This window comes from Ambystoma mexicanum, chromosome 1q, assembly GCF_040938575.1.
Source record: "Ambystoma mexicanum isolate Mex_15411 chromosome 1q, UKY_AmexF1_1, whole genome shotgun sequence".
Lineage (NCBI taxonomy): Eukaryota > Metazoa > Chordata > Amphibia > Caudata > Ambystomatidae > Ambystoma > Ambystoma mexicanum.
Window position 1 is genome coordinate 520203885 of NC_090922.1, and position 72089 is coordinate 520275973.

Consider the following 72089-nt stretch of genomic DNA (forward strand, 5'->3'; position numbering starts at 1 on the left):
GGGGGGAGAGACTTTGTAGTGCTTTTGAGGCTATCGTTTCAGAGCACGAAAAAGTCTGCTCACTACCCAAATGAAACCCACTATACATCTTCCTCGCTCAGCTCGCCCTTTCTTATCCCCGTGGTTGGTGTTCCCCCTTACCCTCCTTTCCCCTCCTCTCATAGTGTGTCTTGTATAAAAAACCCAAAGAAATGTCAAACAACAAAAATCAAAATAAAATAAGGCTCTTTTCAGAGCCGCCTTTTACAGTTAAAAAATAGAAGTGAAAACAAATGAAGCAGGACTCTGAGTTTTTTTTAGAAGTCCGCGGACAGTCCGCGGACATCTAAAATTTTGGGGTGCTACCCTATCATAACCATTGCAGTTTTATCTGGAACAAAGTGGTGGCTCTGAAAAGAGCCTTTGGTGGTGTTTATTTGTTTATTTGTGTTTATTTGTGTGTTATTTGTGTTTGAAAAATTTGACACCTACTATAAAATGGATGCTGTAATTCCAAAAAAGGTCGCAATGCATTTTGTACATTTCTCAAAAAAATCTTGATTGCCAGCATAAGTAAGATGGACTCCATCTCTGCAAAAAATGTATGTACTACGAAACATAGTATTTTCATTGTGAAAATAGGACATGCCAAAATCTCTTCGAAAGGCACAAACAGCCTTATTGACATTGCGCCTTGATTTCTCCATTTGTGGACCAAATGAAGAAGTACAAAGCCACATTTGTCTCTGCGCAATCCGTGAAAAAATTGCTTCAGAATTTGGAAACATGTCCTTCTTTCATTGCAAATTGCAAAAAAATTCCAGACACATGTCCTAAACTGTTCCCTCCACAATGAATTACAATTATGTCTGGATGTTGCTCTGTCTCTAAAGTAGCACAGAGAGGTAGCAAGTCCAACCACTTAATTCCATGTACTCCATGCCAGTGCACTTCCACATGTGGGAATCCAAGATCTACAGCTACTCCACAGCTTTCTGCATGCACCTTCAACCAATGTATCCACGAGTCTCCCAAAATCCAAACAATCTGTCTTTTGAAACACACAGCCATAGCTATCTCTTCTTCTCTCAGCAAAAAGAGTATCTGAGAAACTCTCTCTTGGCACAACACACCCACTAAACTTTCCTGACCAATCCCTTTCTGTGCTCATTCTCATTTGCATGGCTCCCCAACCCAAAAATCCCCGGATGTAACACCCGATGTCCGCGAACTACCGCCATGTCCGCGGACATATTGTAACATGAACAGTCCTTCTACCATTTCCTTTTCACTTTCTGGGCCATTCCCTCATTGGATATAGCTAAGAAGTCACATGAACATCCACCAATCACATCCAAGACCTCTACATCTAACTGCATCATCATAGATCACCACTTTAAATGTACTGTTAATCTCTCTGAGTACAAGTTTCATATCATTTGAAAGCACCTTCTACAAGAAATACTGTACAAGTCTCCAAGATATCTACTTGCAGCTGCATGCATATCGATATGCATGAACACAAACTACAGGTATGGATATTTTCTATATAGTACATGTGCAATTTTTATAGATTCATGTACACAGATTAACTGACTTCTAGCTTGTATAATCTATAAAAAGAATTTACTGTCATTTTTTCCATCTCCTAAAATCAAATCTCACTTCCAAACCTATCTGCTATTTAATTTCTTTTTACACACACATTTTCAAAGCATGTTGAACTAACATATTTAAAGTACGATATGAAGAGTTAACTTACTCAAACAAAATTGCTTGCACACCGTATGTTCAAAAATCAAACAACAATACTTGTACAAAAATGTAAACATTTATTTACTTATATTTATATACTACACAAGCAGCCCATGGCATTGAGGCGCTGTTACTTACAAGAGTTTAGTTACAGAAATAGTGGTATTCAGTGGTACATTACGAATTCCACAAGGCATACAAATGATATTTTGGTTGGTACAGTTAGTCATTACAATACAGTTTATGCATTAAGAACATATGATATGTGTTCAACTGGTGCGACACATCTTATGTGAATAAGATAGTTTTCATGATTTTGAGGAAGGTGCTGAGGGTCAATGTCAATTAAAAAAATCAATGTCTAAATGAAAAACAATGCTATATACAAACAAAATTCCTTATTTGTTTTCTTTACAATTGCAGTGCAGACCATTCGCCTGAAAAGAACCAGCTGAATTTGAAGTGCAAAGAACAACTAAGAAGAAACCTGCTCATTTAAAAAAAAGTAAGTTGAATACCTCCATATTATTTGTACTATTATTCAAACACACTTTAATGTTAATTCATGCTATTTCTGTGTCTAAAAATAGAGATTGTGCACCATTCTGTCTACAAATCCCCATTTCTTAAACAGAGATTTACAGGCAGAATGACGCACAATTTCTTAGTTTTCGACACACAAATAACCCAACTCAACCCCTAGAATTTTCATATTATAGAACAAACAACTGTTTTAATTGTATACCATTAGATTTACTATTTTTACTTCTCCACACCACCAGCTTACTTTCTACTATCATCTGAACCCCAGTTTAGTAGCACATAAATTCAAGAATAGCCATCCCAACTAGTTGCCCAATGCACAATCACATCCCAATACATACATCTTTATTATCTTACTCACACACTCATGCAAACAGCACACATACATTAAGAACACCCCACCCCATACCTTCTTTATTTTTTTCAACAGACCCTAAAGAATGCCTACCAAAAATCAAGTCCGTAGAAAGCAACGCAGAAACAGAGCAAATGAAAATAGAAGTGTCCAAAACAAGCATCCATCTCTAGCAGAATTTGTAAAAAAAAAGTTAAAAGTTAAAACAAAACAGCTAATACAGTTATTTAGAGAAACAAAACAAGCTTCAAGTACAGAAACTTTGCCTCCTCTATCAAAATGTAAAACAAACCACAAAACAATTAACAAAAAATCAGCTACCACTACAGATGAAACTGCCCCTATAAATCTTGATATAGTGCAAACTAAGCATACCAAAAAAGTATTTTAGCGAAAATGTTCCATCACAGAGTCCTGCAAAATCTTATAAAAACAGGAGATAAATCAAACTCAACCCTTAAAACCCATCGTAGTAAATTAATCTTAGAAGCGTTGATAGACAGTGCAATCCTTCTCAAAAGAAACTTATTTACTTTAGTGTTAAACAAAATGAAACCACTAACAAAACTAATGACTAAATTACAAAAAAGACTTCTCAATAAACGAAATGTCAACAGAAATAACTTCTTAAGTATCTGTGGAGATGAATGGAGTCACACTATGAGCACAGAACCATATTTTAATGAAGAAGCATACAAACAAAAGCAAACAAATACAATTGCCATACATAGCAGTGGACAAGGTTATGAACAAGTTAATAATACCATAATGGAACAAGAAATACTACTTACAAAAATATCCCCAGAAAACTTAGAATTACCTCTCCATTCAACTGAATCAGAACGTCTAGTATACAAATGGCCAGGCATGTCAATGTGTAACATTCCCAAAGAATCTTTCAAGTCTTTACACCAATTCCTCAATCAATATGTGAAAGGCAAAGACAAAATGAAAATTAAACTACTGCAAAATATGGATAACTGTCCAGTGCGCAAGTACAGAGGACTACAAGGACATTCATTGGCCTGCATTTCAGGACCTACTTGCAAAACCACCTTCCATTATATCAAAATGATATCACACATCATTCAACTATAAGAAATCTAGTCTATAAACTGTACTATGCTAAAAGTCCTGCTTTAGCACTAGCCAATTTAAATAACATTCTTCTACATGGTACAGCAAAAGACCTACTTGAAGAAATCGACTATATCCAGAAAAAATATTTTGCAAGTGAAAGCCACTTACAGAATGAAATGGCTTTAAAACAAATTAGCAACAATTCTATGCATGGCAACCTACTACACACATACAAAAAAGACATACTGAAATTTATAAGTACATCTGCTGAAATACCAAACCATGTGTGTGTATGTTGCCGTAGAACTTTCTATAAAAGTAACACAAAAACTGTAGACCTAACATATAAAATAGAAAACAATGAAGATTCTAAATGGTTTGAATTAGCTCTCTACCTTATAGCAGAAAACAAATATGAAATAACTGACCCCATAATACTTTGCAGTTACTGCACTACAAAACTTGACAACAACCAAACTCCTTCACATGCTATCACATATAATTTGGAATTATATCCACTACCAAAACCCCTACAACAACTCAATTTATATGAGAGCATCATAATTCAAACAGTGCACCCCTTTCAAGCAATAATCGCCTTCAACCAAAAACAGGAAAATGAACTCCCTCTGAATTAGTGAAAGGTATTTGTGGAAAAGTAGTGTATTTACCACTAGATCTAAAAGAAAATGTGCACACTCTAGGAGTGCAACGTCCAATGGAGCAATCTTTAATTATCTTAGTAAATGGTGTACCTACAAAAGGCAAAAAAATTTGGCAACAACTTGTAGATTTACATAATGTTAGACAAGCTTTGCAATATCTAAAAGACATAATGATTACTACAAAGAAATTAATATTGAAGACAACTTGAAGGATAGCACTGAAATAATTCAAGAGACACAAGAAGTTGGTCAATTTGAGCTTCTAGGTCCTGCTACAGTAGCCAATACTTTAGACCATTATACAATTCATCCATTGCAATCTAATGACACTGTAGAAGATGCACTAGAAACGTACCAAATGTGTCAAACAAAAGGATAACCAATCAGCATATGGGAAAAAGTATAGAAGCATGTGCTTTTCCTCTACTTTTTCCTACTGGCAAAGGAGGAAGGTACGATGATAGACCTATTCAAATAACAGCATCAGAATATCGCTCATTACGGATGTATTCTGAAGATCCCAGATTTAGACAAAATGTGGAATAAATATTCCACCTACTCTTTGAAAGTGAACTAGCAACTTTATGTTATGGAGTTGCACACACATTAAAATCAGGATCCCACTTTCAAAATATGTCATCTACACAATTATTACAAAAAGTGCAACAAAAAGATGAGGTTTTACAATCAAACATTACAAATCTATTAGCAAATATGTGTGGTACTAAAGAATACTGGTTTCGACGTCACAGAGATGTACGTTGTATGATAAGAAACCTTGGCCCACCCACTTGGTTTGTTACATTAAGTTGTCCAGAATATGCATGGGAAGATTTACATGATTTCCTACACATATCAAACAAAAACAAAACAAACATAGATATACTAACACCTGGAGAACTTTGTTCTCTAGATCCTGTTAATGTTTCAAGATATATTCACCATTGCTTCATTGCTATGCTACTCTTTATTTGTAATAAAACTGCTCCTCCCCTTGGAGAAGTGCAACACTTCTTTTGGACAAAAGAATACCAAGCCAGAGGAGCACCACATATCCACATGCTTTTATGGATTAAAGATGCTCCTAAATTTGGTCAAGACAGTGACACCACTGTTTTACAGTTTATTGAAAAATATGTCACTTGTCAAATTCCATGAGAAGCAACAAATAGTGATCTCCAAGCACACATTTTACAATTTCAAAGACACAAATGTGGCAAATATTGTCGTCGCAAATACGAAAACAAAGGGAAATACTACACCAAATGCCGCTTTGGTTTCCCTAGATCGGTTACAAAAACAGGTCAAGTGAACAGCTTCATGTCTTCAGTTAGACATAGGGCCTCATCACGAGTTTGGCAGTAACCCTTAAATCTGGCGGTCGCGCTATTACTGCCGGATTTAAGGGTCCGCCTAATCAGGGCTTTGGTGGATTTCACCCCAGCTCTGAGCTGGGGGGAAATCCGCCAAAAATGTGCACTATTACTGCCGGCGGGAAATCCGCTGGCTGTAAGAGCGCGAAAATTCCCCATTGAGCCCAATGGGGAATGGGGCATTCCCGAATGGGCTCAGTGGGGAATGGGGAATTCTATTACCGCCAAACCCGTGATCCAGCGCTAATAGCACCGGGCGGTTTGGCAGTAGGGCTAATACCACCGGCGTTACCGCCCAACTTGTGATGAGGTCCACAGTGTTAAAGGCAAATCACCTAAAAATACATATTACATAAAAAGAACAGAAGAAGAAAAATATATAAATGATTACAATGCAATCATTGCCCGCTTATGGAATGCAAACATAGATGTGCAGTACATTGCAGACAATTCCACTGCAGTTGCACGATATGTTACAGCATACTTAACCAAAGCAGAAAAAACAAAGCTACAAGACCTCTGGAATGACCTGTCATCAGACAAAACACTGTCTCAAAAATTATACAGCTTGGGCATAAAAATGCTCTCCCATAGAGAATGTGGCTCCTATGAAGCAGCAGATCGTTTAACTGGTACTGCTTTGTATGGAAAATCTGAAAATATAGTATGGCTAAGTCTTGGTCCTGCTAAATCTAGAAAAAGAGTTCTAAAATCATACGAAGATATAGAAACAATAGCCAAACATGATCCCAACAGCCAAGGCATTTTAAAAAACAATTTGCTGGACACATACTACCCAAACAGAAGTACCACTTTGGAAACCAGGTGTCTATACCACACAGCCCAAAACTTCACATACAAAAATAATATAAAACCCGATAAAAAAAGGTAAATACACAGTGTCAAATTGTGAAGGCAGCTTAGTAAAACTCAACAAACCAAATTTAATTAATCATATCAAATTGTCATTAAAGACTCCTCAACCTAAAGAACTATATTACATGCCCCTGCTACAACTCTTTAAACCATGGAGAAAAGAAGAAGAAATACTAGATAACTATGACTCCTATGAAGACGCTTTCAAAGCAAACGAAAGCACTATAACTGATGTAAACTTTACACAGTACAAAACAATGTTGCACAATGAACAGCAACACAAATAATAACTGCAGGCCCAACTAGATAAGGACACTCCTGACAGTTGTCAACCTTCTGTAACAGGAAGCCAAGAACCACTGGGAGAGCCACTAATAACAAATGAGGCAGAATTAGCTATGACAGAAGTAGAAAACACCATGTGTCAGTATGAAGATAAAGAAGACTTAACTATACTACAATCAAAACTAAACAATGAACAACGTAGCATTTTTAAAGAAGTAACAAAAGAAATTGCACATGGTGTACAACATGAAAACAAAGAATGTACCTGCAAAAAATTACAAACCTATACTACTATACGTCAGTGGTGAAGCTGGTTCTGGCAAAATATTCTTAATCAAAATCATCAGTAAATTCCTTCAACAATTGACAAACAACAAACTGTCAGCTGTTGTCACTGCCCCCACAGACTACCTACAACATAGGCGGTGTCACTTTACACCGATTACTACTCCTGCCACTAGAACACCAAAACAAATTAGACTATTACAAACTTTCTACAGAAGCTGCAATGGAACTACGCAGAGTATTAAAACAAATGAAAATGCTACTAATAGATGAAGTGAGCATGGTCTCCAACCTAATGTTGGCCTTGATTCACCTCAGATTACAAGAAGTACTCAAAACAAACTACGAAGAGCTCTTTGGAGGAAAACACATTATTGTTTTCGGAGATCTTCTTCAATTAACACCAGTGAAAGGTGTGCCTATTTTTAAAACCGTAGGACACAAACTCTGCCGTAAAACTGTTGGCAGCATTGGAAATGTCAACCTTTGGCAACATTTCCAATACAGAGAATTAACACAAAATATGCGGCAATCTGCAGATCTCCCTTATGCCAACATCTTAAAAAGTATTAGAGTTGGTATAACATCTCAAGAAGCACAAACAATATTGAAAACCCGGCACATTCATGCACTTTATGGCCATAATGAATGTGCTGCGGATGTTAAGGAACAATTATCCCACACAATTGTAAATTGTATGGCCTTAATGCCAACTCTTGCAAGCTGTTTCAAATTCAATGAAACAATGTTACAAAAAAGAAATGCAACCAATAATTGAAATTAGCGCCACAGACAAACTAGACATACATGGTATGACACTACCCATGTGTGAACAAGCCACAACGAGACTAAATAGTTTAGAAAATTCAATCTCCAACACAGCTGGATTGGAAAAAATATTAAAATTATCCTTAAATTGCAGAGTAATGCTTAAACGTAACCTTGACGTGGATCAAGGACTAGTTAATGGAGCACTGGGTACAGTTGTTGGCTTTCAAACATACCCACTTGACAACAACATTCAGTTTGTCAATATTCTCTTCGACAAACTTTCAGAAGTGAAAAGGATAGGATGCTCAACAGCTCGATTCCTTCTCTTCAAAGACATGTATGTACGAAGAGAACAATTTTCTCTAAATCTTGCACACGCAGTCACCATTCATAAATCACAAGGTTTTACCCTAGACAAAGCATTGATAGACATTGGTAACACAGTCTTTAAAGAAGGCATGAGCTACGTAGCACTATCACGCTTACGTACACTTGACGGTCTATTTCTAATCAACTTTGATGCAAGTAAAGTAAACACTGATATTCCTTGCATTTTAGAATACAATAGACTGCGAATATACACCCCCATCTAAAAACATATCCTATTCCACAAAAAGTAAAATGTTCGAAAAGAAAACTAAATGAAACAGAAATGCAACAGGATGTCACTGCAAATCCTCCAAAGAGATTAAAAGAAACTAATAGTTCATCAAGTACCACAATCAAAAAAGAACCTATTGGGGAAAGTAAACCAGGTACTTCTTCAAAAAAGGAAGACAAACTCCAAAAAAAGCACTCAGATACAGAACTATCTGGTCCATTTAAACTTTCAAATGTAAATGGTGTAAGTTGCTACGCAAATGTAGCAATGAATATTCTATTTCAATTACCACCAATAGTTGACAACATTTACTTACACAGTACAGACCAATTGTGTTTGCAAATGTTAGCACTTCATAGAAACGCAACAAACAATCCTGACAGCATGTATAGTGTTTATGGAATAAGACAACAATTGGACTACTGTGCTGGAATGGTGAAATTCACTATAAACTCACAAGAAGTCCCACAAGAATTTCTAATGTACTTACTACAAGTACTGGAAAACAAAAACATACCTATAAATGAAATCTTCCATATTTCATACATGTGGAAACATACATGCACTCTGTGCAACAATGTGACACAAGAACAAATCCCCAATGAGCGCTTTATGTATGTATCAATACATAATTGTGAATCCGTTGCATTTCAGCAACTTGTACAAAATGCAAACCATGGTAGATTATGTACTACCTGCAATTCAGATAATCGCTCCACCTTACTAATACAAACACATAGTAAATACGTAATACTAATGCTTCTACGTTACAAATGGTACCAAAAACAACTGCAAGCTGACTGGATTCACACATGGTCAAGTATCACTTGGTAAAAAAACCTTCACAACAATAGGTATAATCTACCACGCAGGAGCCACAACCAATGCAGGGGCCTATACTGCATATATAAAAAAGAATTGTGGATGGTTTGAATGTAATGATAGTACCATTACTCTAAAGCAGAGATTACCTGCAAATCTTCCAAACACTTATTTAATCTTCTTAAAACCAAAATGTATTAACTAAACTGTACTTAAACATTAACTAAACTTGTATTAGAAAACGATAAACTGTTACAATATGCCAACAGCTATATAACTGCCCCAAGATTCTACAACAACTAAACAGATAAATGAATACCACTAAATTATATAAAAAAATAAACAGTTAGAATACGCCAACTGGTATCTAACTACCCCAAGATTTTCAGTAACCAAACAGATAAATCAATACCTCTACATTATAATAAAAAATAGACAGTTAGAATACGCCAAATGGTATTTAACTACCCCAAAATTTTACAATATCTGAACAGATAAATCAATACCACTTCATTATAATTTCTTAAAACTAAAATGTATTAACTAAACTGTACTTAAACATTAACTAAACTTCTATTAGAAAACTATAAACTGTTACAATATGCAAACAGCTATATAACTGCCCCAAGATTCTACAACAACTAAACAGATAAATGAATACCACTAAATTATATAAAAAAATAAACAGTTAGAATACGCCGACTGCTATCTAACTACCCCAAGATTTTCAATAACCAAACAGATAAATCAATACCACTGCATTATAACAAAACATAGACAGTTAGAATACGCCAAATGGTATCTAACTAACCCAAAATATTACAAAATCCAAATAGATAAATCAATACCACTTCATCATAACAAAAAATAGACTGTTAGAATATGTCAACAGGTATCTAACTGCTCCAAAAATCTGCAACAAGCCAATATATAAAGCATTAGACAGAAACAACAAGTAAACACTGAAGACAAACAAACAAATAGACTGTAGCATAACAAAAAAAGGTTTTTTTTAATCCAACATGGATTTGTTTTCTCCCACAGACCCAATGATTTTAGCAACAAACACAGAAACTGAGCGAATTGCACAGTACACTGGTTTGTAATCTACTAAATATGAGGGTAAAAAAAAATGTTGATTATTCAATGTTATAAGTTGTTACAAAATACCAATACTAACATGATGTTTTCTTTTGTCACAGAAATAAACAAGAAATACATGTACTACAGTTACTAAACCAAACAGTAAGTATATTATATTAAGTACAACCATCACAGCAAATCACACCCATAGTGACTTATAATTTTGCTGCCTATAAATTTGATCTTGTCCATGCATCCAAGACCATAGACCCTGCCCACAACCACCACAGCATATCACACCCATAGTGGCTTATAACTTTGCTGCTTATAAATGTGATCACGGATCCAAAAGTTATAAGCCACTATGGGTGTGATATGCTGCGGTGGTTTGTGGCCAGGGCATAGAGTCTTGGGTGCATGGCCATATGGCCAGGGCATAGAGTCAAACATTTTAACTATACCATATGGACACTTTTAATGTCCGCAGACATCATGAGTGTTCTTAGAACAATTTCAACTTTGCTGCCTATAAATTTGATCTTGTCCATGCACCCAAAACTGCAGGCCCTGCCCACAACCAGCACAGCATATCACACCTATAGTGGCTTATAACTTTGTTGCTTATAAATTTGTTCTTCGATCCCAAAGTTATAAACCACTATGGGTGTGATATGCTGCAGTAGGTGTTGCCAGGGCATAGAGTCTTGGGTGCATGGCCATATGGCTATGCACCATCGCAGCATATGACACCCATAGAATCAAACATTTCAACTATGCCATATGGACACTTTTAATGTCCGCGGACATCATGAATGTCCTTAGAACAGTTTCAACTTGCCTACGAACAGTACGGACAGACATAGCGTCCTCAGGACACCCTCATTTCGTTTATTTACGAACATCCCAGGACACATAATGTGTTCTAAGAACACTTTGAACATGCTTACGAACATGTGTTCTTAGAACAATTTGAAATTGCTTGCGAACAGAACGGACAGGCATACCGTCCTCAGGACACCCCCATTTTATTTATTGACCAACATCCCAGGACACATGATGTGTTCTTAGAACACTTTCAGCTTGTTTGCGAACAATACGGACAGGAGTAGTGTCCTCAGAACTTCGTTTATTTAGAACATTTTAGAACATCCGCGTTGTCTGCAGACAAAGCGAACACAACAGGGGGGTCTACCACCTAAATAAATAAAACATTTAACCCATTTCTTACTCCCCCACCCTCCCCAAACACTTTCACACAACAAGAGGCTCTACTAAATAGTATTTTTCAACAAAGTTTCACTGCGCTGTCCGCGGACGTTCGCGAATCCAAGATGGCGGGCGTTCCCGAAAATCTGACGCATTTCACGCTCTTCGCCATCCAATCAACAAACATGTTGCTTGCATGTCCGTGGACAGGACGCAAGCTGATTGGCCAAGCAGGACACCGTCCGCGGACCAAACAGGGAAGTGTGTCCGCGGACCGAACATAGATATCACTAATTTTTTGTGACCTACTTTTTGGTCATTTTAAAAAAAACGACTGGACGGATTTTCACCAAAAACTGCAAATGAGGCGAAAAACAGGACAACGTGATGAAAATTAAGAATGGGGGCATCAAGTGTTGGAATTGCACCAAGTAGCTAAAATGAGATTCTTGGCACTAACAGATAAAAAACGAAATAGCCATTGCCACAAACTACATTTCCCATGACACCTAGAGTCAGCAGTAGTTCATAAGTCTAGCTGACATGAACAGGACAACATGATGTAGAAGTCAAACTTTTAGAAGTAGGAATTAAAGGCATTACTTGAGAGAACAAATGACGTAGATTCATAGCGATACAAAACACGGAATGATCTGAGATCATGTGACCACTGTGTATATAAATAGGAGATTTTCCAAAATGGCGGCCGCACCAGAGACAGCAGAGCAGTGCCTGTGAAACCTGAACGCTAGGTAAGAGCAACAGAAGTTAAATATAGTGGGACTGGGCACAGGCTATAAGAATAGTGGATAAATATAGAACTGGTGCTATAATTACATACAGAATCCAGGCATGCACATAACAATGTGTTTCTCCCTTGTCTCTAGTCAGTGGGAGGCATGTCGAGAAGGCAGTTGACTGGCTTATCCATAACCACGCACATGGGCGGGGAGATGAAAAGAACTGGAGAATAGGAAATTACAGAACATGGACGATACAGGTACACACCATGTAAGCAGTGGTGAGACAAAAAGGATATTCCTATATAAAAAATAAATATAAAACAATTTTATGAATGTTTTACAGATACCTGAATTACGCATTTGGGAAAAGCAGACATAAGATCATCTGTACAAAAGAGAAGACTGACTACCCAACGTCGCATATAGTTCTTATGATCCTTTGGGTAATAAAACATCATCAGTCGGTGTCCCAGAAAACTCTTCTTTATGTTCTCATGAGTGGCGTCTTCAGTCTGTGATGTATGGTCAGCATTCACATCAATCATTATCTTCATCCCAATTGCTTTCTTCACTGTCGTATTGCATTGTCCTACAATGATCCTCATAAGACAGAATCCTAGCAATACCAACACTAGTATTTCTCCAAGTAGTTTGAAGGCATTTGCCAGCCAAATTGGAATCCTTGAGAACAGGGATGAAAACCAGTCATCTTCCTTGCTCTCATCAACTTCCTCCTCCATCCGCATATACAGAGTTGTCAGCATTGTTGTTGCTTCTGTCAGGGTTCCATTTTTCCCATCATGTGCATGTGTGAATGTACAGCAAGAAGGCCCTATCTTGGTGCACACGCCTCCTTCCATTGCTGTAATTAAGTCCAGGACATATCTGTTCTAGAGGGTCATGAGCCTGATTGCCCTCATTTCTTCTTTGATCACATTAAATCCTTTTATTGTTGTGCTGATCATTTGTAGCAGCTCCCACCTAGTAATCTGAAACCACTTGGTGTTTACTGCAGTTTGCATTGCTGGCATGAATGTGGCTGTAAATATCACTGCCATTTTACTGAATAATGTATGCTCTGCTGGAATATCATCACAGGCTGCTGCTGAGTTTACTGAGATATAGTTCTCCCTCTTCTGCCGAAGGAGGTTGAGTGATCTCTTCTTTCTATGGTGTGCATCCATCTTTGGAAACACTTTAATATGGGGGATCACTAATGCAGGAACATGTATGACCACCAAGGAACACATTCCTCCCTAATGTTTAGGCAGATTCAAATAAGCCTTGGATCCACAGGCCCAATATCGATCCATTAGCACAGGAGTTCCTCCATGCATTCCTGATACTTCGATCGTCTGCTTGCATCCTTTATTTTCTCCAACTAGAATGAAGCCTTTGTTCCTGAAGTATGTATTTATTGGTATTATGCACACCGGTCCTGCTTACTTTTCAACCCATGTTAGTAGCTTGGAATACTTGGCCCATAGGCATCCATCATTTACAATTTACACTATGTCTACTGGTTCTTTCATCAATAAATGTGCACTGCATGCTAACATTTGCTCTTCCCATCCTGTACTAGTTGCAACTCATCCATATACCAATAGCTGAGTTCTCTACGAGCATCCTGGCAATCCCGGTGTTTCTTGTATATCTGGCAATCCTTATTTGGTCTCCATTCTTGGATGAATATATGAGCATTCTGCTTAACCAACCTGCGTCTTTTTCTATCTTCTGAATTTTTACGTAAGCATCATCATATGGAAATTATTTCTTCGATCGCCCTCATAGGGTTGGTCATCTTCCGTCGAATTGTCCTCTTGTTGTGCACGATGCTAGATGGATGAGGCACTTCACATCGTGTGCAAATATTTCTCTTGCAATTAATGTTCTGGCTGTATTCATGGCATAAGGGATGAGAGAGCATGCGTAGCACCTTTCATCAGACGTTTCCTTCCCCACCTCTCTCATTTACTGATACCACATGTTATTTTCTAAATGGGACAAATTATCAAAGATATGTATTTATATATTCCTGATCTTCCCCAACATCTCTTTTAGATTGGGCAATTTGCCCCGAAATATTAGGAAAAATATCACTCATACCTTTGTCAGGGATAGAACGGGATGTTTCATTCTCAGGTATTTCACGTGAATTATAAAACAATATTAAACCATAAGAAACTGCAAACAGCAGATAAGGCAAAATGTAGTGTAAGAAGTATTGCCATAGTATTCAAATGCCACATGATCTCCTTTGGAGTAGCTGGTCTTCTTGTTAGTGTGCATTTTATATAATGGAAAATTCCCATGTTGTTTTAATTCAGCATGTACTTTTGTTATATTTTGTAATTCACACTTTTATATCAAAAACTGCAAAATGATCGCAACAATGATTCTGAAAATAACATGACTGTTTCTAGGATTGCCAAGAAATTTCACAATGTCCATGTGCCATCTTACTAGAGATGGTTAAGACTGCAATATGTAGGTAAAAAACAGCATAGAAGAATCTGTGCAATGTTATTGTGATTGGCAGCATAGAATGTTTTATGTAATGTTCATATTGTGTTTTTGAATGTTCCATTTTCTTTTAATTTAACTGAGAAGGTTATGGAACAACTGCAAGTCGATTCATTCCCTATTAGACTTAGAAAATGTCAATTTTGCTCCAGATTGTTTTTTAATTCATGGAGTCTTTATCCTTCCCCTTGGTAGCTGATCTGGTCTGCATGCACAGAAATTCTTCTCTTGCTTCACTGTCAGCAGATGCAGGAGGGGTCGAGGTCTCTCCTTAGTATGGCTTGATGTCGTGCAGATGCTCCAAGGCTTGTCTTCCTTGTAGCTTGACAGATGTGGGAATAACTTATTCAACTTTGTATCGTCCTTCAAAACTGGGTTTATTCCAGTTGCAAAAAGATTTTGTACCAGAACCTGGTTCCCTGGATATAAACTGGGTTGTTTCAATAGATTGTTGGGATCAATTAGTTGGCTATCTTCTCCAATCCTCTTTGACCCCTCTTTCCAGATCTTGATCTCTTGAGAAATAAAAGAGACACTAGTGATCATAGTTGCCAAATAATTATGCATCTCATCACCGAATGTCTTTGCTACACTGTGGGCATCAGTTTTTATCCTAGTAGGAGGAGCAAGGGGTATTCTCATGCGGCGTCCAGTCACAAACTATTGAGGAGTGAGGTGGTGATCTAAATCAGGCTGATTTTGTAGTACATATAATGCAAGTTGTAAGCAATGTAACCACCCCTTCTTTAAAGTAATCTTGATTTTGTCTAGTCTCTCTTTAAGTAGTCTGTGTAAATGTTCCTGAATCCCATTCAGCTGTGGGTGATAGGCAGAAGAGAACCTATGCTCTATACCTAATAAAAGAGTGACCTGCTCAAATAGTTCATTTACAAAATGCGGTCCATTGTCAGACCGCAGAACTTTGCACACACCCCATCTTGGAAACACCTCACGCACAAGGAAATTGGCAGCAAATGTAGCATCAGGGTGTGTACATGGGCCTGCCTCAATCCATTTGGAAAAGGGATATACTACTACCAACATGTACCTATAGCCATTACATGTCTGCAACATAACCACATAATCTATATGTAGATGTTGGAAAGGTGTTACCTAAATCAGGTATTTTCCCTCTTTTTTGATTACGGGGGATCAATTCTCAAAAGGGAAAAATGAATCAAGAGACATATACACAAAAATGAGAAATTGATTACCCCTCTTTACGCCAATGGCAACTTTCATGCAATAGTCATATTTACATTTGTACAAATATGATTTGATAATTCATAACAACCTCAATGAACCCAAGCAATAAAGTTGCAGGACCAAACATCAAAATAATTTCAAAACTAATTTATTAAATGTCACAATATATAAAAATTGACAAACTGGACAAGATAATTTCAGTTTTTGTCATAGTTTGCAAAACTAAAAACCTTATCTCTGTGGGATGTATTAACCCACTTATGCTCTGCCCTGTGGCAACCCTGTGTCCTGGTGGTACCAGAATCATCAAAATGGCCACAAAACCCCTATGCGTGCCAAAACCTATGGAATTTGCACTCTACAAAGTACAGAAAGATGGCTGCCAAATCTACCATGCATGTTGTCAGTGGTGGAACGCAGACCTCACTCCTGAAACATATCACGGGGCTTCACAACAAGGAAAAATGGAGACTGCATGAAAAGCAGTGCTTGCTGAAAATACAAAATGCTGGTCCAAAACACCCACAAACATCCAATCTTGTTGCTGGGTGTCACATTTTACTGAATTAAAGAAATCATTGTGAAATTACAATATCCTGAAAAGCTGAATTGGTCATCAAAACACCCACAGCACAAGTTTGCCTGCCTGTGAAATCTGTCAAAATCTGGGCGCAGTACCAGTGGCCGCCTGAATGACTGTTTCAAAAGCCTGCTTTAAAACTGTAAACTTGTAGCATTAAGATCTAATGTCTGAAATCTAAGTGACCTGTTATCAAGAGGAACCTAGGTTGTAACGATTTAAACTTAATGGTTTAGAGTCTGGAATCACTGTTCTAGATGTTTGTTTTAAAATGACAAGTTTATTTAAACCAAGAAAAATTTGTAACAAAATGACATTTAAATTCAGCCTGACTCCAAGCCAAACCACAAACAAATTCCCCCCAAAGGGCCAGGCACCTCCCTTCTGCTCTCTAGACCAGGAACTCACATTTATGTGATGATTAAGAGGGGAGGGGCAATTGGGCTGCTCTGGGAAGGGCACAATGGACTTCCTCCCAGGCAAGGAGATGCTAATCAGGAAGGATCGTAAATGGCCTCTGCCAGACGGAAGGGGGCGGAGATTGCTTCTGAGCTGCAAGAAGGACAACTTTTGTTGATTCACAATTGACAAAAAAGCATATTTCTAAAAAGACTGATAACTTACTCTGTACAATTATAAAAAATATGCAAACCTTGGACTTCTGAACCTAATTTTTGGCTGCACATTTTAAGAGGAGCGAGAACTCTGTGTTATGTTCTGAGAAGTAACTGTCGAAATTATGGTTTTATACCAAATGTAATTATGTCAAAAGCATGAAACTTCACATGCTTATGCCCATATGCAATGCGCACAGTTGTACAAATTTGTGGACAAACTAGATATCGTGTTACGGCACAAAAGGGCTGAATTCTGTCAAAAGCCGACACAAGATCCTACAATGACCGGGCTTGGAAGAGCATTTGCTCCACAAAATATGTGATCTAGATATGTTATTGTTATAAAGTTTGCAAAATTGTAAATATGTATTATCCTAAAAGTAGATTTCATGTTCAAAAGCCAAGGGGAGTATTCTCTGACTCATAAAACCACATCATCATGGTGATGCCCGGTTTTCTCCTCCAATCAAGGGGGAGACTCTAGCCTATAGTCAGCCTAGGGGGCGCGCTTAGGATAATCCAGCATACACACCCCTTTATCAAATGCATAAATAGAGAAAGCTGAGGACTTAGAAAAGACACAGATTCACCCACAAACTGATTCCTGGCGAAGCACCCTGAAGGAGATCCATCAATATTCCCTGCTCCAGAATCCAGAAACTTTGCAAGCAGAAAGGCCCATTCCATTAGTTGAACCCTTTTCAACTAGGCCTTGAATTTCCAGAACTAGAATCCCACCACCAAAGGGGAACATAAAAGAAAACAATTGGGCTGTGCTGTAACTGCTTGCCTGCCAAATAATTATCTGCAAAACCAAGGCAGATTAAACCCAATCCTGTGCTGTGCTGTGCCGTGCTGTGCCGATCCTGTCCAGTCCTGTTGTGCGGTGACCAGAGCGATGTGCTGATTGTAGACCCAGTCCTGTTGTGCGGTGTGCCCAGCAGCCTGTCCCAGTCCGGTGTGCCCAGCAGAATTCCTGCCCAGCAATCTTGACTGACCAGAATTCCTGACGGTTCTGTTCAAACATATATAGTGAGTATCCATAGTATAGGACTGTCACTAGCCTATGTACTGTCCATAGTAATCCCTATCTCAAACCCATCCTCTCTTGTATTTAGAACCTGATATTGTTAGAACTATTTTGAATTGCCTGAACTCTTTATCTTATTCCTACTACCTTCCTTCTGTAATAGTATTGTTAAACATATCTTTGCGCTGATATATTTCATCTGAAGAAGGCAAGCTCCTCGGCAGGCAAAAACTTGATCCAGAGGCGTCCTGGTCTAGTGGCTATGCTCCCGTGTAGTATTTGCTTCTTCCTAGTCATTCCCTAGTGTAAAGAAATCCTGTTTGTCTTTTAAAAGTGCATCCCTGTTTCTCATTGTTGCACCTATCTCAGAAAAATGACTTCCACGAAAACGTCCATAACTTCTTCAAATTTTATGCTAGAAACACAATTTAAACATCTGCTTGTAGCTAACATCCACAGCTTTCCATATACAAAAATCCAAATAGTTCTCCAGCGATAGCGATTACCGTGCGCGGAAAGGTTTGTCGTAAATGTTGCCTTTGGAAATTTCTATAAAGTGTAAAACAGCTTTTCATTGCACCCAACCTCAAGTTTCAGTTGCACATTGCTTATTGGTGTTAAATCATTGCCAGTGTTTGTATGCAACCATATAAAGTGGCTCCCATTGGAATTTAAACAATTTCAGTCATTTAGCCCATATTTAGTGTTTTACCCAATCCATTCTCAGACAACTTTAAAAACCATTTTCACAGTTTGCCAATCTACTCTGTGTTTCTCTTGTGTTTTTTGGGAGGAAATTGGGATTGACATTTGCTAGAAGTCTGCATTCCTGAAACCTGTTCTCTCTCCCCCTATCTCTCTACATTGCATATTGGGCGGTTGAGGGGTGTGCAGGGGGAAAGAATAACCACATTGCTATTTGATTTGAACCCACACCCACAAAAGTATTATTGCTGTGCTGCATTGTTTTTGCTCATTATTACTCCTAACGAGATTGCTTAGTGTGACATCACCCCATTGGTGATTATTGTATTCCCATTAAAAATAGTGTGATTATATTGTGAATATATAAATAAATATTTTAACTTTGCAAACCAGCCTGATTCCTGGTTCAGTGTGACCGGGGGGGGGGGGGTTCCAAGAGAGGGGCGCGATATAAGTGTTACATCGTTCAGAATGAAAGAACTTTTAGACACAAATAAATAAATAAGGATTTCAGTTGTGCATTACACGCTAGGCGTTGACTTAGGTGAAGTGCCGGATTTAAATCACTTAACATCTCAAATAACCAAAAAAAAATAGAAACAAATTCCATAGGGGTGAAAATCAAAACATATTTGTTTGTTTGTTTGTTTGTTATGCGCACCAAACCCGTAGGTAAGAGGGCGCAGCAGTATGAAGATGCAAAGCTTACATAGTTACAAATGTGCATTGAATATACACAAATATACACAGAAATTGCATAAATACAGAGTATACAGAGTGTGCAAATATATATACAGAGGTAATGTAGCCTTTGCAGTTACAAGAATAAACATGAGCAGTATGCAGAAATGCGCCATGCTTAGTAATAGCCTCTGTGTATCACTAAGGCATGCAGGTGAACAGGGACAATGAAGTGTAGGTAGAGTCGGTCAGCACTCAAATCTTGAGGCAGAGAGTTCCAGCATTTAGCAGCCTTTTCAGGGAAGCTATTGCCACCAATAGTGGTGAGCTTGTATTTAGGTATGATCAGGCAATTTGCATTGCCGGCTCTGGTTGGTCTGTGGACAATTTTTATCTGAAGCTTAGCTGTAAGGTAGCTAGGGGCAGCGTTATTAAGAGTTTCGTGAGTCAATGATAGCGTCTTCAATTGTATTTTATTGGCCATGGATAACCATTTATGATGGCGCCTGAGGGGGGAAATGTGGGTTCTTTTGTTTATGCCTAAGGCTGCTCTTAAAGCGTTATTTTGTAAGGTTTGGAGTTTAAGGAAATACTTTTTATTAGCACCACTGTAAAGAGCTTTACAGTAATCAATTCTGGAAAGTATTAGAGCTCTAGCCAGGATCAAGCAGCTGTCGTCAGAGAGGAAGGGCTTGCCAGCTCTGAGTAGCTTGCACTTGTAAGCTTTGGTGGATGTCAGGGATTTGATCTGTTTATCAAACGACAATGTGGAGTCCACGTAGAAGCCAAGGATTTTTACCTCCTTGCATACTTTAATAGAGTTCCCATCAATATTGAATGAAGAAAATTCCTGACCAAGTTTGTTGATGTTAGCCTGAGAACCCAAAATTATCAACTCTGTCTTATCATCGTTCAAGCATAGGCAATGAGTGGCCATCCATGCTTGGATGATAAGATATACTTTGTTCACCAGCCCTGTGTCCTTGTTGTGATCCCCAGAAAGCGGGAAGAGAATCTGGATATCATCTGCATAATTAGTATAGGTAATACACAGAAGGTCCAGATCATCAAACAAGGGTTTGGTGAAGATATTGTATAGAGTTGGAGAGACGCAAGAGCCTTGAGGGACACCACATAGGATGGGGGTGGGGTCTGTGGCTGCAGAGGGAGAGAAGACTCTCATGGTTCTCTCACTCAAGAAAGTTTTAATCCAGTTGATGGATTCCAGGAAGAAGTGGGCAGCAGTATCAAGGTGTCTGCAGAGGACTTTATGGTTGACCAGATCGAATGCGACTGAGAGATCAAGGAGGAGCAGAAGTACTGACTGCCCTTTGTCTCTCAGCTCGTCTATTTGGGTCTTTAAGTCAATTAAAGCTGTTTCTGTTCCGTGTAGCGGGCGGAAGCCAGATTGTCTGTTACCAAGGAGTTTATGCTGTTCAAGGTGTTTTTGAATTTGGTTTTAGGCAGCTTTATCTAGTATTTTAAGTAAGAAAGGGACCGTGGTAATAGTCCAGTAATTGGTAGGGATGAGTGGGTCCAGGGTCTGTTTCTTCAGGAGAGGGAGCACCCAGGACTGTTTAAGGTTGGCAGGGATGGTGCATGTGGCAAAGGAGGCATTAATCAGTTTTGTAATGAATGGGGATAAATCTCTGGTGGCATTTTTAATTAACTGTGCTGGGCAGATGTCACCTTTGCAATTGGAAGGCTTTAGTGACAGGATACATTTATCTACCTCCAGGGTAGACATTTTGGAAAAATTGAAGAAGTTATTGTGAGCCGGTGTTGAAGCACTGGGTGCAGGAGTGTTGGGCGAGTGCTGTAGGTTCAACACTTATTTTTTCTGCTGAATTTTATTTTGGAGCATGACAATTTTATTGGCTAGTGTATGTTGGATGTCTGTACACCAAGATTTATCTTTTGTACAGATGTCAGGTGTAGCTATTGGGGACTGAAGTTCTTTCAGTATGGAAAAGAGTTCTTTCATACTAGAATTAGAATTGGCAATATGCCCATCATAGGAGTTCCATTTTGCCAAGCAGATTTCCTTCTTATAATGAGAGGAGAGTGAGGTTAGTTTGCTTTTGTTCTCACTAGTGAGTCTACAATTAGTTTCACTTTTTCTTTTTAAGGTGCGAAGGTCTTTAAGTTGTGGTGTGAACCTTTTGTTTAAATGGGCCTTGGTTTACTAGATCTAAGTTTGAGAGGGGCAATTCTATCCAGAGTGGTGAGCATAATATTGTTAAATTCTTGGACTAGGATACTGGAAGAACGATTTTCAGATAATGAGTTAAGTCTGGGGAGGATAGCAGGGATAATTTTCTCTACCATATTATTTTTATTTCTGGTTAAGCATGGTGGTGCTACCTGGCGAGCCATTGGGATGGATCTTGTAGTAAATAGGTGGAAGGACACCAATGAATGGTCTGTCCAGGAGAGCGGTAGGATGGATAAGATAGTAGCTGTACAGTTGTAATCCGCTATCCAGTCTAATATTCTCCCTTTTTGGAGGGTGGATTTATTAACTTTTTGGGATAGACCTAGTGCCTTAATTGTATTGGGTATGTCTGTGGCATTTTTATCCGTTTGGTCCATGAAGCCTAAGTTGAAATCCCCTAGTAAGAGTATTACTATGTGATCAGTAATCAAGTAATTTGAATTTCTAAAAAAACAACTCTTATTATTGTAGGTTTACCAGATCATTGACATGTTTCGGCCTCATTTTACATTAGACACTATCCCTAGTGTCCTTGTCAATATAGATATAAGGGCCATTTTCAGGACAAAATTTCTTCAATTTAATAGTTGATTTTTGTATACCCCAATAGTTGGTGTTCATAAACAGTAATCTATAAATAACACATAATCCGCTATCCAGTCTAATATTCTCCCTTTTTGGAGGGTGGATTTATTAACTTTTTGGGATAGACCTATTGCCTTAATTGTATTGGGTATGTCTGTGGCATTTTTATCCGTTTGGTCCATGAAGCCTAAGTTGAAATCCCCTAGTAAGAGTATTACTATGTGATCAGTAATCAAGTAATTTGAATTTCTAAAAAAACAACTCTTATTATTGTAGGTTTACCAGATCATTGACATGTTTCGGCCTCATTTTACAGTAGACACTATCCCTAGTGTCCTTGTCAATATAGATATAAGGGCCATTTTCAGGACAAAATTTCTTCAATTTAATAGTTGATTCTTGTATACCCCAATAGTTGGTGTTCATAAACAGTAATCTATAAATAACACATAAACACAATAAAAACAATTACATAGTTGAATGGTCCGTGGTTGTATGACATATAATATTCTATAACAATCTCCAGGCATCTGTATTTTTAATATACAACACACTCTTCAGTATGTTCTGGTTATACATTGACTGCACGAAAAACAGCACCAATATTTTTTCCATGTGCTAGAAGCGTAAGAAACTCCTCTGTCACCAGAAAAATCATGTTTATTTTAATGGCTATATCTATTGACAAAGTATTATTGTATCCTATAGTATAATCAAGGATGACTCTTTTTATTTTTTTTAGAAATAGTAATTACTCACATTTCTCATAAGATCGCTTTTAACAATATTTCCATCCTTCGTGATCTCATGTCCTAGCTGCTGTCTCCTAAAGAGCAGTTTCTAATAATTAACCAAGTTTTATTTCCAACGGTCTCTAGTTCCAAGCATATTGTTTATACACTTGCATTAGTGCCACAGCGGCAGAACTTTCAATCCTAACACAGACAGTTGGCAGAAGTTGATTCTAAAGATGCAGTAACCATTTGTAATTCACCACATGTCGTCCAGGGCCAGAAATGGCCTCTTGTGAACGGACATTATAAATGTCATTACTTAAACAGCAAATGTAATGCTGGAAAGGGCCATTGGGTCTAGGGATTGCTCCTCTCACTATCCGCAAATTGTGCCCTGCTGTACATTTCTGGCACACGATGCAATTTACAATAAACTATGCCACATATTCTAATACATTTGATGAAAAACAATCTTCTGCGATCATGACAGCAAGACTCTCTCGAGCCGTATGAATGGGATAATGAAGCTGCTCCAGTGCCACCTTCAAAAATGCTAGAGGCATAACTGGCTTTCCAGTGCTATCTTGTCTCCATGTAGCCTCAGTGGGGGATAAAGAACATCCCTGCTTCCTCTATAAAGCTTGCTCTTCTTGTGGGGCTCGACTTTGTAACTCAATAAACTGAACAATAGACAACATATTAAAACCCTCCTTTACCATCTTGCACCATTCTGACATTTATTTAACACTTTTTACTACAAAATCAGAAATTGTTGCGAATGATGCTGACCTTTTGGCTTCTATATCGACAACTTCATTACTGCGAGAAATCATGTCTGTGTGGGCTGCGCATTTCACGACAGCGATAGCCAATGGGAGTCTTAGTGCCTCAACAAGTTTATCCAATAGGGGCGCATATTGCACTGGTGTGCTGTCTGTGAGGAGGAAGCCCCTGATTTTCCAGCGTGACAAACCTGCGTGTACAGTTGACGTTGCTAGGCAGAGTCAAAGTACACTGTTACTTCATTATCCTCATGTCTTTGGAGTGCGGCAATAAGCGCCACTAATTCTCAGTACTTCAAATTGATCATCACAGTCCAGCTTTACTACTGCTGATCCAGGATGCCTTTCGCCAGTCGTTTGGTCAATTTTTTTGAAGTACCATTAATAAAGAGAATCCCCGCCCCCCCCCCCACCCCCTGGGAGCATTTGCTCTAACGTGGGGAATGTCATCATAAAACTATAAAACTCAGTATACAGTGTAGAATCATGTACATAGTCCTCCTTCCCTGCTGGTTCTGCTATGAATGTTGCTGGGTTCACTATTCTGCATCTAAGAATTTTGATCGCCGGGCTGGAAATAATGACCTCATATCCTGATGCTCTTTGTGTAGTCAATGTACTTTATGGGTTTCTCTAGACTGGCAAATAATGAGTGCTCAACAAATAATGTCACTGAACACCCCATTGTAACACTTAAAACTTTTAAAATAGCAAACGCTGCTGCAGCTAACGCTTATTTGCAAGGGTAATGCACTTTAATTACTGGATCTAAAATCCCACTATAGTAAGCCAATGGTTTATCTCCATGTCCTAATGTTGTTTTCTGTCTGAAGATTGCTGTCATAACTTCTACATTTCAGTGGGAGATTAGGTAAAATTCTTCATGATAATCTGGAATTCCTAGAACAAGGGCTGTAAAGATTGCCCATTTCAATTCTTCAAATCCTTCAGTCATTTCATCTGTCCATGTTATCTTACTTATGCTACCTGTGCTTCATTAAGTCCTTTTAAAAATGGTTGAATATATATGTGCTGTAGTCAAAAGTCCAGGCCCTGCAATACTTACATAGGACCGAAATGTGTTGCATTTCCCTTACTGTTTTAAGTTCTGTAGTCTTCATAATTGCTTCTGCTCTTTGAGGTGTCACTTTTCTCCCTTCTTGAGAGATTGACTGTCCTATATACAGGACCTCTTCTTGACAATATTGTAATTATTCCTTCTTTACTTTGTATCCTTTTTCTGCTAGTATTGTCATCAGTCAAACTGAGTCTTCCCTGCTTTACTCTTCTGTTTCACTGCATACTAATATATCATCTACGTACTGAATTATTTCAGACCTAAGGTGCACATTACCTAAGTCCATCAGAAGAACTCTTTTAAAGATTGGGGGGGGTCTCACAGTACCCCTGAGGAAGACAAGTGTGTTTAAGGCGCTGATTTCTAAATGAAAATGAAGTCAAGTATTGTGAGTCTTCATGAAGGGGACTTGAAAAGAATGCGTTTTTAAAATATATTACTGTAAAATATTTGGCCTTAGAAGGGATGTAGCGAGCAGATCAGGATGCAAACAACAGGCCTGTCATTAACGTGCCCGTTGTTTGCATCCTCTCTATTCCCATTGAGCCCTAAGGTGGCTCAAATGGGAATGGGGATGTACCAGGTCTGGGTTCCCTGAATGGGGAAATACAGGGCCCTCCAAGGTCGGAATGGCCCGGTATTTCCCCATTTGGGGAACCCAGACCCGGTGCCTGTATGGGGGTAGCCATGCTGAAAATAGCAGCATGACTACCTCCATTGTCGTAATGAGGCCCACCATGTTCTTCTATGGAGATTGGTAATCCACCTGTGAAAGGAATTAAGCTTGTCGCCCCAGAGAATACCTGTGCATTCATGGCAATGCCTCACATTGGGTATTTTCCCTAATGAACACAGGAAAGAGTTGCTCCAGTGTCTACAAGAAATGGAAATGTCTTGCCTCCTATCGTTACCTTGATCTGTGGTTCTTCTTGGGGATCAAGTGTCACTGATAGTACTGAATGCATCAGGTCGCTCTGTGGGCTGTCCGATTGTGGATATAAATTCATCCCTATACCTTTGGAAGAATTTCTTCCTACCACAGTCACACTCCCTATTCTAGGTGTGGGTTGCTTTCGGGACTCCTGCATTCGTATTCCATTGTGCTACCGTGGCCTGTTGTGTTTGCGCTTGCTGAGTTTGTATTGTTTGTGTTTGCATAGGCACTTGCTATGGTTGCCCTTGTGGTAGTTGCATTTGTTATGGAGCTTGCTGTGTTTGCTGTGTTTGCGGCGCATGTGTCTGATTCTGCATTTGATCTTGGGCATAGTACTCCTATGGTTCGTATTGTATTGTGGAACATAGCTCATCCACCCTCTTGGAGTTTGACAGTTTTGCTGCATGCCCCCTCAACTTCTACATGTTCTGGCTACATGTTCGATCCTTCCACAATTCCAACATTGCTGTGGCTGTCCGCCATTAAATCCTATGCCTCCATGAGGGTTTTTAAATCCACCTTGTCCTCCCCTAAGTCATTCCCTCTCTGTTGTGGCCAAAAAGTGTACCCACTGTGATCCAATGGGTACACTACATTGCTTTGCTACGCTGGCCGTATCTTTTGTATCATCACACCTTCATCACTTGTCAATGTCGCTCCCTCTATGGCTAATTTTGACAATGTTTTTGGAACTAACTTCACTTCCTCCTGCTTTCTGCTCTTGACTTTCTTCTTAATTTTCTCCTGCAACAACCGGCTATAATGCACGATAGTCAATTGTATCTCTGGCCATGGCTTCGCTTCCATCCCTACCTGTTTCTTCATCTGCCATTGCACTGGCTCAGGCAGCCCCTGGCATAAAATGTGGTAAAATAATGTCACCGTTTTATCACACGGTTCTCTCATCTCGAGATGCCAGCTTTCTTCAATATCTTGAATAAAGGCAACAGGATCTTCATCCTCACCCATTTGCCCAGTCATAATCACACCCATGTCTGATGTATCAGAATATTGTATCCCGAGTGCCAGCCATGCATCTGCTCTACAATTATTAAATGGTGCTCCATCATGTGTCGTGTTTTGTGCAGTCACGCGTGCATACCTTGCTCCTCTCCAAATGTTGTCAGCCCTTTCCCCTAAAATGGCTTCTAGCAGGCCTTTTATGTCACCTATTGCTGATGTCATTCCTGATGTCATTCTCTCTAACTCATACATTTATTTCCCCCCACGTGAGCTCAAACTAGATCATTTACGTTGCAATTTATCCTTGTCCATTTGTGGCCATGGTATATATTGTGGTCATCCTCCCCCTTTTTCTAATAATGGGAATTGTGTAAATCCTGATCTGTAATCATACCCACCTATAATTCTTGTTTTCCAGATGGGGCTAGTCCCGCCCATTCCTCTCTGTGCTGGCAGCGACCTTAATCTACTTACATAAAGTGGGGATAATCCCCTGCATTGCACAATCGTATTTGTGGTCACTCAGTGTATGGGGTCGGTTCTGTTTTTTTTTCTTTAGGGTCCTCAAAGTCTGACCATTTTACTGTTTTTTTTAAACTTGAGTCTTTCGAAAAACGGCATGCACCCTCCCTTCTCACTTTCTCGTTTTCTTCCCATTTTTCATCTGACATCATTATGCCCCAATTTATGTCTATTGTCCCCTTCCACTTCCTCAAGATCTAAACTACCTAAAGACAACGTTCTATGTTCATCTGTTATTTTGTCATCTGATGTACCTTGTGTTTCCTTTGATCGAGATCCTTCGATATTCTCTTTGGTTTTATATCCATCTTTATCCTTAATTTTCCTATATAAATCCACAATCATTTTCCCTATGTCTTCTGCCTCATGATTGTCAGCCCATGTTTGTATTCTTGGTACCCCTTGCAGCTGCCTGCAGGACTGTTGTGACCCTCTGTCTGTTCCCAATGTGCTTGTGCTTCGATTGGCACTCTGCCTCTATTAAATAAAATAAATGATCTATCTTGTCATCCCTTTATTTAATATTTATTTATTTATTCATATTTGTTAAGCGTGCAGCAGCCCGGAGGCATCGTGGCACTGGTTACAGACAGTTTACTTAGTTACAGAAGTGATGAACAATTGCAAACATTTATGCAAGCATGTAATAAAGAATATATAGGGTCAGATGAAAAGGACGGTCTTGAGTTTTTTGCAGAAGGTGACAAGAGAGTTTTTTGTTCTGATGTCTGTGGGTGAGGTGATGCAGAGCTTAGTGGCTATGTATGAGAAACCTATTGCTCCCGTTTTGGACCTGTTGATGTGGGGAGTGTGTAGAAGGTTGGCGTAGTGTATCCTGATGGTTCTGGAGTGAGCATTTTTGGATAAGGTTTGTGCAAGATATGAATTTGCTGAGAAGGCTTATGTCGTTCTTAGGCCTAGAATGATGATTTCGTCTCTTCTCCATTGAGGCAAAGGCCGTTGGTTGCCATCCAAGCCTGGATGGTTGTGTATATTGAGTGAAGTGCTTGGGCATCTCTAGTGTAGGAGCCAGTGATTGGTAAGAGTACTGGAGTATCATCTGCGTAGTTGGTTTACACGATACCTAAGGCGTCAAGCTTGACGAAGAGAAGCTTCGTGAACAAGTTGTATAGAGTGGGTGCAGTGCACGAGCCCTGCGAGACTCCACAATTAATGGTGGTGGGGGCAACATGGGTGGTGTCTGAGAATACTTTCATTGCCCTGCCCTCTAAGAAGGAGGTAATCCAATGCGCTGCTTCTTTAGAGAAGTTGGCGGAGTGGGTGAGATGTGATGTGAGTGTCTTGTGATCTACAAGATCGAAAGCAGCTGCGAGGTCTAAGAGTAACAGGAGGGCTTGCTTGCCTTTATCCATGATTTAAGTGATCTGATTTTTTAGGTCTACCAGCACTGTTTCCATGCCATGTCCTTTGCGAAACCCAGATTGTCTAGATCCAAGAATTGAGTGGGTTTCAAGGAAGTGTTGGATTTGGTAGTGAGCAGCTTTATCCAGGATTTTAAGGAGGAATGGCACAGTGGTTACGGGTCGGTAGTTGTTGGGCTGTGTAGGGTCTAGGGTGTTTTTTTTAGAAGGGTGCGTACCCACGCTTCTTTGTGGCTGGCAGGGATGATTCCAGTTCTTTAGGAGGCATTAATGAACGCTGTTATAAGTGGGACAAGGAGGTCTGCGCAGTCCTTGATAAGCTTGGGAGGACAGATGTCTCCTTTACACATAGAGGGTTTTAAGTTTCTGAGGATGTTGGTGACTTCCAATTCTGTGATATCTTTAAAGGTTCAAAGTGGTTTGGAATTAGTTGATGGTGGAGAGGGGTCAGATTGTTTGGGCCCAGGTTTGTGGGCTAGGGCTTTGTGATGACCCTTAATTTTGTTTTGGAGGAGCTCTATTTTTTCTAGCATGGCGGCTTGAATAGTAGAGCACCAGGCTTCGTCTTTGATAATCTCATCTGGTGTATTGGGGGTAGAGATGAGTTCATTGAAGATGGTGAAGATTTCTTTAGGGTGCGATTTGACATTAGTGATACGGACATTGAAGGAATTAGCTTTAGCGTTGGTGATGGCATCTTTTTATTGTCAGGAGATTTGGTTAAAACAGTTTTTAGTATCCTCACACAGGAGTGCTAGGCAGTTTTTTTGAGCTTCTCTTTTACGGGAGCGTAGGGAATGTAATTCATCAGTGAAACATGAGTTATTCTGTAGATTTGTTTTACCTTTTTTGTATTCAAGAGGAGCTATGGAGTTAATGGCTCTGGATAGAGCATCTTTGTAAATGTCAGCTAGGGCGTTTGGGTCATTATAGAAAGGGGGGCTAGTGCTTGGATGTTAAGGTGTGGGTGAAGGCTGTCCTCTTTGAGTTTTTTGGAGCTTCTTACTAGTGTTGTGGGCGCAGGGGTGAGGATTTTGGTATTTGAGGAGGTGGGTAGGGTGAACTTGATGCAGTTGTGATCTGTCCAGGGTAGCGCTGACTTGGCGATGACGGAGGAGTGGCAGTTATGGTCAGCGACCAAATCGAGGTTGCGGCCTTTGGTATGTGTGGGTCCTAGTTTGTTAAGTTCCTTGGTGAGGGAAGTGGCAGCTTTGTTTTTAGGGTCATTAGAACTGAGGTTTAGATCACCAAGGAGTAGTGTCTTAGTGGAGCCTTTGATGGTGTTACTTAGTAAGTGTAGTAGGTGGCCCTGGAAATCCCACAGAAGGCCAGGGGGCCGATAAAGTATGTGAATGTTGATGGTGCTGTTAGGGGATAGGACAAGCTTGGCAGATAACATGTCTGAGTTGCTATCCCAGGGGTGAGTGATGCGTATGAGTGAGAGTGCTTCTTTGGAGATGAGAGCTACCCCTACTCCTAGGCGTGCTGGTCTGTCTTGCCTGAAGATAGTGTAACCTGGTGGGAGTGCCAAAGCAATGTAAGGAGTGATGCTTCATGAAGCCAGGTTTCAGTGATGTCCAATAGGTCATGGTTGAGGCTGTCTAGGAGATCATAGATTTCTATGGCACGTGCCGGGAGTGAGCGGACGTTTAAGAGGGCACATTTAAGGAAAGGTGTAGGTGTTGTATTGGACTTGGAGTTGGTGAGGGTGCTGGCTGCTTCTGTGGTGGTGGGGGGTGTCGGTCCATGCGGCAGCGGTAGTGATGGTGTGCAGCTACATGAAAGTGTGCGTTCAGTGTGTGGAATGCCATTGAAGGTGGAACGTGATCCTAGGCGCAGATTACAGAGTGCAATCCCCTTAGTCTGGAGCGTCTGAGATGGAGTGTGCCAGGGGTGGCAGTGGGTGAGTGGAAGGGTTTCAGTGTGGGAGAGCGAGTGGGCATGGTAGCGAATAGAGGGAGAGCAGGTGTGATGTGATGCAGTGGTGGGAGCATGCCAGTGACGTTGGTGTCTGTCTCTATGGGATAGAGAGTGGATAAGGTGAGTGCAAGGGTGAATAAGGTGGTGATGGTGTTGGGGAAGAGGCTGGAGATCTTATGAAGGATCTTGATGCTGGCTTTGAGCAGCATGGTGTGAGTGGGATTTGCAGGAGGCTGGTAAAAATCACAGTGGGGTAGTTCAAATTACAGTGGGCTAGTAGAAATGACAGTAGGCTAGTTCAAATGAGAGATGACAGGTAAAAAAACACCAGAGGCTAGTTCAAATTACAGATGGCAGGTGAAAAACACAATATGCTTATTCAGCCGCATGGGGAAGGGGTTAATGATGACCAGGAGATCAGACAGAATATGTATGCAGGTCAAGGCAATTACAATGGGCTGGTTCACAAGCCAATGTGTGGGTATATGAGTACGAGACCCAGGGCGTGTGCAGGGAAGTTTACAGTCATTGGAGATGTTTCTGATAGGTGATCAGTGGCAGGGGTTCAGGTCAGGGGTGGTAAATACCTGTTTAGTATTTGTATTTGTATTTGTATTTATTGATTTATAAAGCGCCTTACACGAAGGCGCTGTACAGTGGAACAATTTAGCACATAAAACATAAACAATATAACGGTAGAAGCAAAATTACAATATGAACCATTCAACAAAACAGTGAAAAGAGCAATTAACTGAGGGGAGAAGGGGGGGAGTAGTGGTGATGAGTTGGAGGAGGGAAAGGGAAGGGAGAGAGAGGGGAGGTAGGAGAGGGGGAGAGATAGTCAAGGGGCAAGAGTGAGGAGAGAGGGGATGGAGAGGGGGGAGGGGGTTTCAAGGAGGAGAATGGAGGAGGAGAGATTTAAGGGAAGTGCGAAAAGAGGAGAAGGTAGGGGTGGAGCGGATTGCGAGAGGAAGGGAGTTCCAGTGCAGAGGCGCTAGGAGTTGGAAGGAGTGGAAACGGCAGGAGGCGCAGGGGGAAGGAGGAACAGTGAGAAGGAAATGGTCAGCGGATCGAAGGGAACGGGAGGGGGAGTAGAAAGTGAGACGGGAGGAGAGGTAAGGGGAGCAAGACCATGGAGGTATTTGAGGACAAGGCATAGAAAGTGAAATTTAAGTTGAGCGTGGAATGGTAGCCAGCCAAGGCAGGATAGCGAGGTGGAGATGGAGTCACAGGAGGTAAGGAGACAAAGGGTACGAACAGCAGAGTGGTAGATGGATTTAAGGGGGTCAAGATGAGATGTAGGTAGTCCAAAGAGTAGGGAAGAGCAATAGAAGAGGCGGGAGAAGATGAGGGAGGAGATATAGAGTTTGGTAGCGTGGAACGTGAGGGAGGGACGGATTTTGCGAATATTGAAGAGGTGATAGCGACAGGTGCGAAAAGTGAGGGAAATGTGTTGGGAGAAGGAGAGAGAGGAGTCAAAGAGGACGCCTAAATTACGAGCTTGGAGAGAGATAGAGGGAGGAAAGTGAATGAACGGGGGAGGAGAGAGAGGGGGTTTAGTGTCTTGTCTGCGTGGAGGATGGCCAGAGTTCAGTGGCGACGGTGGCCCGGCAGCCATGGACAGGCACAGACAGGCTACGTGCCTTATAGGAGGTGCCTTGCGGGGAGGTGCCGGCTCCCGCCTTCCGGCGGGGCTTCGCAGTCAAGGCGCGAGGCTTCGCAGTCAAGGGGCAATGATTCCTCCAATGGGCACAGAGGTCTGTTGCTAGGCAACGGTCAACAAAGAGGAGTGGCGGCCATCTTGGAGAGCGCCATGCGGTCTTCTGCGATATAAATGTTAAAACAAGTGCGGATTGCAGATTTTTAACATCGGATTGTGGTCACGTCGCAGCTGAGGATGGTCCTTCATGGGCTGGCAACTAAATCGTGGCGGATGCTGCTTCCGGCAGGCTCGAGTGCTGCATGCTGGAGCAGCTGAAGGGATCAACTGGTGGCCTTGGGAAACGGCAGCGGAGGGGCTCCTGCCCTGCCGCTGGAAGATCTGATACGAGAATCAAAGGACAGGCTGCGGGCCTTATAGGAGGTGTCCTGTGGGGAGGTGCCGGCTCGAGCCTTCCGGCGGGGCTTCGCAGGCAAGGGGCGATGATTCCTCCAATGGGCGCAGAGGTCTGTTGCTAGGCAACGGTCAACAACGAGGACCGGCGGCCATCTTGGAAAGCATCATGTGGTTTTCCGCAATATAAACATTAAAATAAGTGCGGATTGCAGATTTTTTACATCGGATTGTGGTCATGTTGCAGCTGAGGATGGTCCATCATGAACTCGGCACTAGATCGTGGCGGATGCTGTTTCCAGCAGGCTCGAGTGCCGCCGGCTGGAGCAGCTGATGGGATCAGCTAGTTACCTTGGGAAACGGCGGCGGAGGGGCTCCTGCCCTGCCGCTGGAAGATCTGATATGATCTTTTCACCTACTCGTGTTCATCTCTTCTTCCCTTCTTCTCATCTCTTTTGTCTTCTTCCTCATGCCCTCTTTGCAACCTATGTACTTTCAATCTCTGTGTTTCTATGTCCTCTCATTTCTTCTCCTGTAGTGTCTCCTTTTCTTTCTTTTCCCCATAACTTCTTTGTTCTTCATTTCACTTCCTCTCTTTTTCCTTCTCTTCCTTGTATGCTTTCTCTTGTTCTCTTTCCTTCTTTTCTCACTCTTCTATTTCTACTCTTTCTCTAGCCCCATCAATGCCCTTGTTATCGAGTTTGAGTAATATCTGTCCTCCCAACCGTTCATTCTGTACTATCGTCACTTCCTTGGACTTGTCTTTCATTTCTCTTTGTCTCTTTACTTCTTCCTCTATCTCTGTGTGTCTGTCCTTTCTCTCATCACGCTGTTTATTTTCATCGCATGTTGACACATACTTGCATTCTCTACTTTTGCTCTCTTCCATAATGTCCTCGCTGTTATATGCGGGGGGCTTGCATGTCGGATTAACATACCCCACTGGTGCTTTCATTTCCTTTAAAGGATAAAATCCTTGCTCCTCAGTGCCTGCACTCTTGTTTTCAGAAGGGGAAAGAGCAGCCAAAGGTGTTACATGCTCCCCTTAATGCTGATTTACCATCCATTCCTTCTCAGGTAGATCTTTTTTCTCAATTTGGTACATCTTCCATAATTTTAAAATGGCAATTTTTTTCTGTAACTCCTTCCCTTTACATGTAGCATGCAAGTATGTCGTCTTAGATGTTGCAGTATTCATTTTTGATAATGATCCGTCTTGCGGCCATGGCATAAGTGTTTTATTGGTTGTGCCTTTGACCCACTCAGCATGGTACTGTCTAATTTTGGGTGTATATCGTGGTAGTGTGCTGCAAAGATGTAGAAGGGGAGTGTACCCCATGGTGACAGGTCAATTTTGACTGTCAATACTTACCGGATCTTTCATCCTTTTATTTACTTTATCAAATATACCACACCAATTGATTAGAGCAAGCACCATCAACCACCGCCTATTACCAGAAAACCACGTTTTTGACGGATTTTGAAAATAAATGCAATAAGGTTTATTCCTTTTTGGTTACAATTTCTATCAATTTGTGCTGTCTCATTGTTTTATTATTGACACTTTAAGAATCTCTTCTTTTTTTTTGTCCTCCTGATTGACGTCAATCTCTTGATTTAAAAATCAGGTGATCACCTTAATTTTTTGCTGTCGTTTTTTAAATCTCTTAGTCTAGACACAATAAAAGTTTTACACTGACATTTTTATAACCCCATACACATGTGCACTTTACATTTTTTGTGTATGCCTTCCTGTACTACCTCTAGTATTTCGGAGTTTGATACGTATTCTTCATTTTGGCTTTGCCTCAGAAATCCTGAAATAATACCCCCACTTGGAGTTTTATTGTGTACCCTTCTGCCTCTCTTGTGACCAGGAATCGAGGTATCTATTTCTTTTCTTTTTAATCCCCAAAAATCCTGTTCATTATATACATATATCATAACACAGTTCCCTCCCCTTATATTTGCCACTTTCGAAGCTCTACTTATGTCCATGGCTCAGCATGAGTTCCTCGGTATCAACTCATCCCCACTCAACCATTTGACTTTCAGTCCGCGGGGTACCTGTGGAGACCAGACAGGAATTTATTCAAAATGCACCTGCTGACTGATTATTTTCACACATGTGTATTGTGCGTCGCTCTCCACAGGAAGCTCCATGATCTTCGGGCTAATGGCGAAAGTCTCGATTGTGCGAGAGTCTAGATCTGGGCCCAGGTCGACTGGACCATAACCATCAGCACCTCTACCAAGATGTGCACTAGCACCTTGGAGCGTCTCACGTGCTCAATGGAATTACCAATAATGATCTAAGACCCAAATAACTGGACAGACTCAAAGAATATGGCAAAGTACTACTTAATTATCAGCTCAATAAAGTAGGGCAATCAGGTGAACAATGAATTCTAGTCCACACACTCACAATTAGGTTTTGATTATACAAAGGCTTTATACCTCAATGTGCGTTATCTATGACCTCATCCTATGTGGCAAACTGAAAAACCTATTGATGGGTGAGATTGGTTAAGGGAGCATAGGTACCTATATGCCATATAAGTATTAGTAATGTTACTTGATATCCCTTATGTGGTAGGCACGCCTTAAACCACCTCAAGATATGTACAATACATATTATAGCAGAATAACAGCAGCAGATTGACCTGTGCAAAATTGTATAGTATGTTAATACATAGACCCCTATGATTGTCTGGCATTCTCTCTCAACCTTGGACTTTCAGCTTGTTATTAGCACGTAAGCAAAATGAAACTCAGGGGCAGAGAGCAATGCCAGACTACTACCCACTTGCCCAATTAGTCTATCATCTCTCATTGGTCAGGCCCTAAGACAAGGCTTCTTCTTTGAAGTTGACCATGCATCATGTTCTCTGCTCTGGGATTTTCAAGGGAGTATAGGTACATCATTATCTTCAACTTGAGATTAATGAATAGCCCTTGTTTTCAACTTCCAAATAACGTCTGAGGAGACCATGATTTTGTCCATTTCGAACTTTTATTCAGTGCCATTTAATTCAGTTAGGTTGGGTGTCATTACTCCTCTTGGCCTCAGGAGACTTGGTTGTTCTACCTCACATAAACTTTCTGCATCTTTGCCTGTCCAGTACTTTGCACTTGCAGATATTTTCTTCTTTGCTTAATCCAAGAGAAATATGTGTTACGGACATGACTTATCCTCTTGACTATCTTTGTGCCTTGCAATTATTCCTTGATGTGGCATCCTTGAACCCAGGCCAATAGGCTTCCCTTTATTCCTCACACTGAACTGATTTTCCAGATCAGGGTTGAAAGCCCAAGCTAGAAATGTTTGAGGGATAAAAGAATGAAGATAATTTTTCTGAAATAACCTTCAGTCTTTTCTCCCTGGAACATTTCCTATTTGGCCCCCGTCCGCAACCACACCCCTACCCACACCCTACCACACCTTCACCCCCCTACCAACTTACATTGCTGCCGACTCGCTGTGTTCCTGCAACACCTTTTCCCTTTTACTTCCGTGATTGGGAACCGGCACCACAGGGTCCTTTCCTTTTTTTCCAGGAACGGCTTTGGGGTACACCCCCACAACACCTGGTCACAATAAAGTGAGCAAGGGTGTGGGGGACACCTCCGCAGCCCCCAGTACTGAATGCATGATTTGGTCAAACCTTTTGGCCGTTCGGAATTTTTGAACGGCTGATATCCGGCCAAATCACGCATTCAGCCTTTTGAACTCAGTCATTTTGGACGATTCCATTTTTGTAGTGTTCCCTGACTCAGCAGCCCTGGTCTCTCTCTGAGGTACCTTGATTGGTTTTAACACGAGTTCGGCATCCGTCTTCTTCTCATGGCCGCTCTAGTTGCATTATATTTTCTTCTGCAGCAAGCTTATATATGTTTCATCTACCTTGCATTTCTGCGTATGTACATTCACTTTGTCTATTTTCAATTATTTCTTTAGTGCACATGATTCCTTCCTATTTGATTCCCTATTTCCTTTGTTACTTCAGTTACATCTTCATTCTTTAAGTATTTGTATATCGTTTCAGTGCGTCCTCGTGTCTTTCCTTCATGACGTCACTTTGCAGCAGTCAGATTTTCTTTACAGCTCTTCAAGGCTTAGTGGTTCCTGCAAATCTCCTGCTACCCTTTCAGCTTGAGGGTACATTTGATAAGGTTGTTGAGTGCATATCGTCTCTCATACACTTTATGCAGTATTGTGATGATACCTGTTGTCATACATTAGGCTCTTCTACTGCTGTTTCAGTATGACAGAGGTGAGGGGTGGAGTCTCTCAGTGACATACACGTCTGCTCCTCTACACATTATTATCCTGGCCAGCATGGAGGATGTTGTGCAGGGCTTCCCATTGGGCCATGTGGGGGTGGTCTGGGCACCTGGCTCTTCGGTGCCTCCTACATTTCACACGTCCACCCGACTTGAGGCTTGTGTCTGAGGGATAAGTGTCTCTCACAGTCTAGTAACATCATCTGTCCCTGTTAACGGTCTGTTTTTAGATTTTTTCGCCTGTGTCTCTGACCACATTGGCTGTTCGTTGATGCCCTCACGCTCTCCTGCCTTACTGTCCCTTTGTGAATGCCTTTCTACCCTTGTCCCTTCCTCTCAGAGGTAGGCAAAAGGTTCTGGCCCCCTTGACTGTTTATGGCATACTGCCACTGCTGTTTCCGTCTCTAGCTCCTTGCCTTGCTGTCTCTTTCTGTAGCTGTGTGTTGCTGCTGTCCTGTCTCATTTGTATTGCCTTACTCTCTCATTCTCCAGGTCTACCTTTCTCTCCCTCCCACTTTCTCTCCTACATCCTCTCTCACCCCAGACCCCTTCCTCTGAATGCTTTAGGCAGGTAAAGGAATCTTTCAGCCTTGACTGTTTTCTGAGTGTTGATGTTGTCCTGGTTTTCATTTCCTTTTTGTCCAGCTGTCTCTTCCCTTGGTTCCTTCCCCCTCTCGTCAGGGTGGTAGGGGTATCTGACAGCCTTGCCTGGTCTGGGTGTTTTGCTGGTGATGTCATAAATCACTGCATACCATCATAGCTGTCACTTTCCCCACGTCCTATCCACTTTCCCTCCCATTCTCTCTTTTCTCTCTCCCTCTAGTTCTCTCTCTTTCAGGTCTGTCCCCCGTTCCCTTCCCCTGAATGCTGTAGTCATGTCAGGGATCTCACAGCCTTTCCAATTCTATGTGCATTGCTGGTGCCTTGGCTGTCATTTTATTCTTGCCATGATGGCTCTTTCTCTAGATCCTCCTTCTCTTCTGTTTCGTACCCTCCCTCACTGGCTCCCTTCCTCTGAAGGCTCTAGGCAAGTAAGGGGATCTGACAACCTTCTCTGCTCTCTCTCTCTCTCTGTCTCTCTCTCTGTCTCTCGCTCTCTCTCTCTATCTCTATATCCCGTTCTCTCTCTTTTTCACACTCTCTGACTGGTTCCCTTCCTGTGAAAGTTGTATGCACTAAGGGGATGTGACTGCCTTTGCTTTTCTCTTTGTATTTCTGCTATCCTCGCTGTCACTTAATTCATGTCGTGCTGCCTCTTTCTCTAGACCCCCCTCCCCTCCATCCGTCTCTCTCTCTCACTACCTCTTCCCCGCTCTCTCTCTCTTTCTCTCTCTCGCCCCGGTTTCTTTCCTCTTTCCTCTGAAAGCTGTAGGCAGGTAAGGGGACATGGCAGCCGTGGCAGTTCTCTCTGTGTAGCTGGTGTCCGGGCTGTCACTTTTCTTGTCATGCTGACTCGTTCCTCAGATCCACCTGTACCTGTCCCTGTACCTCTGCAACACAGACTCTCTCTCTCTCTCTCTCTCTCTCTCTCTCTCTCTCTTTGTCTGTCTCTCTCTCTCTCTGCAGTTGCCTTCGTCTGAAAGCTGTAGGCAGGTAAGGGGATCTGACAGCCTTGGCTGCTCTCTGTGTGTTGCTGGTGTCCCGGCTGTCACTAGGCCTGTCCTCTCCGGCACGGCTCACTGACTCCTTTCTTTGCACCAGCTGTTCAGCAAAGTTTCTGATAAAGGCCTGCATTAGAGAATTAATTACATACTAATATACCAAGGCCAAAGCTTCAGAGAGGGGAGGGGGAGAAGGGAGGTGAGAAAGACCGGGGTGTGCGGCGGAGATCATCAGAAATCCCCATAGCCTCCCTCTCGGAGCTGAGCGGCTGCAAGTAAACGCAGGCGGAGTCAAATGCCCCGAGTGGTAAAAGGATCGTCCTTCTGAGTTACAGCAGGCCACGATGGCTAAGTCGGCCATTCTTTCATTTTCTTTTAGTGCGTACCAATGTGATTGCTATCAATTTTCGTTGAAAACAGGGCCTCTTTGGCAGGGGAAGCGTTGACGCAGCATTGCAGGTGAAGAGAAAACCTGAGTTTTTTTGGGTGGGAAAGGACATACAGAAATAGTAATGAAGCTCAAGGCAGTCTGAGACCAAGAACTGCCGAGGAACTAAAGAAAGAGCACTACAAAACTGCTGGGCGGAGAAAGGTGGGCACAAATCACAATTTAAATAGATAAACAGTGGCCGGAAGTGGTAGGTAACAGAGAAGATTTGTTGAGCAAAATGAGAGGGAAATTAGTGGCTGGTGGATAGTGAAATGCGAAAAGCAAAGGAAGGAAGAGCCCAAGATCTTGTATCCTGTCGACATGTCCTGTCTTTCTCAAGTGCCTTCACCCTAGGCTTCTGTACTTCTCCCCGGCAACGTCCCCAACCAGTGATTGAAGTGTACCAAAAAAGTAGTGGAACTGTGACTCCTGTGGCGGACAGGGTAGGAAGGAAGAAAGCAACGTGCAACACATTTTTCAAGGATTGCAGTCATGCTGGTTGACAGCCAATTGAGTTGAAAACGATTTCAGTTTAGCTGTAACTGATATCCGTTGGTAAAATGGAGAAGTGTGCTTTAACTTCAGAAAGAACAGTTCCAGAAAGTAGTGGAGCTGTTCAGAGTAAAAAATAAAAGTAGTGGAACACCGCTCCTGACCGTTCCCGCTCACTTCGACCACTGTCCCCAACAGACTCCTGAGAATGCACCACAGCAGAGCGAGGCATGGGGGACAAACCCGTGGCGGTGCTTAGGAGGATGCAGCAATGACGCAGCATGTTCTGTGAGGCAAATGCTGAATGTACTTAGACTGGTGGCAGTCTACTTTCAAATCTCACTGTGGTAAAAGTCTGGCAAACCCAATGCACCACTTGACCCCTTCTAGCGGCATCGCTTCTTTTGAATTATGTCTTGAGGCGATAGACGTACTTGAAAGCACAGCAAGCAGGCAAAAGGCCTTACCTGCTGTGCCTTACCTGCTGTAAACTCCTATGAGGTGGAAGGTCAAATACTCTTTGCATTGGCTCCTGTGGCAAGACGAGCCGATGGTTCTGGTGATGAGAGTTTGTATGATGAGGAATAAGCCAGAATTGAACATTGTTTCCGGAAACATATGCATAGAACGTCAGATGCTTGGCACAAGACTGCAATCATACACTGAGACCAACGAGGATTTCGGCACAGCATCCAGTGAATTTAGCAGCATGTGTATATTTGGTGCAGAGGGTGATCAATTGATAAGGGATCATTTAATCCTATACTACAGTCTCCCAAAGCTTCAGGGGGTGCTGTGTACGAGCACAGATCAAATAGTCTCGGAAACAAAACTACCGCTGCTGCGCAAGCGTACATAGAGAAGTAATGGATGACACCTATGCTCATCCCCACACTAAAGGCGAAAAGGCCACAGCCAGACCCCCGTCAAGCTCCTTCACCTATTGCGATGACATGTGTCAAGGGCAGGCTGTATTCTTCAGGAGGGATGTGAGCTAGCACAGAAGCAGACCAAACAACATTATTACTGTGGTACCAAAATAAGAGACTATCCAACCATGGTTCTATGGAATAGGACAGCTTGATGGAAATAAAAATACAAACACAATAATGAAAAAAAACTCTATAAAGAACCCCTGTCAGAGAAGACACAGAGGGCCTGAATCTGGAAGTGTTTTATAATGGTGAAATTCCATAGGAAAACGTTCCATAAATCAGGCCCAGAATATGCACACTTTATAATGCATTGCAGGTCTGAAGACAGAGGATCAGAGGCAATAAAGTCAGGGTCACTGATGTCTTTTAAAAAGGTAGAGCGTTGGGTATTACTAGTCAGTAGACCTCTTGAAGGCAGGGTTACAGAACAACTTGAAATACTTTTTAGGCTTGTTCTTAGGGTTAGCATCGAGCCAGGCTTTTAGGTGCTTTTCAATGGATCGAATCGTCATTGAAACCTTTCATGTCAGTTGTTCCCAATGGATTACGTGTGTCGAGACAATTGAGTCAGCTCGAGGCGGTCCTGCAATGCGCATCAGTCCAATAGCGTTGATTGTCTTTAATCCGGTGAAGAACAGGTAGCTGATAGTCAAATTGGTGTCTCAAATCAATCGAGTCCGTTCAAAAAGGTCCAATGGGGCGATGCAGGTCTTTAATGGTGAGATCAACTATAAAACACCTTGAGCCTAGGCAGGCAATGGTCAAGTTAGCAGCTTGACGACTCAACTTTGGATCACAAATCAGCAAGTGTCAAACGCATCTCTGGATGCTTGCAGCAACTCAAAAAGCCAAAGAAATTGAGCTGGCTCAATCTAAGCAAGCAAACCTTGCCCGGCATTGATTGTTGACTTCTTGTTGATGGGGGAGCTCTTCCAGGGTCTACAGAGGCAAGGCAGATCTGTGTTCTGCAAGGAAGGTTTCCACTGGGCACGTGCAGGTGCTGTCACTTCCAGTGAGCAGGTTCTTGGATTCCAGTCATCTCAGCTTGGAGCAGGCCTTGTCCAGTCAACAGATCACCCCACATGATTCCCCTCAAATGGCTGTGGCAAAAAAGACTTGCTACTTTCATGGAAGTCGTTTTCTTCATCTCTATTAAAGACGACTTTCGGGGAAGCCTTTACACCAAATAAAGTTCCAGGTGAAATCCTTCTTCTGTAGTAAAATCATGATTCAATAGAGAGTGTGGACTCCACTCCTTAAGAAGGTAATATGCTACAGCAGATTGGTCCCCCCCTGCTTTATGTAAGGGGGCCAATCCTGGCTCTGTGTTCAGTACCTATTGTCTGGTGATGTCATATCCAGATTGCCTTCTCAACAATAAGCAGAGAGTGGGCACATGAAGTGTGGTGGTTTAAGAAATACCAAGATGGTGGAACCTTACTCTTGATGACCATTTTCTGCATTCCAGTATCTCTTGTGATTATCACCCTGCTATGTCCTTGCCTTTGTCCTGGCCCTGGCAGGACTCACCTTTGAAACAGTGGATCTTGCTAACCCCAGCAGGAGATCTCCTGTCCTCTGCAGAAGGTGATAAGCCCCCCCAAAGAGATCAAAAAGAGGGGTTTTCTGGTCTTCCCAAATGATGGTTTTGGGTGAAACCCAGTCCTAGATGCTGATATACCAAATACCCTGTCAGTGAAATGAGTCACTGGCAACCAAGCTAATAATAATGTGACACCAATAGGTTTTGGGCAGTATAATTGTAGATTCCCATAGGCTCCCATGCCAAAACTAGACACTGGGCCTCATTACGAACCAGGCGCTAAGTGTTTAACAGCGCCGTAAAAGGCTGAGGCGCCGTTAAACACTTAGCGCCTAATTACGAGGTCCCTTTGAGGGACTCGACCTTAACGGCTGGTCTAGATCAGCCGTTAAAGTAGGGACCCGCAAAGGGATCTTGATGGCAATTACGGTACTGCAATTTGCGGTACCGTAATTGCCGCCTTCCCCATTCCCATTGAACCCTATGAGGCAAAAATGGGAATGGGGAAGGGCCATGGTGGCATGGGGAATTACCGCCCCGCCAACCTCGGAATGGGGTGGTAATTCCCCATTCCACCATGGCGGACTCCGGCATGGACCATGGTGCTAATAGCACCATGGTTTAGCGCCAGAGTCCTAATGAGTTTAATCTGCCACCAGGCTTTGGGAGCACACTATTTTATTATTTTGGCTCAGGGTTGCCCACAGTTAAAGACACACCCAGGCTGCTGGAACATTAGGTTTACCAGGCTTTTGACAGGAAGACACATGTCACTTTGTAACTGCCACTTTGCCAACCTACAAATCAGCAGCTGTGAGGTGTCAGTAGACGGACTCACGTTTGGACATAACTTTTCAGCATAGAGCATCATATGAGTGGGGTCTGATTGGCACACTTCACTTCCAGAGACAGTTTTACCTGCATGATTTTATATAAAACAAATAAAAGAAAGCTCAGGCTATTACAACCTCACAAATGGCCATCTGTCACCATCTCTTTCAGACGAACGGAGACCAGCAGCAGGTGAGGTCATCTTGCCCCCCAACCCGGCACCTTCCAAAAATAAAAAAAAAACCTCACTTAGGCCAAAGAAAGCGAACACGCTCCGAGCGCACTGCTTGCTTCTTCCATGTTCCCCCGCTCCCTCCTCCCTCCTTCCCGCCCACCAGGTCTGTGATTGGCCTCTAAAGCCACCGGCAACAGAAGGGAACTAGTCCCACTGCACCCCAGCCACAGATGCACGGAGACCAGCAGCAGGTGAGGCCATCTTGCCCCCAACCCGGCACCTTCCAAAAATACAAAAAAAAAAAACTCACTTAGGCCAAAGAAAGTGAACGTGCTCCGAGCGCACCGCTTGCTTCTTCCTGTTCCCCCGCTCCCTCCTCCCTCCTCCCCGCCCACCAGGTCTGTGATTGGCCTCTAAGGCCACCGGCAACAGAAGGGAACTAGTCCCCCTGCACCCTAGCCACAGACACATGGAGACCAGCAGCAGGTGAGACCATCTTGCCCCCCAACCCGGCACCTTCCAAAAATAAAAAAAAAACCTCATTTAGGCCAAAAGAAAGCGAACGCGCTCCGAGCGCACCGCTTGCTTCTTACTTGTTCGCCCGCTCCCTCCTCCCTCCTTCCCGCCCGCCAGGTCTGTGATTGGTCTCTAAGGCCACCAGCAACTTGCCCCCCAACCCGGCACCTTCCAAAAATACAAAAAAAACTCACTTAGGCCAAAATAAAGCAAACGCGCTCCGAGCGCACCGCTTGCTTCTTCCTGTTCCCCCGCTCCCTCCTCCCTCCTCCCTGCCCACCAGGTCTGTGATTGGCCTCTATTGCCCCCCAATCCGGCACCTTCCAAAAATACAAAAAAAAGCTCACTTAGGCCAAAAGAAAGCGAACGCGCTCTGAGCACACCGCTTGCGTCTTCCTTGTTCCCCCGCTCCCTCCTCCCTCCTTCCCACCCACCAGGTCTGTGATTGGCCTCTAAGGCCACCGGCAACAGAAGGGAACTAGTTACCCTGCACCCCAGCCACAGATGCACGGAGACCAGCAGCAGGTGAGGTCATCTTGCCCCCCAACCCGGCACCTTCTAAAAAAAACCCAAAAAACTCACTTAGGCCAAAGAAAGCGAACGCGCTCCGAGCGCACCGCTTGCTTCTTCCTTGTCCCCCCGCTCCCTCCTCCCTCCTTCCCACCCACTAGGTCTGTGATTGTCCTCTAAGGCCACCGGCAACAGAAGGGAACTACTCCCCCTGCACCCCAGCCACAGACACACGGAGACCAGCAGCAGGTGAGGCCATCTTGCCCCCCAACCCGGCACCTTCCAAAAAATCAGATCTGCTTCTCAGGGTCTCCCGCCTCCCGACCCACCCAGAACAGCTCTAATTGGTCCTCCCAGCCTTATCACTGGTCCCCCAGGGCAGCCCTTCTGCCCGTGCAGCCCTGTGGCTAAGGGCCCTAAGGCCAAGGGCGGCTCCAACAGAGGCGGGTCCAAGAAGTGTCAGCCGGTGTCTGCAGGGGAAGCAGTGGCCAGCCGTCAACCATCATCCACAGGACCAGTAAGGTAGGAGTGGCCTGGGTCAGGATTAGAGCAACTACTCTGCCCCAGACTCCAAGCCACTTACCAAACCCAAAGTAAAAAAATATTGCATTCCAGGATGTTTAAGTTGCACTGATGGGCCTCTCTCCCACTATACAGGGCTCTCAAATCCAGCAGGGATTCTGCCTCCTAATTGCATTGTATGATGTTTAAGTTGCACTGATAGGCCTCTCTCCCACTATACAGGTCTCTCAAATTTAGCAGGGGTTCTGCCTCCTAATTGCATTGTATGATGTTTAAGTTGCACTGATAGGCCTCTCTCCCACTATACAGGTCTCTCAAATCTAGCAGGGGTTCTGTCTCCTAATTGCATTGTATGATGTTTAAGTTGCACTGATAGGCCTCTCTCCCACTATACAGGTCTCTCAAATTTAGCAGGGGTTCTGCCTCCTAATTGCATTGTATGATGTTTAAGTTGCACTGATAGGCCTCTCTCCCACTATACAGGTCTCTCAAATCTAGCAGGGGTTCTGTCTCCTAATTGCATTGTATGATGTTTAAGTTGCACTGATAGGCCTCTCTCCCACTATACAGGTCTCTCAAATCTAGCAGGGGTTCTGTCTCCTAATTGCATTGTATTATGTTTAAGTTGCACTGATAGGCCTCTCTCCCACTATACAGGTCTCTCAAATCTAGCAGGGGTTCTGTCTCCTAATTGCATTGTCTGATGTCTAGGTTGCACTGATAGGCCTCTCTCCCACTATACAGGTCTCTCAAATCTAACAGGGGTTCTGTCTCCTAATTGCACTGTATGATGCCTAGGTAGCACTGACAGGCCTCTCTCCCACTATACAGGTCTCTCGAATCTAGCAGGGGCTCTGTCCCCAAACTGCATTGTATGATGTTTAAGTTGCACTGATAGGCCTCTCTCCCACTATACAGGTCTCTCAAATTTAGCAGGGGTTCTGTCTCCTAATTACATTGTATGATGTTTAAGTTGCACTGATAGGCCTGTCCCCCACTATACAGGTCTCTCAAATTTAGCAGGGGTTCTCTCCCCAAATTGCAATGTAGGATGCTTAGATTGCACTGATAGGCCTCTCTTCCACTGCGCGGGTCTCTCAAGTTCACCAGGGGCTCCGTCTCCAAACTGCACTATGTGGTGCTTAGATTGCGCTGGTGGACGTCTCTCCCACTGTGCAGGTCTCTCAAACTTAGCTGGGGCCCTGTCTCCGAACGGCACTGTGTGATGTTTAGATTGCACTGACAGGACTCCCACCCACTATACAGATCTCTCAAATAATCTAACTGCGCTTAGCTCAGTACTCTACCAATCCCGGAAACCCACCAATACCTAACCCAACTAAATCCCATACCAGCAGACCGTTAACACCCTAAACCCCCCGACAGTGCACCCTTAAGAAACATACCCCACCCACCGACAGAAAATAACACTCAGCCAGATAACACCCCAGCGTATCCAGAGAAGGATAACCGAGCTCACTGCGACCGCACAGCACAGCATAGAGGACCAGCTACCATACCACGCCTGCACCTAGACTGGAAAATGGCCCGTACCAGAAAAGGATGCCGAGAAAGAGAACATGATCGTGCAACAAGAGACGCGAACACACAAAACCGACAGAACCCACAAGAAACAACCCCATTGGAAGAAAACACGCCTAAAACAGCCACAGCCGGAACAAAATCCACAAGAGTAAAATCCTTATACCTCACACCTTACCTTGCAACAACCACGGTACACTGACACCTCAACACGGAAACCTCGAAACATGCAAGGAATTTCCTGATACACGCAGAGAAAAGACAGGGGCACTCAACAAGAGAGTGGGAGGGCTCCGACCCCATCACCCCTTACATTACAAGAACAGAGGGGCAACATCGATCCCCACTACATCCAGCACAATACAGTGAAGTACCAACAACCAGCAACGCCACCTCCCACTCAACAATCGGACCCAATGAAGAAACAACCGCTGATCTTCATCCGAATAACATCACAGCAGAAACACCAAGACTAATCAGCCCTGTTATCAACTTACTAGACCGCTTCAATGAAGAAGCAGCTGTCGCCGTTCTTCATCCTACCGACATCAATGCAGAAACTCCACGAACAGACAATTACAAACTCGAACAACAAATAACCTCAAAACAAAATCTCACCCAGAGAATCCACTGTAATCTAATAAACGCAAGGTCAATGTCCAAACACTCAACGGAAATATATGACTTCCTGTCAGAAGGAGGCATAGACATCCTATTTGTAACCGAAACATGGCTAGACGACAACTACAAGATCACCCTCAACAGCTGCCTGCCTGAAGACTTCCAATGCATCCAAACAAACAGAAAATCTAAAAGAGGGGGGGACTAGCGATCATCCACAAGGAACAACTGGCCATCAAAATGGAAGATCCACTAAACATCGATAAATGCGAATCCTTAATACTACGACTTTCAGTAAACCCCAAAACCAACCTGAAATTCATACTGATATACAGACCACTAACCTACGATGCGTCTTTCGTAGACGCTTTCACGGAAGCAATCACTAAACTAGCCATCAAGTATAATCATCTGATCATCCTTGGAGATTTCAACATCTGGTTCGACGAAGAAACCACAACCACACAATAATCCTTAACCGCCCAACTAGCAGCCATGAACCTACAACAACTAGTCAAAGGAGCAACCCACTCAGCAGGGCACACACTTGACGCAATCTTCGCCAACAAGGATCTCATCACCATGGCACCCCCAATTCAAATACTCTGGAGCGACCACCTCATTATTCCGTTCATAATCACAACGGCCGCTCCGACAAAAAAAAAGCAACAAGAAAAGCAACCCATCATGATGAAAAGAAATTGGAGAACCATAAAAAACTCCAACCTAACCGAGCTCCTAGAACTCAGCAAACCAGAAGCATCAACCATGGAAGAAGCAGACCTAGACAAAAAAGTTGCCCTACTTCATACCTGGATCGCAACAACCCTTGACGACATCGCCAAAGAAAAGCCCTTCACCCCATCATGCAAGAAAACTACAGCAAAATGGTTCACCCCACTACTCAACGCCATGAAAAGAAAAAAACGAAAACTAGAATCTGAATGGAGGAACAACACCACTGCAAACAAAGTGAAATTCCTACAACAGATACGTGCATATAAAAAGGAAATACAAAAAGCGAAGAGGAAACATTACGACAACCGAATCTTCAGAGCACCAAATGCTCAAAGAGAACTATTCAAAATCATAAACGAAATTAAAAAACCACCGGCCTGCAACAACACAATCCCATCGACGAAACTTTGCGAGGACCTCAGAGACCACTTCAAAAACAAAATAACCTCCATCCAACACACCATACAAAACAGACCAAGCGTTCACAGCTCAAACCCCACCGACACAGACGAGGAACACGCAAAGAAGCTACGAAACTTCCCAGAAATATCAGTTGAGGCTTTCGTCAAACTGGTAAACCAAAGCAACAAATCGGGCTCTCCTGAAGACCCTTGCCCCCCGGACATATACAAAACAATTCTCAAACAAGGAACCCCCATGGAATACCACAGGAACCTCCTCAACCTCTCAATCTCAACAGGTAAAGTACCGCAGGCCTTCAAATCGGCTTACATCAAGCCGCTACTCAAAGACACAACAGGAAACGTATAGGATTTATCTAACTACAGACCCATCCCCAACATACCCTACATAGCCAAACTGCTAGAAACGTACGTCTACCAAATAACCCAAGAATTCATAGAAGAGCATTGCCTACTAGACCAGGCACAAGTTGGCTTCAGCCTATGAGAGGAACAGAAGCAGCTCTCCTCTCAATATGGGACGACCTAAAATCAAACGCAGACCCAGACAACAGCACCGCCCTGATTCTCCTTGATCTGTCTGCAGCCTTCGACACTGTCAATCATGCCATCCTCATAAAGAGATTAGAAGGACTAGGGATAACAGACACTTCCCTACGATGGATCAAATCCTTCCTAACAAACAGAACAGAAACAATATGGATGAAACCTTGTGTATCCAAACCCAGAGTCTCCACGTGCGGAGTACCACAAGGATCATCCTTCTCCCTGCTTCTATTCAACATCTACATGTACCTATTCATCAAACTCATCAAAAAACACGGCCTCACATGCTACAACTACGCAGACGATACTCAAATAATCTTCAACATACAAGGCACCCAAGAAGAAAACACCACACTAGAGAATTGCCTTCGTGACATATTCAACTGGATGAACCTCAACCATCTCAAAATCAACCCAGGCAAAACAGAGATAATGATTGTTTCAAAAAAGGGAGGAAACATCAAGTACATCCCCTGGCCAAGAGAGCTCGGCACCACACCAGAACCATCATCAACTGTAAAAAACCTAGGAGTCCTGATGGATTACAACCTCACTCTGGAGCCAAAAGTTAACTCGGTAATCAAGAAATGTTTCTTCCTCCTGCGAGCAGCAAAAAGGATCCTACCGTTCCTGTCGTTCGCCAACAAAACACTTACCATCATCGCTCTGATCATGTTCAGAGTAGACTATGCCAATAGCCTGTACCTGGGCATGCCCGAACGACTTCTAAAAAAACTGCAACGCATACAAAATGCAGCAGCCAGACTCCTCCTCAAGCCACCCAGAAGAGAACACATCACACCCGCGCTACAAATACTACACTGGCTACCACTGAAACAACAAATAAAGTGCAAGGGCATGTGCATCACGCACAGAGCAATACACAAACAAGGCACAGAATTCCTAAGCGACAAACTACGCCTACACCAACCGACAAGAACACTAAGATCAAGCACCGACATACGCCTGGAACCAAAACCCTACAACAGAAAAAAACTTGGAGGATCGTCTTTCTCTCACCAGGCACCCAAAACCTGGAATGACCTACCTAAGAATATACGGAATACAACAAACCACCTAGCATTCAGGAAACTCATCAAATCATGGCTCTTCAAAGCGTAACCACAACAAAGACGCACTAGAATGCCCAGACATTAAAACAATGACGAAAATAACTCCAACCTCGACCACTCTCAAATTGGACAAACACTCAAACCAAAGAACCAACCGCTCGACAGAGCATAAGACGACATGGAAAATAGCCACAAAGGAAGGCTGCAGAGACTGACCACATACCTAGACCCAGATGAAAGCCCCAAGTGACTCTCCCACTCGTTCGTACCAGACGAACATATCCAGACTGACAGACCCATCTAGATAGACATTGGCCCGCATTGCATCTGGATAGGATCGATTGAAGGATAACATGCCCACGCCTAGAAAAACGTGAATGCTAACATGTGCCACACCTAGAGTTGTGAACACCAGCCTGCGTGGCGCTCAGATGGAGTTGTGAATGTTAGCATGCCCACACTTGGACGAGTCTCTAAACACTAGCCTGCGCCACATCTAGATTATAGTGTGAGTGTTGGCATGACCACATCTGGATGGAGTCCTAGACATTGGCCTGCGCCGCGTCTGGATGGGAGTGTGGGGGCCAGCAGGTGCCACACTCAGACAGAACTGTGAATGTTAGCATGGTAAAGGTCAGGTAACCCACTAACCAACCTAAGCTCAAACTCTGCATACTAATCTCACTCAAAAAGCTCACACAACCATCTCTCGCACAACAAGCTGCACGCGCTTCACAACACTGCAACAACACATAAGCCGGAACAACAGCACACGCGAACTGACTCCGATCCGATACCCGCACCAAAGCTCAGCACCCAGTGTATACTGAGTTGAAGCTGCCAACAGAACACCACTCCTCTCACTATCTTACTCCCTTCTTCACCTTACTAACCCATCCCACCTTCATCGTTTACAGATACGCCTGAGCTCCTGGGGACCAATTCCGTTGGTGACGTTGCGCGGTACAAATACCTTTGACATTTAACATTTAACATCTCTTGATTGTATGAAGCAAGCAAGAGACGCTGACTGTAAGGTGGATATCTGCACTTAAAAGAAATAGTATGATGACGACAAGAACCATAAATAGGGCAAGAAATCTAAGTCTGATTTTAGTGACAGGGCAGTTTACAAGAATGTTAAAGGTGTGGAAGCTGTTCCCATCCTGCCAAACTACTGCCTGGAATTATGCTTTGCTTTTAGTGGAAAAACAGCACCTCTATCAGCAGAAAGGGCAAAACCCAGAAATGGCAATACCTGGGCTACAAACCGTCCTTGGTGGGGGTGCTACCCAAAGGTGCACTAGTCAAAAACTAGATAGCCATGAGCTGTGGTACCAGTGCGGTAATGTTTTGTACACCTGTTTAGCATATTGCACACTGGCAGAAGCCCTCCTACGACGTCCTCAATTGTTCCCTCATACACCACTGTTAGATTCTTTACCCAAATCTGTATGCCAGGATTTAATGTATGTGGGGAGAAAAGTGGGGAAGTCAAACCTTTGATTCCTGGGAGGAGAGGGCCAATGTATCAAAGGGAGTTAATTGTCTCTTAGCCGCTACCCCTACCTTTGAACTCAAGTCCCAATGATGCAATTGGCATTGACACATTCATTCAGACTCTTCCACCTGAAAAGTAGCCTTTTAGTATTCAAAGGATCCTTGTATTCCCACTACTAAAACGATCAGCAGTTAACTCAGAGCCTCTTCTTTTCTATGCCTCAAAACTGTTCTAGTTGTATGCTGGTGTAAACTGTTGCTTGCAGTGTATTGGCGTCGAGGGCTGAGGAAAGAAGTCAGCGACATCGAGGGGAGCTCATGTATAGCCAATGGCCTCTCCGTTTTTTGTCCACTTGCCTCAATCTCTTTTCCCTGAAGAAGGGCATTGTGACCCGCAGTTGAATTGTCACAGCCATGGTTGAAACTCGAGTTGGCACAAGTTGTTGACTTTCTTGTAATCAATCTCCAGCAAATGCCTCAGGCGGCCTTGTACAGAAATAATAGTGACATAGGTGTAAAGCTCTCTGATTTTCCACGTCCTACTGAGTAATGGCGCGCAGTGTTTATTATTGACAGCGCCAGCTGTATTTTGTAAGAACAAACAGTGAAAGCTGACAGGCATTTTCAGCCCCCAATTGACCTGTATAGTTTTGTTTGTCCTTGGTTTTGTAATGGTTTAGTCTCTTCTGGCAACATGTGATAGCATGAATGTGTATGAGAGTTTGGTGGTATGAATGCAGCAAGATTTGAAAATTTCTCTGTGGATTAATAAATAATATATTAGGTGAGTTTTTTTCAAGGGGAACATAAGATCAAAATGTATTATCCTCCTGTTAATGGCATCTCCCCATTGCAGTGTATGTGTGTCTGGTAATTTCAATGATTTTTTTTTTAATTCAAACTTGATTAAAATATGTTCGGCTTATAGATCATACAGTGTGTGATGATTCATCACTTTGGGAAATGATTTCCAGTAATCGTGATTTGAAAAACTACAGGGGCTGTCCTTCCTTGTTTGTGTAGCTTCTTTGCCCCTACGGGCCCCTGTTTTCAAATAATAGTGAGCTGACCTCCTTTTTTGATACTTTCCGTTTTAACAAGCCTAACAATATGGGGCAATGATCTGCGTACTACCAGATTTTTCATTTCCTAGATTTGATCACATGACAGGCTTGATCAAGTTCTCAGGACTCTCACCTGTGCAGCTCAGTAATACTTCACAATGTTAGGGCAACTTAAGTCCCATATTCCCTGGGTTGGTACCACGTTTTCTGGACTATCTACCCTTTCGACAGAATCTGTCCATATGAAGGAAACAAGCTCTTTTTCTTGGCAAAGGGGGAACCTTCTCGGACAGCACAGAGACTGTTTGGGACAAATAGAGAAGGCATGGAATGGCTGACATTGTTATTGAAGCCACCCTGCCAAACAGAGGCGTTGATGGGCGGGGGGGGGTAAGGGGGCTATAGCCCCTGGTCTTTTGGCTGTAGCCCCAGATAGAATCTCAGGAGCTACAACCTAAATGCTAGCTAGCCCCCAGTCCGGACTGTTTCGACATCAGCGTAGCCCCGGGTCTTTTCCAGACCTAGCAACACCCCTGCTGCCAAACCAAAACATCAGCAGATTACGCCAGCAAACACGGGTTTCCCTAATCCAGAGGAAAAGTGGGGGGTAGTTGACCCCATATAGATTCATGCTATATAGACGTAGGTATTTCATGTTATTCTCTCCCCAGCTGATTTATGCAACTGTTTCTTTCCAGCAAATTTCCATGAACACATTTGCTCTTGTTTAGGTTGATTTTAAAACCAGCCATCACCTGGCAATCCTCCAGGAGCCCTAGCAGGGTCGACACTGAGATAAGGGGATTAGTCTACGCTAAAATAATATCTTTGCGATCCAGACTCCCATACATGACACCTGACAAAGTGTCCACTTGGTGTATGGTTGCTGCTAAGCGTTTAACAACCAGCAGGGAAACAATCAGAGGAGAGGAAGGGTATTAGGGTAAATGCAGCTGACACAAGGGCCATTCTGAATTGCAAAGCCTGCCCTGCTGAAAGTACCCCCATATTTCATCTTCCTCGGCACCTCCTGCAAAACCCGCCATTTGATGCAGTCGAAGGCTGTCTCTGCATCCAGGGCCTTCCATGCCGCTTGGGTCTTTTGCTCTGTGCCTATTGTGTTTAGCACATGCCTGCTCAGTGGCCTAAGACCTTATGTATTGTTATTAGGCTTTTCTACTTTGACAACCATCACCATAGTGGGATGATGGCATCAGTAAATGCATTGGAAATAGTGTCTTATACCCACGCCCGGGGCAACCACTCTGATCTAAGGTCCCCAGCACTCGGCCACCTACCCTGACATTCTGCCCAGCCTAGGGTAGAGTTCACGACACTTTGCTTCCCCCTCATAGTGATGCAAGGAAAGGATCCAGCTGTCTACACACTGGACTAACACAGCTGCGCCTCTTAGACTGTTGCAGCCCTCTGCAAAGGCACACACATCTGCTCTGCCAGGAAATAGCAAGAGCATTTCACTGCCGAGCCCATGTCTTATTAAAGACAAATTAACAATTAGGAAAATACTCAAGGCAGAGTTATTCCATAACATGTAAGCCACCAATAGATTGCAAGGTAATCCACCAACAAGATGCCAATCATGGGGAATTGTGCGCGTTTTAAGTAGCCATAACATAACTGTGCGTATGAGTGTGCGGTCTCTGTGTATCCTATAGAGTCTGCTCTGTCCTTGGAAAATGGCAGTAGCTCTTTGAGGATGTGATACTGCCACCTAGCGTGAGCGAAGGACCATGACCGCTGAGGTCAGCTATGGCTTCACTTATATTGTGAGGCTGAAGGCATGCACACTTGGAGCACTGAGAAACTGGACATTGGTTTCCTGAATCACCTCTTGCTCACAATTTCCTTTGACCTCCATTTCCTATCTTTTTCTTGTTTGCTAACTTTTGCGCCCTCATTCCTTTAATTCCTTGCATCCCCTTTCTCTCTTCCCCTTTTTATTTCCTCTCCACAGGTTTCGCACCTTTGCTTCTATGTCTCCTTAAATGTTGTCATGGTCCCCTTTCCCACATCCGTTCAATCTCTGCATTTCTCTCCCTCTCCCTTTTCCCAACTCTCCCGCCCGCTCTGCCATTGCAATGCAGCACAGTCCGTCCGCACCACGCCAGGAGAAGGAGGACCATGGGGTTCAGGATGCTCTCCAGGCCTCAACATGCCACTTGGGACCACTGATGACACACGTGGTGTCATGATCAGAGACAACGTGATACAGAATGTGTTAAAGTAAACATTTATTTTTCAACATGTGTTATGCAGTTATTATTGTTATGCAGAGCAGAGCATCCAGATCTGTAGCCATAAGGGCACACCGTACACCTTCCATAACCCTGACACCACACTCACATGCCTCACGATAAGGACATATCTTACACTCTAAGATCCACACATCCCCGGACATAATGGCACATCCTGCATAGCTAGCGACCCTCAACATTATGCAAATATCAGTCCCTCTTATTTTATGTATTTATCGATTTGGTATTTATGATGTGCCTATAAAAAACATTTTTTTGAGACGCAACAAGACAGAGGGTGGGCCAACAGGGAGGACAAGACAAACGCGATCCTACTAGGCCTTGTTACATTCAGATTGTGCAAGTGCAGTAAAGAGAAGTGTAAAGGAGAGGGGGTGGGGGGTGCTGGTCAGGGGGAAGGGCCTGTGAGAACAAACAAGTGCCAGGAAAGGCCAGGTGGACACAGCCAGGGGAAAGCAGAGAGTGTAGTGGGTTAGGTCCTCAAGCTAAGTGCGAGGTAGGGGACTGAAAGGGCTATAACGGTGCAGGCCCAGCCAGACTAGTGTGGGGGTAGGGGCCCAGAAGGGCGAGCACAGGCTGAGGGGGGAGGTCAGCAGAGACCAAATGCAGGGGTAGACTGGAGTAGGGGGGCTTGGTGCCCTGTAGACTCTAAAGGAACCGTGCAGTCAGTCAAGAGCAGAAAGGGACATTAGTAGGGGAGGGGGAGAGGGAATGAAGAAGAGAAAAGGAAGGTATTGAGAATCTTCTGGAACTTAAGGAGATCCGGCTCAAGTCTGAGAGGGCAGGGAGGCCATTCCAGAGGGAAGCACCTGCCGAGGGGAGAGATTTACCCCTCACTCTCTGCTTGTCTGATCTGAAGTGAGTTAGAGCTAGATGACCGAAAGGCTCTAGCAGGGAGGTATTTAGGGTGAGAGTGTTGGATGTAGCTGGATTCCAGGCCCCTGAATGCCTTGTGGATGATGGAGAGGGTCTTGAACTTCATCCTCACAGCAACCAGGAGCCAATGGAGGGATTTTAGGGCTACAGAGATGCGGTCCCTGGGCTTGAAACCAAGGATAATTCTCGCAGTCTTGTACTGGATTACTTGAAGTGGACGAAGGGAGGAGTAAGGCAGATTAAGGAAGAGGCTGTTGTGGTAGTCTAGCCTGGAGAGGACCAGAGCTCTGGAGACATTGAGTTTCTGGGGGCAGGTGAGGAAAGGGAGAATGCCTCTGAGGCTGTGCAGCTGAAAATGGGCCTTCTTGGCAAGAGAAGGTGAGAGAATAGTTGAAGGTGACACCAATGTGTTTTGCCTCACAGCAGGGTGAGGGGTGGGGGCCCATGGATGGCAGCTAGAATGTGGGAGGGAAAGAGGAAGCAGGGGTTCCAATGGGAAGGATCTCTTACTTGTAGCCTCCTTTTTCACATTTTCCCAGAGTTCATTTTCACCCTGCTCCCCATACAAATACGTGCTTCTCCGAAGGTTAATCATGAACACTTGGAAAACAACCCAAGATAGGAGTGTGCCCTATAATGTTGCTGGCAAAGTATAAAAGGTGCACACCTTTTAAATCCAAACAGTTGTATTTAAACATTTCTTGAAGGGTAAAGCCTAACAAGCAAATTCACAGGCATCTTGATCAGATGTTCAAGTGGTCTTGTGTCTAGGTTTCTCTCCCTTGCTCTTAAAGACTGTGGTTCCAATCCCACCATTTAAAGTCCGAACACACTAAAACACTCAAGTAACTGAAGGCTCCAAATTAATTATTCCAGATCTGGGGAGGTATTGTATCCCAAAGTCCAGTACTGGGTAGAAGGGGAAAATGCCCAGATATCTTCCTGGTAATCTTCATTACTCCAAGTCCATATCCTCCTCATACCAATCAGACACAGTTAGTAGAACAAATAGAACAAATTCACAAAAACCAACCTCGAAGGAAGGACAGAGAAGATGCAACAGACTGTAGAAAATAGCACTCTCACTGGAGTTACAGGGGTGATAGGTAAGGTACTACCATAAAAAGGATATCTTGTAGAACACAGGAGTGATCAGCACTTAACCAGTCTCTAGGGTCCAGGTCGAGTGAGGGGGCAGTTCAGAGTCAACAGTACCTGGATTCAGTTCTTAGTGGGCTGATGTCATCAGACCTGAGGTCGTACATCGATGCAAGCTGATCTGGCACAGTTCGGGCATGTAGAATCATGGTGGCCCCAGCATCAAGTGGCCGTTGAGCAGTGGCCAATGCGGATGCTCTGTGTGGTAGAACGGCGGCTCTTCAAAAATGCAGATGGGGGCAGTCCCAGGAACGCTTCACAGTTGGCCAGGCAGAGTTGGGCTTTAGCCACTTGGATGGGTCGATGAGTTACACTCCAATGGTTTGAGTCGGCAGGCGACAGTTGTCGAAGAGGTGATCAATGATGCAGTAGTTCAAGGGCTAACTTGGCTGACTGGGCTGAGCAGTGGTTGTAAACCGCGGTTAGAATCGACGAGTGACTCTCCAGTGATTCGGTTCTTGCACCAGCATTGAGCGCTCCCTTCAGGACTATCAGGTGACAAGCTTTGGCAGGTATAGGATGCTGTGTCGAGCTGATCAAAGGTGCAAGCAAATGTTCATTTGGTGGAGGAGCACAGCAATCAGTGCCGGTGGCTTACCTCTTGTCCCAGGAGTGGTGAACACAGAGCAACTGGGTTGATGCAGTGAACAGAGAGTTTCAGCTGGTCAGGTTCTCCGGTTGCTCTGATGCCCTTTTAGGGGGACTCTGGGATAGGATGATTCCTGGTCAGGGTCTGCTCTCCCAGCTTAGGAGATTCTGGTGCAGAGTGGTAGGTTCTGATCCACAGCAGAGGTTACGCCTGATGTGCCCTGGGAGTGAATTGGGACAGCTCTTCCTTCTGTCTTGAATGATTCATTCTTCACCTCAGGGTGAGGGCTTTGGAGAGTACAACTCTCCCCAAAGGAAGTCCAGTTAGATCTACAGAACGAATCTGCAGCCTTAAAAAGAACTGAGAGGAACTGAGAAAATCTGCTGAAGGAGTCGAAGATGCCTTCTTTTAAGGGCGAAAGTCCTCAGGTGATTGGACTAAAGCTAGCCTGCCTTAGTGGCCCAATCAATGCTCTGGGATGGAGTGGACGTTGCCCTGTTAATGTCACACCCAAAGTGCTTTGCTCCAGAGGAAGTTGAGGGGACAGAAAAGAGAGCGAGGGGCAGTGTGAATCAAAATGGTGGAAACCTCCATTGACCAGAGCCCTACATCTATCATAATCCTGACCCTTTCTCTTCTTACTGAGAACAAAGATCTTTAGAGATGAAACACCCTGGTGTGAGGTTGCCCTTTTTGAATGGGTGTGCTCCTTTGATGCCTGGGCCAGCTGCCTGCTGTGCGGCTGCCTCGAGTGTAGGGTGTTACCGACACTCACAAAGAGCTCAAAGAGGAGGCCCACACTTCCAGGTTCTCATCCTGCCATTTGGCGGGCTACACCTGGCTGACCAGAATGCACATCAACTTCCATGGTGGAGCTGGCTCACAGGAGCTGACATTGTGATATCAATTGGAATGTGGTGATTGTGATAAATAGCCTCCATGTTGACATAGCTTTTATTTAGAGTTTACCCTGCCACCAGCATGGGCGACTCATGACAATCATAGTTTTTGGTACATTGGTGCATATCTTAAATGCCACCTCTACGCTGCAGGCACTTGGCTGTCCTTGTGGCTGTCAAGTGGGCACTTTGTGTCTTTTGAACATGCTCTGCGCATGGGTACAGTGGGTGCCACAGATCAGGCTACTTATGTTGCAGGGCACAAGTGAACAATGCTTTTGGCATGGTGTCTATGGGAAAGGGGGATTCTGGTTGGCAGATTACCCCTTTTTGAGATAGAATTACGGTCATCATTCTATTTGTTAATAAAAATCAAAAGAGCCAGAGCTTTGCACCCTTGCCAGATGGCAATTCCTCACAGATGTACAAACGCCAGCGGGGTAACCCAAAAAAGCTACTCAACAAATGCTTATAGAGGCACCCTTTTTAGTTCTGTCCCAGATGCAGCCACTCCCCAAGTAGATTTACCCTGAATAACCTAGGGCAAAGAGATACCTTAAAGCTCATAGGCCATCATGAGACCCTCTCCAAACCACCTGCTAATGGTGGCTGTCAAGGGCTTATTCCTCTTGTCACCTGGGCCAGAGGACACTAACAAAGAATCACTGAAGCATAAAGCAGCAGATATTTGAAGGCATTTTTTTAAATGCTTACCCCATGTCGAGAGGGTGCAGAGAGGTACCAACAGTATTAAAGAAAGAAGGAAAAACTAGCTCGAGATGCACATGTGCACTAGCTCCTGGAGCATATCTTACGCACAGAATGGAATTATCATAAGAAATTATCACAAACCCAAATAACTGGACAAACTCAAAAATTTTTGCAAAGTACAACTTTTTTGTCAGCTCAAATAAAGTAGGGAAATTTGGTGATCATACAAAATGCAGCTCACTCACTATCGTCTAATTTTTGATTACACAAAGACTTTATACTTCAATGTACGTCAGCTATGACATCATCCTACGTGGCAAACAACCAAACCTATAGGGGGCAGGGAATGGTTAGGGGAACAAATATACTTATAGTATGTGCAAGTGTTAATAACATCATTGGCTGCTCCTTATCCAGTAGGCATGCCTCAAACTACCTCTAAAATATGTATAATACTGATTATAGCAAAATTCTAACAACGGATTGGCTTTTGCAAAACTGTATAGCATACTGCTCCATAAACACTCATGATTGGTTGGCATAGTCTCCCAACCTTGGACATTCGGCTCGCTAGCAGCATGTGAATAAAACAAAATCCAGGTGCAGAGAGCAACATCATTCCACTGCCCACTTTGGTCAATTAGCCTGCCATCTCTCATCAGTAGGGTCACAAGCCAAGGCTTCTCCTTTATAGTTAACCTTGCTGACTGTTTTCTTCTCTGGGACCTTTAAGGGAGTCAAGGTACACCATTATATTTGTCTGAGGCCTAATAAATAGACCTTATCTTCTGTTCTTGCACCTCATGTTAGTAGACCACAAATGTGTCCATTTCATCCTTTTATTTACTGCTATTTGATTTAATTCTGCTGGGTGCTATTACTCCTCTTGGCCTCTGGAAACCTGGTTGTTCCACCTTACATATGCGTTTGGCATTTTTAATTGTCCACTACTTGGCACTTGCATATGTTTTTGCTTCTGCTTAATCTAAGAGAAATGTGTCCTCGGTTCTTAGCTTATCCTGCTTAACTCCCTTTGCACTTTCCAATTATGTCCTGCTGCGTCATCCTTAGTAAAACAGATAATCTTTGTTCTTTGCACAAAGCTGTTTCTGCAGCATCTCCTAGTCCTGCAGCCTCAGTTTGTCTCTGAGGTAGTTTCAACATGATCCGACTTCCATCTTTCCATCATAGCCGCTCTATTTACATTATAGTTTCTATTGCAGCAAGCTTCTATATGACTTATCTACCTTGCGTTTCTGCATATGTACATTCGTTGAACTTCATCTCACTCATCTTTTCAACATAGATGATTTCTTCATCTCTTTTCACTTGATTACTTTGTTACTCCAATTGTATCTTTATTCTTTAAATATCTGCATATTGTTTCCATACAACCTTGTGTCTTCCCTTTATGATGTCACTTTACTCATGTCAGTTTGCACTTACAGCTCCTTTATGTCCAATGGTGTATGGCGACATCCTTCCACTCCTTCAGTACGGGGGTACATTTGATACGGCTGTCTGAGTGCATAACATCTCTCATATCTATGGTGCTGTATTGGGATGATACTTGGCATCACACACAGCGCTCTCTTGCTGCTCTTCCAATATGCCAAAGGTGAGGATGTGGGCACTAGAGATGACATCCCCTGCTCCTCTACATTCTCCCCTCTGGTCAAGTCCTCTGCCACCTCCTCAATCTTTTTTTTACCTTTTTTCAGACTGTGGTTTCTTTGGAACCATAGCTTCATGAACTGCATTCTTTATATGCTCATTCACACTCCACGTCATGTGTCAACACTCCCCAAATTGTTGGCAGACTATTCAACATCCTACATACTTTTTATGATCCTTACAGTAGTAGAAATTCATTCCTGGGGGTGCCAGGGGACTTCCTTTTATATGTTCATGGGTAGCACGCTCATTTTGCATTTGTTCACCAGTTGCAGCATTTATGTCAATCATTACCTTCATCCCAATAGCCTTCTTTGCTGTCTTCTGACATTGTCCAGTGATGATTCTCACAACACAAAATCTCAGCATTACCAACGCTAGTATTGCTCCTAATAACATGAAGGCATTTGCCATACAGGTCGGACTCCACAAAAACAGGGACAAGAGCCAATCATCTTCAGTCTCGTCTACTTCTACCATCTCCGTGTGCAGGTTTCACAACATTTTTTTGATCCTCTGTCAGGGCTCCATTTTCTCCATCATGGGCAGATGGGTATGTACAGCAAGAAGGCCCAATTGTGGTGCAAACACCACCTTCCATTGCTGTAATGAAGTCCAAGACATACCTGTTCTGGAGGGTCATCCATCGACTGGGCCTTTGTTTTTCTCAGACTACATTGAATCCCTTGATTGCCATATTGATAGTTTGCAGCAGTTCCCATCTTGTGATCTGTAACCACTTGGAATTCACTACAGTCTGGAGCCCTGCCATAAATATGGATGTAGGTTTCATTGCCGTTTTGTCAAATAGATTATGCTCATCTCAAATATTTTCATAAACTTTTATCAATTTTGCTGAGAAATAGTTCTCCCTCTTCAGTCGAAGGAGGTTAAGCGACCTCTTCTTCCTCTGGTGCACATCCATTTTTGAAAACCTTTCAATATGGAGATCACTCTGGGGAATCACTATTGTAGGAACATGTATGACTACAAAAATGATTCTACCCATTTAGGAGCCTCATGTAAGCTCTGGATCCACAGGCCCTATAGTGGCCCATTAGCATGGCAGTTCCTCCATTCATTTTTGGTACTTCAAATGTTTGTTTACATCCTTTATGCCTTCATTCGTGAAGCATTCTAGCATGCTGTTGCATTCTTTATTGGCATTATGGACACTTGTCCTGCTTCATCATCAACCCATGTTAGTAACTTGGCATACTTGTCCTATGACTTTAGGCATATATCATTTCCTATTTGCACTATGCTTACTGGTTCCTTCTTCAATAAATGTGCGGTGCAAGATAACATTCCTTCTTCCCATCCTGTACTGATGGCAACTCATCCTTATACCAATAGCTGAGGTTTCTCCCAACATCCTGGTACTCCTGATTTTTTTCTGTATGTCTAAACATCCCAGTCTCGTCATTTCAACAATCTTTACTTGTTCTCCAATCAGGAATGAATATATAAGCTTCTTGTTCTTCCAGCCTCTCTTTTTCCATCTTTTGTGTTTTCATGTAAGCATCTTCATGTGGAAATTATCTCCTGGACTGCCATCGTAGGGTTGCCCATATTCCTTCAAATTGTCCTTTTGTCTTACACGCTGCTAGATGGCTGAGGCACTTTGCATCGTGTACAGGTAGTTCTCTTGCAATAAATGTCCTGGCCGCATTCATGGGATAAGGGATGAGAGAACACATGTAACAGCTTTCCTCTGACCTTCTCCTTCCCGCTTCTCTCATGTGCTGATACTATATACTATTCTTTGAATGCGCAGAATTATCAAGAAATTAGTTTATATCCTCATTATCTTTTTCATCACCTCTTTTTGCTCGAACAATTTGTTCAAAAGTATTAGGGAAAACATTGTTTGTACCTTTGCTATGGATAATCATGGAAGTGTCATTACCTAACATTTCATCAGCATTATTAACGATTATCTGTCTAAATCCCATAATAATAGGAAAGAAAAGACAAATCATGGTACAGAATGATAATACAATAATCATTCCAAATGAACATATTGATCTTCGTCTCACAGGCATAGTACCTCTTGTACTCTGAAATATTCTCATTCTCTTCTTTTATTTCAATATGTGCTTAAATCATCTTTTAAAATAAATGTCCTCTTTGTACAGCACATTTTGCAGAATATTTGCAATGACAATTCTGAGAATGATGGGATCCTTCTCATGATCCCCATAAAATGTAACAGCGTCCACGTCTTGTCTTACTAAAGCTGGGTAAGGCTGGAGAATATAGATAAACAGAGCAGTTAGAAATGTGCAGAGCATTACAGTTATGGGTTTCATGAAGGGATATCTGTATACACGTTGTATGTTTATTTTCTGGCACATTCTTCCAAAATTGCTATAATGTTTTAAGCAGCATACAATATGTTGTGCACTCTTTGTCTCCCCTTGTTAATGTATGATCTGTTTTTAGTTCAGCTGAAAGAATTTCTGGAACAACAAGTCCATTCACTTCCTATCAATCTCTAGGAAGTGTCACTTAATACCAGAATATTTTTAATTCATCAATTCTTTGTCCTTGCCCTTGGTAGCAGATATTATCTGCAAGCGCAGAACCTCTTCTCTTGCTTCTCTGTTATCGGCTGCTGGAGGGATATGGGTCTCTCCTTTGTAGAGCTTCACATCATTCAGGTGCAGCCAGGCTATTCTACCTATCAATTTAACAGCTGTAGATTTAACCTCCTGTACCAGATATGTATGAGGAATTCGACCATCCACATGGTGGGTGTGCGCTCACCTGGGCTTTTTTGAAATTTTAAATGAAATTGAATGATGGTAGATCATCCTCCGGAAAATGTGTGGGGCTAATCCACAAACATTTTCCTATGCTCACCAAATGACATACACATAGAACTGTGTACTCTGGGTAGACACAGCCTACAGGCACCGCCCCCTTTCATATTTAGTTGGAATATGACAGCTAAGAGTATATCAAGGCATCTCAGAAGGGGGAAGGCAAAAGCTTCCTCCTGCCATTGACAGCCTAATTAATTAACAAAGGCTCCATGGATCTGCCCTTTCCTTTGTTAACTGCTGGCGGCAGCCTCCCATACAAAGAGCCACTGACCCAATTCACATGAAAGGTTGCATGTTATATTGGATAGCGGACCATAATTGTGCCGCAGAGTTTGGCTCTAACACCCCCTCGCCCGCGGACTTACCACCACCTCCTTCACTTCCACATACCTACCAGAAACTTCACCAAACCCAATACATCCGCACCCACAGCCTGGGCCAGATTCTCACGGCTCCTTACCTTCCTTTCCTAAACACCCTAGCACTGAAGCCCCTCTCTCCAATGACCCCCTGGTGCTGGCAGAAATCTGCAACACCACCATCAGAACAGCAGTAGACACCATAGCCCCTCTAGAGAGAAAAAAAAGCTAAAACTAAAAAACATTCTAATTCCTGTTTTACCCAAGAGCTACTTGAGCTGAGATCTCAGAAGAGATCTACACTCACCAACTGGCAATCCTACCCCTCAGACTCTACCCAAAATGCCTACAAAACACTCACCACTCAATATAAAAAGGCAATCACTCTAGCAAAATCCTCGTCCTACAATGCTAGAATTTTCAATGCTAAATCCGAGTCAAAAGAGCTGCTCACAATATTCAAGGAGTTGGCCGCACCTCCAACCAACACACAGGAAACCATGAAGAATGAAGCCTGGTGCAACAATATCCAGACTGCCATGATGAATAAAATAAACGTCCTCCTGGAAAAAAATCAATTCACATCGCAATGCGATGTCCAAAGCCAGCCTGCCACACTCACCAGTCTCTAATCCAGACAACAAAGACAAAAAGTATTTCTCTTTCAAAGACGTTACTGAGACAGAAGTTCCAGCTATCGTGGAACATATCAAACCGTCCCCTTACAAGGGGGATATCTACCCTGCCAACCTTATAGAAGAATGTGCAGAGGCACTAGCCCCACTACTGGCAGCATTTATTAATGCCTCATTCTCCACGGGCATCGTTGCACCCTCCCTCAAGGAATCCTAGGTTCGCCCGCTGCTAAAAAAAATTCCCTCGATCCTGACTCACCAAATAACTATAGATCCATAACTACCATTCAATGTTTGCAACAAATATTGGACAAAGCTGTTTACTCACAAATTCTACACATTCTGGAAAGCAACAATATCTTAGGCAAAAGGCAATCTGGCTTCCGCCCACACCAATTAGAGGAAATCATGGACAAAGGCAAGCCAGCGCTGCTCCTGCTCCTTGATCTGTCTGCTGCTTTTGATCTTGTAGATCACAAGACCCTCTGTAGACACCTCAGAGATGCTGCTCAATTCTCCCAGGAAGCCACAGCTTGGGTCACATCGTTTCACGAAGGAAGACTCATGAGAGTCTTTTCTGACCATGCCTATGCTACCCCTACCACCACCCATTGTGGAGTCCCCCAGGGCTCCTGCACTTCGCCTACCTTGTACAACCTCTTTACTCTCCCTCGCTTCAATGACCTAGACAATCACGGCATAGTTTATACTAACTATGCCGATGATACCCAAGTTCTTCTCCCACTATCCGGCTCCTATGAACAAGATGCAGCTACGCTCAGCAAAACATATGCCCGTACACAGACGTGGATGGCAGCCAATGGGCTATGTCTCAATGGAGACAAAATGGAAATCCTCCTGGTAGGCCCCAAGGAAATCCTCAACCAGCTCAACAGTCAATACCGTTCCTCCAACATTGAGAATACTGTAATCACGGCATCAGCAGCAGTTAAAACTCTGGGAGTCTACCTCGACTCCACCCTCTCTATGACACGTCAAGTCTCTTCATCAGCAGTACACACAACTAAAATAATAAATGCGGTTAAACCATGCCTCTCATCCACAAATTGCCTTATCTTAGCCGGAGCCACCATTGGGGCCAAACTGGACTATTGTAACATTTTGTTTCTCAGCACCTCAGCAAAAACCTAAACAAACTACAAATTACCCAAAATAATGCCATTAGAGCGGCATTGAGCATCGCCAAAAGGAGCACATCTCTCAAGAGAGAAGGGATGCCCATTGGCTCTTAGTTAAAGAGCGTATTCTCTTCAAAACCCTTGCTATCACACACATGTGCCTCTCCCTGACAGCTCCTCCCTACCTTTTAGAAAGAATTCACCTTGCTACCTCGAACAGACCCAAGTGGGTCCAGCAATCCACTAGATCATTGCCCCCACCTTTAAAAGAGCCAAGGTTGGAGACGCAAGCTTTCCTGTCCTAGCTCTTAAAAACTGGAACGCTCTACCCCCATCACTTTGCAAAGAGTCCTCCCTCACAGTGTTCTGCAGAGCCCTGAAATCCAAGCTTTTCAACTAGTCTGCCCATCTTGTAAAAATGATTAGACTGTCCACCTGTAACCTTGGATCTTGTCTACTTTTCACAAAGTATATCCTGCAAATGTAATTGTAAATGTCATCACCAATGCTTTGTCACTGTACTACTGTATCTATGCATCTCATTCTGTAATAGTGCCACAATGCCCTAGGGCCGCCTGTACACTTTATAAATTCAAATAAATAAATAAAAATAAAATACTAATCAGAGTTAATTCAAACAGGCCCACAGGACGCCTGGCCACAGGACTAACAAAGGAAAGAGAAAACCCAAAAACCCTTGGTATGCACTGTGTCAACCTGAAGCCAGTTCCCACCTCTAAGTATCAGGGGCAGTGACCTGTCATGTCTGGGCCTATGTATTTACAGTAGTCACCCCCACAGTGTGACCGCATTCAGAAGGTATGAGTATGTGGGTTGGCAGAGAACAAAGGTCTGGTCCTGCCGCAGCATCAAGGGAGACCTGACGCTTTAAGCAGGAACCACAGAGATCTCAATTGACCAGAGAGACCCTTAGATCCGCAACACACAGGAAGATGAGCGGGACTTAGTATTACATGTTTTCACCCCTTTACCTTTTCTGTTGCAAACCACTCTGGTTATGACCTCATGCATAAAGGAGATTGTTGGTCATTAAGGTAGGCTTAGCCTACACCAATCACTGTGGCCCATTTGGCTTTAAAAGAGGGCTGATCACCTCTTTTGGGCAGATCATCTGAAGACTTGGCAAGGAGTAACAAGAAGAACTCATTTGGACCGTGGCTGAAGGTGCAGTCTGCCTTACAGCTTCCACCAGTGAAGGAAGGCCAGGATTTCCAAAAAGGGAAGAAAGATCCCTCCTCCAAACATCTCCCAGGGAACACAGGCAGATACTGAGTCCAGAAGACCTTCCATCAGCTCCAGAACCATTACCCAGCCTGCACACAGCATACCCTGCTAGATTCTGCAAGCAAGCTTCCAAGGTGGGAATTGCCAAAGAGTCTCTGAACCTAACACTGGACAAGGCTGGTGACTGCAACACTCTCCTTAACTTTGGGGCATCCACCTTAAAGGACGACATGAGCCCAGTGAAGAAGCTAGGAGGGGTTCATCGACAAGCATCAACCAGCATCCACCTTAAAGGATATTTTTGACCCAGTCGAGCCGCAATTGACTGCACTGCTGACTGTTGTCATGTTATCATGCTGCAGTCACTCACATCTGAGATGACTCGATCAGTGCTTGAGACCTGCCAACCAGCACTGAGACAATAATTCCTGACATCGAGCCGCTGTGTAGGCCAGCTTCCAGCCGTCCATCCAGCCTCACTCACCAAACTCCCTGCTACCTGATACCCGCAGCTGTCTCCCATCTTGAACTCTGACGCAGGAGCTGCAAAGCGCCCCAAAACCGACTCGATCATGTCGAGCACCAAGAACTTCTACAAGCACAAGGTACATTGTGGTACTGACCCCCTGGTCCTTCTCCAAAGGTCCCTAGGGAAATTGTACGACCCATTGCTCCCTTTGTGTTGAAAGCAAATATCCTTGCCCTATTGTGATTGATTACTTTATCGACTACCTTCTTGCCAGTATCCAGAGTGCATGCCTTTTCCTTCTTGAAACTGTCTGTCTTGTGCATTCCCCTACAGGGTGGGTTGTATTTTGAAGTGTGCTAGAACTGTCTGTTGAATAATAATAAAGCAGATATTTTTATACTACCTTGATTGGACAGTCCCTTTTATCAATGGCAAGGAGTAACAAGAAGACTCATTTGGACCCTGGCTGAAGGTGCAGGCTGCCTTTCAGCTTCCGCCAGTGAAAGAAGGCCAGGATTTCCAAAGAGGGGAGCAAGATGCCTCCCATAAACATCTCCAAAGGAAATTGAATTTTTGCTGTGTTGCAACTAACCAACAATCCTTGACCTTGCAGAGATAAGCCTGCCGTTACATCCACGTTACCAAAATTGGACAAGGAGGTTTATAATTTGCTTGTGTTTCCAATGTGTTTGGATCCCTTCTGTTGTACTAGAGGTGTAGGGCTGACTGATGGTTTAGAAACCGATATTCATCAGTCAGCCACTGGTGCCCTGGAAGTTGATTTGTCATAATAGGGTCCTTGAAAGCCAGGCTTATTCCAAGTGCATACAAAACGTTGTGCTAACACATGGTAGCCTGGGTACAAATTAGGCTGTTTTGACTATTTGCTAGGATCATCGGTTTGGCTGTATTCTTCCATCTTCTTTGACCCTTCCTTCCGACGTTTGACCTGTTGAGAAATTAAAGAAACACTAGCGGTCATATTTGTTGAATAATCATGCATCTCATCCCCTAGAGCCTTGGATACACTCTCGGAATCAGTTTCTGTTCGAGTGTGAGGAGTAAGGGGCATTCTCATATGACGTGTAGTCACCAACTCATGAGGAGTCAGGTGGTGATCTGAACCATGTTGGTTTCTCAGTGCGAACATAGCCAAGGGTAAGCAATGTAAAAACCCATTCTTTAAGTTAATCTTTATTTTTACTATCTTAAAGGATTCCATTTAAGCATTCCTCGTATCTCTAGAGTGCAGCAATAAATAACACTAATTTTGCAGCCTGTGATGAACAATGCAAAGGCAGTCTCGCACTTGTCACTACCTCAAATTCACCATCTTGGTTCAGCTTTACTACTGCTCATCCAGTTTGCATTTCACCTGTCGTTTGGTCAATTTTCAAAGAACCATCAATAAAGATAACCTCACCCCCGCAAGAGCATTTTCTCTATCATGGGGAATGTAATCATAAAATTCAGTATACGTTGTACAATAATGCTAATAGTCCTCTTTTCCTACCAATTCTGCTACAAATGTTGCCGGATTCACTGCTTTACATCTAACAATTTGAATTGCTGGATTCGAAATAATCACCTCACATCGTGATGCTCTTTGTGTAGTCAATGTACCTTTAGGTTTCCTATTTATGGCAAATAAGGCATGCTCAAAGAATAGTGCCATTGAGCACCCTACCGTAATACTTGCAGCCTTTTCAATCGCAAATGCAGCAGCAGTAAAGCTTGTTCGCAAGCATAGTGTCCGTGCATTACTGGGTCTAAAATCCTATTGCAATATGCTAATAGTTAGTGCCCATGTCCTAAAGTTGTTTTCTGTGTAAGGACTGCTGTCATCACTACTCCAGTTGAAATTAAAATGCTAATAGTGCCATGGCTACCTCCAAAGTCGTAATGAGGCCCAGTGTTTTAATTCTCACCCATTTTGCATGTAATAATCGCACCCATATCTGATGTATCCAGATACTGTACTCTAAGAGTTCTCCATACATCTGCTTTACAGTTATTAAAATACGCTCTGTCATGTGTCGTGTTTTGTGATGTTGCACTTACATACCCTGCTCATCTCCAAATGACGTCAGCTCTCTCCCTAGAATGCTTGCAAGCAGGCCTTTTACACCACCCACTGCCAACGTCATTCCCGCTGTTGTTCTTTCTAACTCATGAATCCATTTCCCTGCACCTGCAGTCAAACTAGGCAATTTACATTTCAAATTGTCTTTATCTATTTGTGGCCATGGAATATTTGTTTTGGGCATCCTCCCCCTTTTCCTAATTATGGAAATTGCGTATACCCTTGCCCATAATCATATGCACCTACACTTCTCTTTTTCCAGGTGGGGCTAGTTTTGCCAGTTTGCCTTCGTCCTGACAGTGACCTTAACCTGTTTACATATGACACCGGCTATATCCCCTTCACTGCGCGATCATGCTGGTGGGCCTTCAGAATATGGTGTCGGTTCCAGTGTTTTCTCTTTAGAGTCCTCTAAATCTGAACATTTTACCCTTTTTTCTATACTCAAGTCTATCAAAAAACCACTTGGACCCTCTCTTTGTGCCTTATCGTTTTGTTCCCTTTCTTCGTCTAACATCATTATGCACCAAGTCGTATGGCTATTATCCCTTTCCTCATTAACAAGATCTAGTCTACTTAGGGATAGCACTCTATGCTTGTCCATCAACGTGTCATCTGTTTTACTTCCTGTTTCCTTTGGCAGAGATCCTGTGGTACTCCTCATAACCACCAAAGTCATCTTTCTCTCTCCTCTGTCTATATAAAGCCCCAATTCTTTTCCCTATGCCTTCTACCTCATGCTCACCAGCCCACGTCTGTATTCTCGGTATCCCTTTCAACTCCCTGTGGGGCTGTTGTGACCCTCTCTTTTCCTCCCATCGGTCTCACGCTTCAAGTGGTACCATACTTCTATTAACAATGCAATCTATTTCATTATGTCTTTGTTCCCTACTCCTTCTCATTTCTTCTTCCCTTCTCCTCATCTCCCTGTCTTCTTCTTCCTCTCACTTTCTTGGCAACCTACGTTCTTTCATTCTCTGGGCTTCTATTTCAGTGCATTTTCTGTCGGCTAATCTCTCCTTCTCTTTCTTTTGTTCCTCATACCTTCTTCGTTCTTCCCTTAGTTTCCTCTCCTTCTCCTCCTTATATGCTCTTTCTTGTTCTTATACCTTCTCTTCCCATGGTTCTCTTTCTTCCCTCTCTCGAACATCATCAATGCCCTTTCCGTCTAACTTGAGTAATATCTGTTCTCCCATCCATTCGTTTTGCGCTACAATCCCTTCCTTGACCCTGTCCTTCTCCTCTTTTTGTCTCTTAGCTTCCTTCTGCATTTCTTTCTGTCTACTTTCTCGCTCATCACGCTCTTTATGTTCGTAGCATGCTGATATATTTTTCCGTACCTTAGTCTTACTTTTTTCCATGCTGTCTTCACTATTGTAAGAAGGAGGTGCATATATTGGATTAATTTACCCAGCTGCTATCTTTTTTGGTAGGAGTAAGAGAAGCTGAGGGCGTTACTCCCTTCTGTTTATTCTGATTAAGCATACACTCCTACTCAGGTGGGTCTTCTTTCTCACTTTGATATCTTGCATAATTCTAAAACAGCTTACCTCTTTTGTAACTTCTTTCCGTGTATCTAGCATAAAAATACGTTGTCATATGTTGCAGTACTGTTTTTGACAACCAGCCTTCTTGTCACTGCCGCCGGCGACTGGCGTTTGTGGCGAAGGTGGAAACAGGGACGCCATTGAAGTGTTCCGTTACGTTCCTTCTCTGTCTACCAGACACGGTCTAGTTGTTTCCAAGATGGCCGCCGCCGTTTGTTTATCTCACTCGGCTGCCGGCGGCTCGGCGCGTTGCAACTGAGTTCATTCTCGCCCTGTTGCTAGCGCTAGTTTTTCCCTCTGACAGTTTCTGTCCTGCTATTTACGCCTTCCTTACGCATCTGTTTTCTCCTCCTCCCGTTTTCCGTTAGGCTCTCCCCCTTCTCTTGTTCCCGCTTGCCTTCCCCTGTGTTTTGTTCCCGTGCTGTTCCCTGCTGCCATTCTTCGCTCTAGGATTCTCAGACTCCCGGATTCTCCCATTCTCGCTTGTCCTCCACCCTGAGGGGTACTTACCTGTATCCCGCTTTCTCCATCGAACGATCTGCAGAGACACGCCGACCTTACTGTTCCTGGGTATCGGCGGAGGACCAATTCAACCTACTACAGTGCAGACGACTTCCACAGCCTTCATGACTACCTTGGATCCAGGGTTTTTTTGCCATCCAGTGGCTTTTTCCCCTCTGGCTGTCGCGGAGGGGAGTCACCGTGGGTTTTCTCTGTCTGGGAGTCACGGTGGCTTCCTTCCGAGGTAGACCATATCTTCAAAAAAAGAAGAAGCCTTACATAGGACTTACCCGCCGGAAGAAACTGGACTATTCAGGTGAGGAGGAGGTGATTGGGGAATGTTATAACTCGAGTGAAGACGAAGACATAGCTGATCATCTAGCATGTCCCGTAGCCCATAGCGCCAGTTCTGATAGCTTGCAACGCCAAGAAGAAGTTATGGCTACGCCACAACAACTGCAAGAGCTAGTGACAGCTGTCCAAACCCTCAACGCAGAAGTCCAAACACTAAAGGCTGACAACGTGGCGCTCCAACAAAGAGTAGCTGCAAGAGAACAACAGACATCTGATTTACCCCCAATACCCCTGGTGTCGGGTAAATTCGACGGCTCGGAAAGAAAGTGCCATGATCACTGCTTCCAAGGAGCCAGGACCAGCCCAACGTCCTTGGAAGCAGGCCCCTAACCCTAATCCTAAGCACCAGCCGGTCCCCACTGGGACCTTTTGGACCTTGTCCTGGCGCCGGTGGCACCAGGCTCATCAAAACCATTGGTCCCGGCACTGGAAGCGCCGGGCTCATAATAGGTGTGAAGATGCTTGGGTG